This window comes from Marmota monax, unplaced genomic scaffold, assembly GCF_021218885.2.
Source record: "Marmota monax isolate L192 unplaced genomic scaffold, Marmota_monax_Labrador192_F-V1.1 WCK01_AAM20220418_F8-fsc00176, whole genome shotgun sequence".
NCBI lineage: Eukaryota > Metazoa > Chordata > Mammalia > Rodentia > Sciuridae > Marmota > Marmota monax.
In genome coordinates this window covers 3,623,104-3,695,192 of record NW_026694774.1, presented here as the reverse complement: position 1 = coordinate 3,695,192, position 72,089 = coordinate 3,623,104, and the positions used below count along the sequence as shown (strand labels likewise).

Genomic DNA, 72,089 nt, shown 5'->3' with positions numbered 1-72,089 from the left:
GTACTACTAAGCAGTTTTTCCAAGTGTTTTTTTTTTTTCCAGTTTATATTCTCACCAACAGTATGTGAGAGTTCCACTTGCTCCACATTCTTGGCAACCCTTGGTCTCTCCATCTTTTTCATTTTGTTGTTCTAGTGGGCATGTAGTGATATATCATTGTGGATTTAATTGTACTATCTCTGAATTGTTCACTTTCTTTTAATTTAAGGAAAGCACATCCCCCTTGTTATAGGTTAGGTCTAGAGTATTCCCCAAGGGTTCATGTGTTAAAGGCTCGGTGCCCAGCTTAGTGCTATGAGGAGATGACGGAAGTTTAAGAGATGGGAGTTTTTCAGATTACTGATAGCATGGTCTTGGAGGGGAGAGAGTAAGATACCAACCCCTTACCCCCTCTCCCCCCTCTCTGGTTAACTTCCTGGCTATGAAGAGAGTGGTTTAGCAAGAATTTTTAAAAATCAGAATTCAAAACTTATATTGAACAAAAGCAAAATCAGAAAAATTGTATTGTATCAAACTAAAATATTTCTGCACAGCAAAGAAACAACCATGTAAAAAGAAAATCTAAAGAATAAGAGAAATATTTGCCAACTATATATTTGATAAAGAGGTTACGTCCAGAATGGAACAGAAACAACTCAATATCAACTAGAAAAAAAATAAAAACAAACCTCAAATAATCTAATAAAATATGAACAAACTACCTAAATAGGCATTTGGGCATTTGTGCAAATAAACCATATAAATGGGCAACAAGTATATAAAAAAAAAAGCTTAATATCACTAACCGTTTGCAAAAATGCAAATCAAAACCACAAGAAGACATCACCTTACTCCTGTTGATAAGGCTATAATGAAAAGACAATGCATAAAAAGTACTGACAAGAAAGTGGATTAAGAGAAACCCTTATACAGTGTTGGTGGGGATGTAAATGAATATGGCCATTGTGGAAAACAATAGAGTTTCCTCAAAAACTGAAACTAGGACTATCATATGACCCAGCCATGTCTCTACAGAGTATATAACAAAAGGAAATGAAACTAATATGTTGACGACACATATGCACTTCTACACTCATTGCATCATTATTTATAAAAACTAAAATATGGAATCAACTTAAGTGTTCATTAACAGATGACTGGATAAAAAATATGTTTTATATACACAATGGAATACTATTTGGCCATAAGAAGAAAATTCTGCCTTGTAACAACGTGAATGAACCTGAAGGACATTACAGTAAGTGAAATAAACCATACAAATACCACATTATCTCACTCCTATGTGGAATTTTAAAAAGGTGTCTCATAAAAATAGAGAATAGCTGAGTGCAGTGCCACATGCCTGTAATCCCAGTGGCTCGGGAGGCTGAGGCAGGAGGATCACAAGTCCAAAGCCAGCCTCAGCAACGTAGCAAGGCCATAAGCAACTTGTAAAGACCCTGTCTCAAAATGAAGAACACTAAAAGGGCAAGGGATGTGGCTCAGTGGTTAAGCAAATCTCAGTTCAATCTCTGGTACTAAAAAAAAAATAGACAATAGTGTTTTTTAGAGTGTTATCAGGAGCTCTAAAAGTTTTTGTCTTTGATATGTTTTAATCAATTTTAATCATTAATTTTTTTTGATGTTCATGTTGGTCTAAATTTGTCCATTGGGAGCCCCTTCAATTTGACTTCAGAATCTTTTTGACTCATTCTGGTGTGTCTATATGGAGTCAGCCATATATGAACTGAAAACTCTGAAACTGTAAGCCCCCAAATAAACTTTTCCTCCTTGCAATTTCTCTTGTAAGGTTTTTAGGTCACAGAAATGAAAAAGCTGACTAAAACAGAGACATACTCTTCTCTTCTTTACTTCCACTGTGGAATAGCAGTTCAATTTTCCCTTTGTAATCAGGATCAATAAAGTCAGACAGCATAGTAACTCCTTTCTTTGACATGAGAAGTGTGAAGTGGTGGGGAGGGGGTGGGAGTTCATCTTAAGTTCTAGTTCAATGGAATAAATCTTTCTCATACTGAAAAGGTTTCTCACTTTTAAATCTCTACACCAGCAAAACAAAAGGTATAGGAAAGGAAAGGGGGAAAATGCCAATAGTTTATCAGGGATAATAGTAAATAGCCTCACTGCCACTTCCTCTCCTTGGTCCCTGAAAATATGAATCCTGACTCTGGAGGAAACAACACTGAAAAAAAATTAATGCTGATTCAGAGCACATACAGCTTCCTGAAGATTCTTTCTTTAGCTATAAGGTGTTACTCTCTAGTTAGCACCACAACTGCATCTTGAAAATAATATTCCACCATTCTATCAAGCCAGATGCCTCAGCGTGATCAAGAACATAGCAAAAAAGGGGAGGGGATTCCATGAGCAGGTATTCATTAACACACTTCATTTGCTGTGCATTATCATGAAAGAAGCAATACTGTGAAGAATGTTATGACAGTGGATAAGGCATTCTATAAGTTCACAAGTAGAAGTTTTGGCAAACCCATTAGATACACAGAGGGCAAATCCATATATCAAGTAAGTGTCTATACCAGTAAAAACAACATACTGACCATTCCATGATGGGAAGTTGAGGCAGGAGGATCACAAGTTTCAGGTCAGCCTCAGCAGTGAGTATGGTTCTTGTAATAGATAGTAGTCAAAGCAGTGATCAGAATTTGACTTTTAGAGACCTACAGCATCAACTAATTTAACTAAGGTAGAAGTCCCCTTAATATTTTTTTTGTTTATTACCCACCCTATGACACACAAATATTTTACCAGTAACCTATAATATTGCTATTTCTTGTTCACTAGGTCAGATCAGTACAATATAATCAATGTAAAGGAGCAGAGTGATCTCTTGTAGAAGGAAAAGGTGATCAAGATCCCTGTAAACTAAATTATGACATAGGGCTGGACAGAATTTATATATCCTTGAGCTAAGACAGGGAAGGTATACTGCTGATATCACAAGCTAAAAGTAAACTGCTTTAGGTGGTTTTTACTAACAAGCTTCAATTTAAAAAAAAGATTTTCTGGATCAATAGCTTCATATCAGATACCAGAGGTATATTAATTTGCTCAAGCAATGAAGTCACATCTGGTACAGCAGCTGCTATTGGAGTCACCACTTAGTAAAGCTTTTGATAGTCCTCTGTCGCTATGCAAGATCTGTCTTTTACAGAGAGCAAATAGGTGAGTTAAATGGAAATATGGTAAGGATCACCACCCCTGCATCCTTTAAGTCCTTGATAGTGGCACTAAATTTTTCTTTTTCTTTTTTTTAAGATAGAGAGAGAGCATTTTTTAATATTTATTTTTTAGTTTTCAGTGGACACAACATCTTTAATTTTTTTATGTGGTGCTGAGGTTTGAACCCAGTGCCCCACACATACCAGGCAAGCGCATTACCACTTGAGCCACATCCCCAGCCCCCTAAAATTTTCAATTCCTCTAGGAACACAATATTGCTGTAGTTTATGAGTGTTTTCTAGTTGGCCTTTCCATCATAATAGTTTCACCCACAGATCAATGAGCCAATGTGGGGATTATTCTAGATACCAGTATGTCTATTTCATTTATGCATTCTAGAACTGATAAGTACCACAGGATGGCTTCCAGGACCTACTGGACAAAGTGGGAGACGGCCTTGAATTAAAAAAAAAAAAAAAAAAAAAAAAAAAAAAAAAAAAAAAACCTTTGATCACCTGACCTCCATGAGCCCTTAATCTGACTTGTCAAACTCACAGTGATATTTCAGATCTGCTAAAATAACTGTCATTTCAAATTCAATGTGCAATAATCCCTGAGAGTTCTGATCATTTTCTTTTGCCAAATGAACAGGAACCCTAGTAAAAGGTTTCAGGTCCCTGTATGGAAAGCTTAGAAAAAGATTAATAGTATAACTTTTGGCAGTGCAGTAGCACCTTTCCTCAAGGGGCCCTGGCCTCCCCTTCATTCAATGCATTCTGGGTTTGTAAACTGGCTCAAATCTGAGAATTGATTGAGGGAATATAATTCTGTTTATATTGTTCAAATTAGACTTTTGTGAACTTGATCTAAATCTCTTCCACTGTTTGTGATCAAGTAAGAATTTAGTACATTTCCCATAGATTTCACTCTGGTAAAAATGTAGAGAAATTTGAATCCTCATACATTGCTTGTGTATATTTAAAGAGGTGCAGCCAATATATATAACAGTTATGTAGTTCTAACTGGGGGTGTTGGAACATGCCTATAATTCCAGTAACTCAGGAGGCTGAGGCAGGAGGATCACAAATTCAAGGCCAGTCTCAGCAAATTAGCAAGGCCCTGTCTCAATATACAAGATAAAAAGATCAGTGGATGTAACTGTGTGGTAAAGTTACTCTGGATTCAATCTCTAGTAGCAAAGAAAAAGAACAGAGTGAATGGGGAGAGAAAGTTTTTATCATATAGTGCCCTGTAGGCCTGGGCACTAAGCCTGGATTTTGTTCTAATTGGGGCTGAATTATATTTTTTCACAGCATCTGTCTGTCTATGGAAGACAGACTCTATAGTATAAAGAGTGAGAGTAGCAGGGAGAGCAGCTGGGAGGCTGTAGAGTGCCAGGTGAGAGATGAGGATGACTTGAGCTTGAATGAAAGCAACACAGGTTGAAAAAGAAGATGGATTTAAGAAACACTTGGAGATGGAATCAATAGGAATTTATGTTTATTTAGATATGGGAGTGAAGATGAGGAAGGCATCAAGGGTTCCTGCAGGCTGTAGGGCAGGGGAGAATTTCATGGAATTGAGGGACTGCAAAGAAGACAGTGTAACTAGGGCTCCAAGAGCATTGGAGGGAACAGTGTGAGGAGATCACATCAGAGTGATCAGAAGGAATCAGGTTGATTCCGGGAAAGATAAAGACAAAAAAAACAAAAACACATAATTATATAGTTCTACAAAAAGTTATTCACAGAATTATCACATGAGCCAGCAATTACACTCCTAGGTATGTACCTAAGGAAGTTGAAAGAACATGTTCAAACAACAATACATGAATATCCATAGTACCTTTATTCATAACAGCCAAAAAGTGGAAACAATACAAATGTCCATCAGCTGAGGAATGGATAAAAATATGATATGTCTATATTACAGGATGTAATGAAGTGTTGATATATATTGCAACACAAATAAAATTAGACAACAAAAAAGGCCACATAATATATGATGCTATTTATATGAAATATCTAGAAGAGGCAACTTCATAGAAACAGAAAGTTGATTAGAAGTCACAAGTAACTGTGGGAAGATGGGATGCAGAGTAATTTCTTAGTGGATAAGAATTTCTGTTTGGGGTGATTAAAAGTTTCAGAAAGAGAGGTAATGATTACATATCATTTTTAATGCACTGAAAAAACAAAAGTCTATACTTTAAATGGTTACTGTTGTTATAAATGTTTATACTGTTATTAAGATTTCATCTTAACTTTAAAAGGTCAATACAATTATGACCCAGATATCTAAATATGGACATGTGTTCTGTGGAAAAGTCAATTTCACAATTATAACAAAATATTAAAGTTAATATTTACATTTGATAAAATTATAGGATACTTATTTTTTTACATTTTATCTCTAAATATAGTTAAGTATACTTGCATTGTTTTGTGAGACAGAAAAAGGCTGAGAATCCCATTTTTTTCTTTAGTTATACATGACAGTAGAGTCTGTCTTGACATATTTATAAAAACACAGAGTGCATCTTATTCTAATTAGAATCCCAGTCTTGTGGATGCACATAATGTTGAGATTCACTGTGATATGTTCATATATGTACATGGGAAAGTTATGTCAAATTCATTTCATTATCTTTCCTATTCCTATCCCCCTCCCTTCCTTTCATTCCCCTTTATCTAATACAATAAACTTCTATTCTCTTCCCACCTCCTTGTTGTGTGATAGCATCCACATATCATAGAGAACATTCAGTCTTTGTTTTCAGGGGATTAGCTTATTTCACATAGCATAATAGTCTCCAGATCCATCAATTCACCTGCAAATGTTATAAAGTCATTCTTTTTATGTCTGAATAATATTCTATTGTGTATATATGCCACATTTTCTTTATCCATTCACTGAGAAAAAACACCTAGGTTGGTTCCATAGTTTAACTATTGTGAATTGAGCTGTTGTAAATATCAATGTGGCTGTGTAACTGTAGTATGCTGATTTTAATTCCTTTGGATATATACCAAGGAGTGAGATAACTATGTGAAATGATGGTTCCATTCCAGATTTTCTGAGTATCTCCATACCACTTTCCAGAGGGATTGTACCAATTTGCAGTCCCACCAGCAATGTATGAGTGTATCCTTTCCCCCACATCTTTATTGTTACTTGTATTCTTAATAATTGCCATTTTGACTGGAGTGAAATGAAATCTCAGTGTAGTTTTAATTTGCATTTCTCTGACTGCTAGGAATGTTTAATATATATATATATATATATATATATATATATATATATATATATATATATATATATATATATATATATTGATCTTTCACATTTCTTCTTTTGCCCATTTATTCATTGGGTTATTTGGATTTTTGTTTTGGTGTGTGTGTGTGTGTGTGTGTGTGAAGCTTTTTGAGTTTTTTGTATATTCTGAAGATTAACACCTTATCTGAGGTGTGTGTGGCAAAGATTTTCTCACATTCTGTAGGTTCTCTCTTCACACTCTTGCTTCCTTTGCTATGAAGAAAATTTTTAGTTTGATACCATTCTATTTATTGGTTTTTGGTTTTACTTCTTATGCTTTAGGAGCCTAGTTGTGGAAGTTGGTTCCTGAGCTGACATGTTGAAATGTTGAGCCTACATTTTCTTCTAATAGGCTCAGAGTTCCTGTTCTAATACCTAAGTTGAGTTGAATGTTTGGATGGTAAGAGATAGGGGTTAAATTCCATTCTGATACATATGATTTTCAGTTTTCCCAGCACCATTTGTTGAAGAGGTTATCTTTTCTTCAATGTATTTTTGGCACCTTTGTCTGGTTTAACTGTATTTATGTGGGTTTGTCTCTGTATCTTCTGTTTTATTCTATTGGCCTTCATGCCTGTTTTAGTGCCAATACCATGCTGTTTTTGTTACTAAAACTCTGTAGTATAATTTAAAGTCTTATGATGCCTCCTGCTTCACTTTTCTAAGTAAGGATTGCTTTGGCTATTCTAGGCCTCTTATTTTTCCAAATGAATTTCATGACTGTCTTTTTTTTCTATTTCTATTAAGAATGTCATTGGAATTTTAATAGGAATTACATTAAATCTGTATAGCACTTTTGGTAGTGGGGCCATTTTGCCAATATTTATTGTGCCTATGCAGGAACATGGGAGAGCTTTGCATATTTTAGGGTCTTCTTCAATTTCTTTCTTTAGTATTCTGTAGTTTTCATTGTAGAGGTCTTTCACTTATTTTGTTGGATTGATTCTCAATACTTTTGAGGCTATTGTGAATGGGATAGTTTTCCTAATTTCTACTTCAGCTTATTCATCATTGGTGTATAGGAAACCAATTGATTTATGAGTGTTAATTTTATATCCTGCTACTTTGCTGAATTCTTTTATGAGTCCTAATAGTTTTCTAGTGGAAGTTTTTGTATATTCTAAATATAAGATCATGTTGTCAGCAGTTAGAAATAGTTTGAGCTCTTCTTTTCCTATTTATATCCCTTTAGTTTATTTCTTTTGCCTAATATGTTAAATAGAAGTGGTAAAAGAAGACATGTCTGTCTTGTTCCAGTTTTAGAGGGAATGCTTTCAAATTTTCTCCATTTAGAATGATGTTGGCCTTGAGTTTGATGTGTATAACTTTTACAATGTTGAGGTATGTTCCTACTATCCATAGTTTTTCTAGTGTTTTAAACATGAATGGATGCTGTATTTTTAAATGTTTTTTCTGCGTGTGTTGAGATAATCATGTGATTCTTTTCTTGAAGTGTATTTATGTATTGAATTACATTTGTTGATTTCTGTATGCTGAACCAACTTTGCATCCCTGGGATGAAACCTACTTAATCATGGGGCACTATCTTTTTAATATGTTTTTGTATGTAATTTGCCAATATTTTATTAAGAATTTGTGCATCTATGTTGATCAGAGATATTGGTCTGATATTTTCTTTCCTTGATGTGTCTTTGTCTGGTTTGGGTATCAGGGAGATACTAACTTCATAGAATGAGTTTGTAAGAATTCCCTCCTTTCTTATTTAATCAAATAATTTGAGGAGGATTGGTGTTAGTTCTTTTTAAAGTTCTGGCAGAACTCAGCTGAGAATCCAAAATTTGGTCCTGGGCTTTTCTTTTTTGCTAAATTTTGATGGCATCTTCAATTTTATTATTTAAAATTGATGTATTTAAATTTTCCATGCTTTTCTTCTGTTTTCCTACCTTTGCTTCTCTCTTTTTCGTGCTAATTTAATAATTATTTATTATTCTCTGTTGTATACCAGGCAATAGCAGCCCAAACCCATCTCTCTGTCCAAGATTTCTGTTCTTATCTTCAGCTCCAGAGCCATCTGTTGACTAGACATGTCTATGTGGAGCAAGATAATAATGTCACATACCCCTGATTCTATATGCTCAACAAGTTCCTTAAAGTTGGAAGAACACTGTGTGAGAACAAGAAGATATGATAAAGATTCAGGGGGAAAACATAAATTTAAGAGTTAAGCAAAAATGGGTTTGAATTCCTATTCAGCATATTAAGAGCAGAATGATCCATGGAAAAAAACACTCTAATCTCTCTGAGCCTGACTAAACTCTTCTAATGAAAGACCATTGCATACAGAAGAGGATTGTAGTGAGAAGTGAAGGGGTAATCATTTATAAAGTGGCCAACACAGTATCTGGCACAATGTGGGTAGCACCCAAATTACGCTAGTTTCCTTCTTATTTCCTGCACTCCCTTCTGTAAAAGAAATGCTGTGGACATACTCTAACAAAATTGTAGAGAAACACTTGGAAATGTTGTAATAAGTAAGAAAATAGGCAACTCTCCATTATAGATGGGATTCAATACCACATCCCTGTATTAGAGGGAGTTAGAACCATGAATTAGTGTAGAGGAAGAAATTCAAAGCACCATTTCCATGTAAGCAAGTGGCGTATGATTTAGGTAAAAACAATAATTATATCTTGTTCACTTTTTTCATGCATTCCTCATCCCATCCCTCCTTTTCAAATAGTTTAGGTTAATTTTGTAGAATGATATGGCCTTTGATCCCCAGAAATATAAGGTTTGAAAAGCAAAATGGCTTTAGAACCTTGGCATGATTGTGACCTGTGCCCTGTGTCTGACATCTCAGTACACAGCACTTTGGGTTTGTTATGTCTTCTCTGCTATTCTCTCTTATAGTAGAGTGGAGTAAAATGCCACTCTAGACGGTTATAGTGCAAAGTAAAGTATGAGGGAATGAGATCACTACCATACCAAATTAAAGATATAGACATTACAAACTTCTGCATTGTAGGAACTCAATATAAAGCACTTGTCTTCATTATTCTTCAATAAAAGTCCAGTGGGTCATGGCAGGAAATTTGGCAGAATAAAAAAAAAATCATACAGAGAAAACCAGACAGATTTGAAGAATTTTAGTGAACTAAGAGGTCACTTAGTGCCCCTCTACTTCTGTGAGTTCATTTTTTTTCCTCCTAGTGCTCTTTTGAGATTGGGAATATAACTTAAATTTTCCAGTTTAAGAGACAAAGGATTGAAGAGGTTAGGTGCCTGAGAATATTGAAACTTTTTTCCTTGTAGACAGAGTCTATCCCATTGGCATTAAAGAGCAAGCACATTTCATGGATCCTTAGGCCTTTTACAAGTGATTTTGAAAAGATGGATAAGGTAATGGATTTATACATGTATTCATTCTCTCTCTATCACAGACACACACACACACTCACACATGCACACACTCATTCACACACAATATTTTAGCATGATTTCCTTATATATTAATTGATATTTATTAAGAATAAACACAAGTAGGTAGGTTTTCTTCATTTTGGAGGGCTTTATGCCATTTACAGTTCAGAAACATAAATAGTGGGGTGGGCTGAGATAAAGAATGTAATTTCATTTAGAAGCACACTGGTTGAAATTATTTAGTTATTTTCCCATTAATTTTCTCATGCTTTTTCCCATTAATTTTTCCCATTAATTATCTCATCAGGCAAGGATATTTCAAACTGTGCAAATATGAAACACAACACATAACTCCTCTCTCAAAGCTTCAGGACTTGGGTAATATTATTAATATACGGATTTCTCTTCCTGAAAATTATTTAAATTAAGTTTTGATTAGAAAATGTTACAAAACTCAAATAGTGTTTTCCTTTTTCAGTTTACTCAAGTGACAGACCTGCCAAGGGTTGCTTTGGAAGGCACATGTTTTTCTGGAGTATCTCATGGGTATTTCTAAGGAGGGCAAGAGAGATATGGATATTTTACCTCTTCTCACCTTCCTCCTTCAATTCCCTAAATCTAGCTTCCCAGCCTGTGTGCTTTGTTGGTTGAGACCTATTGTGAACCCCTGGTCTCACCTCCATCAGGACACACAACTGACTGATTTCATTCCTCTCTCTTTTCCTTGGAATAATGAACTCATGGAGTTTTGAAACTTGACATTGTGTCCTAGGGCTTCTTGAACAAGGGTGCAGAATGGATCATTTGTACACACTCTGCAGATCTTCATTGGAATTCTATTCTTGCTTTAGGCAACATCGTCATTGTTAATTCAGGAATCCAATATTTAGAAGGATTAGTGAAGCTTCTTTTTTCACCACTTATTATTACTTTATGAAATTATCCAACAAATATATTCAGTAACAGCAAAATCAATGTACTAGAACAATTTTGAAAAACAGTTACACAGTCACCAGGCACAGTGATGCACATCTATAATTCCAGTGGCTTGGGAGATTGAGACAGGAGGATCATAAGCGCAAAGCCAGCCTCAGCAAAAACAAGATGCTCAGCAACTTAGTGAGACCCTTTCTCTAAATAAAATACAAAATAGGACTGGGGATGTGGCTTAGTGGTTAAGTGCCCTTGAGTTCAATCCCCAATACCCACGCACCCCCAAAATAAAAACAGGTACACAGACTGCCTCTCTGGATTTGCTAATTTAGAAGGTCCGGGGTGTGGTATTGAAATGTGCATTCTTAAGAGTCAATTCAGCAGACATGGTGGCAGACACCTGTAATCCTAGTCACTTGGGAGGCTGAGACAGGAGGATCACCAATTTGAGGCCAGTCTCAGCAACTTAGTGAGATTTCAGCCACATGATGAATCACTGTCAAATGAAAAAAAAAAAAAAAATCTAAAGGACTGGGAATGTAGCTCAGTGTGAAGTGCCCCTGGCTTCAATCCCCACTACCCACTCCCAAAAAAAAGCCAATTCAGGCAATTCTTAAAACCAGTTATGGGATTGGAAACATAGTTTAGTGATAGAGCATGTCTTTAATGTGTATGAGATCCTGGGTTTAATCCTCAGAACCAAAAAATGTAGAAATAAGGAAACACATTTCAGCCGGGCACAGTGATATATGCCTGTAGTGCCAGCTACTCAAGAAGCTAAAGAAAGAGGATGATTTGAGTGCAGGAGTTCAAGGCTACCCTGGGAAAGATAGGGAGACTGGTCTCAAAAAAATAAGCTATGGAGAAAATCTAACCTGGGATAGATATAAAAAAAATATTCACTTACTGTCAGCTAATAAATATTTCTTTAAATCTCAGTTCATCACATGTAAAATTTTTCTGACACATTATTTATTGCTGTTATCTTTATCAGTTGCTTGGTTTTGTTTAATTTTAAATGCAAATATTATAAATATAGGAAGTAAAACAGAATAGCTTAATTTGTGTGCACAGCAAAATACACATTTGTTTTTACATATTTTAGTGAAATAGCAAGCTTTATATGGTTCTTCACTGGCTTTTTTCACTTAAGTATTATATATATGTAGCTCCTAAGCAGAATATTATTTGTATAAGAAACTATTGTTCACTAACCTAATAATACTTCTGTGGTAGATGAGAAATTTTCTAATGTTGAAACTTTTGTTACTATTTCTTTTTAAAATTATTGTTAGGTTTATTTTTGTGTGTGTGTCTGTGGCATTTATTTAAAACTTGGAACATTATCCGTGTGGGTCAACAGAAGTCCTAAAACAATGATAATTATGAAAGCTATCAGTGTTTTAAAATATGTAACAGTTAATGTAACATATTCAGTTCAAAGCTTGGTAATATTATGGGCCAGGCTATATGGGTAATGACCAAACAGAATCCATTTTACCCTGAGACTCCTTATAATGTAAGAAATGCTTCTCTCATGGGAAAGCCAAGCCTCTGTACCCATTAATAATTACCTAACATAGCATACTTGGCAACACAAAATGATAATTCTTATACAATGTAAAATTGTTCTCTCTTTGGTTCCCATTTTTCTTGGGCAATGTACTCTGTCAGAGATTGATGGTCTACATGTTAGTAACCATTCTCTAACTTGTACTGAACTAGGGTCATTTTGACCCACTTCCCTTCTGCTTGCTTGCTGCTATGCCAACCTGGAAAGTCCCATGGGAAATACCAATGTACCCATTGCATTGTCTCACTAACTGCCCAATTCAGCTTCTGTAACTTATTGTTTGCAGCTACATCAACCTGGATGTGGTATTTGCCTATAAATACCATAAAATGTTGAGGCTCAAGGCTGTTTTCTGCAGAGACAACTTGGTCCTGTAAGATGCAGTCCTGGCTGGTTGTAATAGACTCTTCAATTTGGACAAAACTGGGTCTTGGTGTGTTTTCTGAGTGACCTGCCCCACAACAGTAAGATTCCCTTAAAGAATTTTTATTCCTCCCTTGTGAAAAGCAGTTTATTTGGTAATGTCAGGATGAATTATTTAAGGTTTTTCTTCCAACTGAAGCAAAAATAAAAATGACTGTGATAGTTAAATATGGTGCAAAACAGTACCTGTTTTTCAACATTCTCCCCAACAGTTACTTTATTATCATCTCAGATTCACCCATAAATTATACATATGTAGAAGCACCTTTTTTCATTTAATGCCTACATAGCATTCCACAGAATCACCATACCAAAATTGGCTGATGGCAAGTGGTTTTTAAGATTTGGAAACAAACATGTTCTATGCATCACAGGAATTTGCCCTTGCAAAATGCCAATTTGCTCCGGTTGAAACACACTGGGAATTTTGTACTTCTAAAAAAATCTCACAGTCATCAACAGTATCCCCATCAAGTTCCATGAATATGTTTTTTTTAAATATTTTTCATTGTAAATACCTTTATTTTATTTATTTTTTATGTGATGCTGAGGAACAAACCCAGTGCCTCAAACATGCTGGGCCACTGAGCTACAACCCCAGCCCCAAGTTCCATGAATATTGTTGGCCCTCAGAAAGTATTTTGAAGCTTAAGTCCCCCAGTAGTTCACTGCAGTACCTGTTTTTCAACATTCTCCCCAACAGTTACTTTTAAATGCGATATAATAAACATAGACATGTGTGCAGTAAAGTGTATAGGAAATTTTACTGATGCCAAAGATTCTAGCACACACATTTGCCACCTGTTGATATTAAGTATTCTTTCCTTAAAGTCTTCATACTACCTGCATCAGAACATCATAATTGAAGGATATGCCTTGGAAGAAAACAAGAGAGGAAAGTTCTCACCAATGGTGGAACTAGAAATTGTCAGTAAAGCTTTAAGAAGGAAGTTTCATTTGAGCTGTGAAATGATAAGTAGGGACTAGATAGGAAGGGAAGTTCTCCAAGGATCATTCCAGATCTGCTTCCTGGTAACATGTTCCTAGCTGCCTTCCTCCATCACACACTTTTTCCATGATGTTCTGTCTTACCTTGGGCCTTGAGGAATGGAGCTGGTGGTCTATGGACTAAGACCTCTGAAACTGTTTGCCCCCCAAATAAAATTTTCCTCCTCTCATTGATCTTGTCTTTTGGTTGCAGCACCAAAAAAAATCTGACTAAAGCAACAATTACAAAACATGATTCAAGACAACAGGGGTTGAGAATGAGGGTAGAGAATATGCAATTCCTGGACATGTCCACTATTGTGTATAACAACTTCTGGGAAAAAATATATTTAAAAATTATGATGTCCTATTGGCTCAATAGGAGTCAGAGAAGCAGAGGATCTATATATCTAGAGAAGCTGTTGGGGAAAAGAAAGATCTGAGTTGCACCTTCTTAGATAGTAGGATTCGAGTCTTTCAAGGGAGAGGAATTATGAAAAGGGCAAAGAAAGAATGAGAATAGCCTGACTAGGGTGGATATCATGAGCTATAAAGTGAACAGACAATGTCAGTGGAAGTGCCTGAAAATCCTGCCATACTTGAAGATGAGACACCAATGTATTTGCTTTTCAGGGATGTTGTGCAATGACATTCAATGCCAAATTTCTACCTACTCCCAGATGAAAGTATGAGCCCAACATATCCAGTACAGGTCCATGGAGCAAGGCAAGATTCTAGAAAGAAAGGTTCCATGTATGTGACAATATTGGCAAGTCTATAAAGGCCAATTTATCTCTTTGGGTTTCTCTTACTTAGTTCTGCTCCACACTGGCTTCTTTCTTGAGCACCCCCATAGGCACAAACCAACATAGCATCCACTTAGCTCTACTGAGAAGACTTGTTGGACCCTGGAGAAACTACCCCTTGTTTTATTTTTTAACCCAAGGGTACCAGAGATCCCTCATATTTCTTTCATTTGAGGAATTTTTTTTTGGAACTTTTGATGAATCATATTCATTATTTCCCCCATCCCACAGAGTTGGCACTTTCTGGACTACAATTATTTATGTCCTGCTTCCCTTCTTTCCAAAGGTTATTGATTGTATCTTCTTGCTATCTTTCACTTCCCATGAAAAACTTCTTGAAGGTTCACAGAGTCCTGAGAAATTTGTATTTGTGAGACTCCCAGTGTAGTATATAATACCTAATATCAATTTTTTCCTTTGTCCTTAATAGAAATTCAAACATGCAAATCCCTCCATCTCTGTATCCCACCTCACCACTTACTTCAGGGACTGATCTTAATTATTCCAAGCCTGTCATGACTGGGAATTTACCTGAGGACAGATACTGGTTAAGAACAGCCAACAAAAAAAAAAAATCAAGAGCTTTATAATGTTTTGAACAACCAATAAAAAAAATTAAAAAAAAAAAAAGAACAGCCAACAATCTTACAGTGGCCAGTGAAATCAAAGACATAGCTGTTTATTCCATGGTTGGGAATGATTTTTCCCCTCTTCTGGGGAAAGAAACAAAAAGGAAAGTAGCTTCAATCACCATGATCAGTGCCAGTTAACATTAGTGGTAACATACAGCCTTAAGATGAAGCTGGTACCAAGCATGGCAGAGGCTGACCAGAAATGGAAGGAACCTGGGTCCTTGGTGACATAATTTTGTTGCTGACTCAGCCCTGAGACTTGTCCTACTTACTTCTGCTCCTACTGCTATGGGACATCATAAACTTCTTTAATGTTTAATCCAGTTTCAGGCAATTATCCTTCACATATAGCTAAAGTTACTTGTTCAAATTTATAATTGATATAATAACATTTCATAGTTTTCCAATTCATTTGGTCAGAATAAATACGTTTCTTATAATGGCTGCATAGTTTTCTAAAGTATCATTTCATCTTAATGTATGTATATTTTCTCTTATTTATATGTATTAAGGTATTACCTAGTTTTGGGGGGATTCAAATACACTGAAGTGAACATCCTATTATTCCATTATTTACATATTTACAAACTTTGTTATTTTCATAGTTCATGTACAGATCATGTGTATGAGTTCTCACCTGAGATGTAGTGATAGGCATAGAATTTCTAGGTTATAAAATTGTTTTAAGGATTTTAGTACATATTCACAAACTACATTTAAGAAAATAGAACCAATTTTCATTCACACCAACCATATCTGAGAATACCCATTTTTATGAATCCTCAATTCTAGGTATAATTCTTTAATGATACCATGAACTCAGAAGTCAGACTGTGTTCAAATTCTATCTCCACAAACAAGTTAATAGTGATGTGGCTTTGGCTATATAGATCAATCTCTTTATAATAGTATCAGTATATAAGTTGTGTGATTAGGGTATTGAATGAGATAAAGCATATAAAGCACATAGATTCCAAGTGGTCAATAGATGTTGTCTGTTATTATTAATAAAATTATTTGCCAACTTGATAATTTAAAATGTTTTGTTTTAATTTGAATTTTCTTGATTATTGATTCATATGGACTGAATGTATCCCCCCTCAAATTCATATATTGAAACCTTAATTCCCCAATTGATTATATTTGGATGTATGCCTGGGATGTATATTTGGTAAGTAATTAAGACTAGATTCACTCATGAGGGTGAGGCCTTGTTGATGGGCCTCTTTTTTGACAAAAAGAGGAAGAGACATGAAATGATATTCTCTGCCTATCAAGATAAAGCAAGAAGGAAGTTACCCACAAACCCAGAAGAAAGCTCTCACCAGAACTCAACCATGCTTACTTATGCTATAGATAAGCTTATTTTTATGTAAGAAAATGAGTTATTTTCTGCTTAATTGTGTTCTATGCTGAGAAATGTCTTAGCATTATTTGTAGTCAACTATATCTTCTCACAGTTCTGTTATTATTATATTCAATTTGTTAATCCATTTAACAACTTTGTTTCAAACAATTACAGATGTTGGGAAAATATTATCTGAAACTATTAAGTGAAGCATCCTTTGAAGCAAAGATAACCTTTAAAACAAGTGGTGCCAGGAAAACTGAATACCCACGTGTAGAAGAAAGAAACAAGATTCCTCTCTCTCACCCTGCACAAAAGTCAACTCAAAGTGGGTCAAAGATTAGAAATTAGACCAAAAACACTACATGTGTTGAGGTAAAACATAGGGGAAACACTCCAACAAAAAAGTGCAGATGAAAGTAGACGGTACTGTGACCACGCACAGAGCAGGCCCAGCGGCCTGCTGAGGGGCAGAGCCGCCCCCCACCCCCCGCGCCTGCCAGGTAGGGGAACTGTGACCACGGACAGAAAAGGCCCAGTGGCCCGCGGCGGGACAGAGCTTCCAATCACTCCTGCAAGGTAGGCGGGCCTGCGACCCACCGGCAGAAGAGGAGCAGCAACCTGCTGAGAGGCAGAGCCGCCCCCTCCCCCTGCACCGGCAAGGTAGAGGGAACTGTGACCACGCACAGAGCAGGCCCAGCGGCCTGCTGAGGGGCAGAGCCGCCCCCCACCCCTCGCGCCTGCCAGGTAGGGGAACTGTGACCACGGACAGAAAAGGCCGAGTGGTCCGCGGCAGGACAGAGCTTCCAATCACTCCTGCAAGGTAGGCGGGCCTGCGACCAACCTGCAGAAGAGGAGCAGCGACCTGCTGAGAGGCAGAGCCGCCCCCTCCCCCTGCACCTGCAAGGTAGAAGGAACTGTGACCTTGCACAGAGCAGGCCCAGCGGCCTGCTGAGGGGCAGAGCCACCCACCACCCCCTGCCCCTGCCAGGTAGGTGGAACTGTGACCACGGACAGAAAAGGCCCAGGGGCCCGCGGCGGGACAGAGCTTCCAATCACTCCTGCAAGGTAGGCGGGCCTGCGACCCACCTGCAGAAGAGGAGCAGCGACCTGCTGAGAGGCAGAGCCGCCCCCTCCCCCTGCACCTGCAAGGTAGAAGGAACTGTGACCTTGCACAGAGCAGGCCCAGCGGCCTGCTGAGGGGCAGAGCCACCCACCACCCCCTGCCCCTGCCAGGTGACCACCGACAGAAAAGGCCCAGTGGCCCGCGGCGGGACAGAGCTTCCAATCACTCCTGCAAGGTAGGCGGGCCTGCGACCCACCGGCAGAAGAGGAGCAGCGGCCTGCTGAGAGGCAGAGCCGCCCCCTCCCCCTGCACCGGCAAGGTAGAGGGAACTGTGACCACGCACAGAGCAGGCCCAGCGGCCTGCTGAGGGGCAGAGCCACCCCCCACCCCCCGCGCCTGCCAGGTAGGTGGAACTGTGACCACGGACAGAAAAGGCCCAGTGGCCCGTGGCGGGACAGAGCTTCCAATCACTCCTGCAAGGTAGGCGGGCCTGGGACCCACCTGCAGAAGAGGAGCAGCGGCCTGCTGAGAGGCAGAGCCGCCCCCTCCCCCTGCACCGGCAAGGTAGAGGGAACTGTGACCACGCACAGAGCAGGCCCAGCGGCCTGCTGAGGGGCAGAGCCACCCCCCACCCCCCGCGCCTGCCAGGTAGGTTGAACTGTGACCACCACCGACAGAAAAGGCCGAGTGGCCCGCGGCGGGACAGAGCTTCCAATCACTCCTGCAAGGTAGGCGGGCCTGCGACCCACTGGCAGAAGAGGAGCAGCGGCCTGCTGAGAGGCAGAGCCGCCCCCTCCCCCTGCACCGGCAAGGTAGAGGGAACTGTGACCATGCACAGAGCAGGCCCAGGGGCCTGCTGGGGGGCAGAGCCGCCCCCCACCCCCCGCGCCTGCCAGGTAGGTGGAACTGTGACCACCATCAGAACAGGCCAGACCTGCAACCGAGAGACAGAACAGGCCCAGTGGCCTGGGGAAGGGTAGAGCCGCCCCCCCCCCCCCGCGCACCTGCAAGGTAGGCGGACCTGCGACCCACTGGCAGTACAGCCCCAGAGGCCTGCAGAGGGGCAGTGCCGCTGCCTGCACCTGCAAAGTAGACAGAACTGTGACCACCCACAGAACAAGCCTAGCGGCCCGCAGAGGGACAGAGCCGCTGCCCGCGCCTGCGAGGGAGACTTTGCAACTATACAAGACCAATATAAATATATAGGGGGAAAATTCAATAGCACAACAGTTTCACTAAGTAGAAAGGAACGCGAACAGTATGAAGAGACAAGGAAAGAAAGGACCACAAGCAATGCAGGTCAACTCAACGTTAGAAGAGGTAATAGCTGCAGCAGATGGAATGTCAGATAAAGAATTCAGGATATACATGCTTCAGATGATCTGGAGTCTCAAGGAAGACATCAGACAGCAAAATCAGACAATGAAAGATCACTTCAACAATGAATTACATAAACAAATCCAAGAAGCAAAAGATCAACTACACAGGGAAATAGAGGTTATAAAAAACAAACAAACAGAAATCCTAGAAATGCAGGAAGCAATAAGCCAACTTAAAAACTCAATTGAGAATACTAACAGCAGAGTAGAACACTTAGAAGACAGAACATCAGACAATGAAGATAAAGTATTTCAACTTGAAAAGAACATAGACAGCTCAGCAAGACTGTTAAGAAACCATGAGCAGAACATCCAAGAAATATGGGATAACATCAAGAGACCAAATTTAAGAGTCATTGGGATACAGGAAGGGACAGAGTTTCAAACCAAAGGATTGAGCAATCTATTCAATGAAATAATACGAGAAAACTTCCCAGACTTGAAGAATGAGACAGAACCCCAAATCCTAGAAGCCTACAGGAGGCCGAATGTGCAAAATCATAAGAGACCCACACCTAGACACATTATAATGAAGATGCCCAACATACAGAATAAGGAGAGAATTTTAAAAGCTACAAGAGAAAGGAAGCAGATCACATTTAGGGGTAAGCCAATCAGGATAACAGCTGATCTTTCAACACAGACTCTGAAAGCTAGAAGATCCTGGAATAACATATTTCAAACACTGAAAGAAAATGGGTTCCAACCAAGAATTGTGTTTCCAGCGAAATTAAGCTTCAGGATGGAAGATGAAATTAAAACCTTCCACGATAAACAAAAGTTAAAAGAATTTGCAGCTAGAAAACCATCTCTTCAAAACATCCTTGGCAAAACATTACAGGAAGAGGAAATGGAAAATAACAATGAAAACCAACAGTGGGAGGTAGGACACTAAAGGGGGGAAAATAATCAAAGAGGAAAACAAACCATGTTTAGTAACATAAATAAACAAATATGGCTGGAAGAACAACCCATATCTCAATAATAACCCTAAATGTTAATGGCTTAAACTCACCAATCAAGAGACACAGGCTAGTAGAATGGGTCACAAAACAAGACCCAACAATATGCTGCCTACAGGAGACGCATTTGATAGGAAAAGACATACATAGGCTGAAGGTGAAAGGTTGGGAAAAATCATATCACTCATATGGACTTCGGAAACAAGCAGGAGTATCCATACTCATATCAAATAAAATAGATTTCAAGCCAAAGTTAATCAAAAGGGATAAAGAGGGATACTACATACTGCTCAAGGGAACCATACACCAACAAGACATAACAATCATAAATATATATGCCCCAAACAATGGTGCAGCTATGTTCATCAAACAAACTCTTCTCAAGTTCAAGAGTCTAATAGACCACCATACAATAATCATGGGAGACTTCAACACACCTCTATCACCACTGGACAGATCTTCCAAACAAAAGTTGAATAAGGAAACTATAGAACTCAATAACACAATTAATAACCTAGACTCAATTGACATATATAGAGTATACCACCCAACATCAAGCAGTTACACTTTTTTCTCAGCAGCACATGGATCCTTCTCAAAAATAGATCATATATTATGTCACAGGGAAACTCTTAGACAATATAAAGGAGTAGAGATAATACCATGCATCCTATCTGATCATAATGGAATGGAACTGAAAATCAACGATAAAAGAAGGAAGGGAAAAGAATACATCACTTGGAGAATGAACAATAGGTTACTGAATGATCAATGGGTTATAGAAGACATCAAGGAAGAAATTAAAAAATTCTTAGAGATTAATGAAAACACAGACACAACATATCGGAATCTATGGGACACATTGAAAGCAGTTCTAAGAGGAAAATTCATTGCTTGGAGTTCATTCCTTAAAAAAAGAAAAAACCAAGAAATAAATGATCTCATACTTCATCTCAAAATCCTAGAAAAAGAAGAGCAAAACAACAGCAAAAGAAGTAGAAGGCAAGAAATAATTAAAATCAGAGCTGAAATTAATGAAATCGAAACAAAAGAAACAATTGAAAAAATTGACAAAACTAAAAGTTGGTTCTTTGAAAAAATAAACAAAATCGACAGACCCTTAGCCATGCTAGCGAAGAGAAGAAGAGAGAGAACTCAAATTACTAACATACGGGATGAAAGAGGCAATATCACAACAGACACTTCAGAAATACAGAAGATAATCAAAAATTATTTTGAATCCTTATACTCCAATAAATTAGAAGATAGTGAAGGCATAGATAAATTTCTTAAGTCATATGATCTGCCCAGATTGAGTCAGGAGGATATAGACAACCTAAACAGACCAATATCAATTGAGGAAATAGAAGAAACCATCAAAAGACTACCAACTAAGAAAAGCCCAGGACCAGATGGGTATACAGCAGAGTTTTACAAAACCTTTAAAGAGGAACTAATACCAATACTTTTCAAGCTACTTCGGGAAATAGAAAAAGAGGGAGAACTTCCAAATTCATTCTACGAGGCCAACATCACCCTGATACCTAAACCAGACAAAGACACTTCAAAGAAAGAAAACTACAGACCAATATCTCTAATGAACCTAGATGCAAAAATCCTCAATAACATTCTGGCCACTCGGATACAAAAACTTATCAAAAAAATTGTGCACCATGATCAAGTAGGATTCATCCCTGGGATGCAAGGCTGGTTCAATATACGGAAATCAATAAATGTTATTCACCACATCAATAGACTTAAAAATAAGAATCATATGATCATCTCGATAGATGCGGAAAAAGCATTTGACAAAGTACAGCATCCCTTTATGTTCAAAACTCTAGAAAAACTAGGGATAACAGGAACATACCTCAATATTGTAAAAGCAATCTATGCTAAGCCTCAGGCTAGCATCATTCTGAATGGAGAAAAATTGAAGGCATTCCCTCTAAAATCTGGAACAAGACAGGGATGCCCTCTCTCTCCACTTCTGTTCAACATAGTTCTCGAAACACTGGCCAGAGCAATTAGACAGACGAAAGAAATTAAAGGCATCAAAATAGGAAAAGAAGAACTTAAATTATCACTATTTGCAGATGACATGATTCTATACCTAGCAGACCCAAAAGGGTCTACAAAGAAACTATTAGAGCTAATAAATGAATTCAGCAAAGTGGCAGGATATAAAATCAACACGCATAAATCAAAGGCATTCCTGTATATCAGCGACAAATCCTCTGAAATGGAAATGAGGACAACCACTCCATTCACAATATCTTCAAAAAAAATAAAATACTTGGGAATCAACCTAACAAAAGAGGTGAAAGACTTATACAATGAAAACTACAGAACCCTAAAGAGAGAAATAGAAGAAGATCTTAGAAGATGGAAAAATATACCCTGTTCATGGATAGGCAGAACTAACATCATCAAAATGGCGATATTACCAAAAGTTCTCTACAGGTTTAATGCAATGCCAATCAAAATCCCAATGGCATTTCTTGTAGAAATAGAGAAAGCAATCATGAAATTCATATGGAAAAACAAAAGACCCAGAATAGCAAAAACAATGCTAAGCAGGAAGGGTGAATCAGGCGGTATAGCGATACCAGACTTCAAACTATACTACAGAGCAATAGTAACAAAAACAGCATGGTACTGGTACCAAAACAGGCGGGTGGACCAATGGTACAGAATAGAGGACACAGAAACCAATCCACAAAACTACAACTACCTTATATTTGATAAAGGGGCTAAAAGCATGCAATGGAGGAAGGATAGCATCTTCAACAAATGGTGCTGGGAAAACTGGAAATCCATATGCAACAAAATGAAACTGAATCCCTTTCTCTCGCCATGCACAAAAGTTAATTCAAAATGGATCAAGGAGCTTGATATCAAATCAGAGACACGCCGTCTGATAGAAGAAAAAGTTGGCTACGATCTACATACTGTGGGGTCGGGCTCCAAATTCCTCAATAGGACACCCATAGCACAAAAGTTAATAACTAGAATCAACAAATGGGACTTACTCAAACTAAAAAGTTTTTTCTCAGCAAAAGATACAATAAGAGAGGTAAATAGAGAGCCTACATCCTGGGAACAAATCTTTACTCCTCACACTTCAGATAGAGCCCTAATATCCAGAGTATACAAAGAACTCAAAAAATTAGACAATAAGAGAACAAACAACCCAGTCAACAAATGGGCCAAGGACCTGAACAGACACTTCTCAGAGGAGGACATACAATCAATCAACAAGTACATGAAAAAATGCTCACCATCTCTAGCAGTCAGAGAAATGCAAATCAAAACCACCCTAAGATACCATCTCACTCCAGTTAGATTGGCAGCCATTATGAAGTCAAACAACAACAAGTGCTGGCGAGGATGTGGGGAAAAGGGTACACTTGTACATTGCTGGTGGGACTGCAAATTGGTGCAGCCAATTTGGAAAGCAGTATGGAGATTCCTGGGAAAGCTGGGAATGGAGCCACCATTTGACCCAGCTATTCCCCTTCTCGGTCTATTCCCTAAAGACCTAAAAAGAGCATGCTACAGGGACACTGCTACATCTATGTTCATAGCAGCACAATTCACAATAGCTAGACTGTGGAACCAACCTAGATGCCCTTCAATGGATGAATGGATAAAAAAAATGTGGCATTTATACACAATGGAGTATTACTCTGCATTAAAAAATGACAAAATCATAGAATTTACAGGGAAATGGATGGCATTAGAGCAGATTATGCTAAGTGAAGCTAGCCAATCCCTAAAAAACAAATGCCAAATGTCTTCTTTGATATAAGGAGAGTAACTAAAAACAGAGTAGGGTCGAAGAGCAAGAAGAAGATTAACATTAAACAGGGATGAGAGGTGGGAGGGAAAGGGAGAGAGAAGGGAAAATGCATGGAAATGGAAGGAGACCCTCAGAGTTATACAAAAGTACATACAAGAGGAAGTGAGGGGAAGGGGAAAAATAATATAAGGGGGACAAACGAATGTCAGTAGAGGGAGCAGAGAGAGAAGAGGGGAGGGGAGGGGAGGGGAGGGGAGGGGAGGGGAGGGGGGATAGTAGAGGATAGGAAAGGCAGCAGAATACAACAGACACTAGTATGGCAATATGTAAATCAATGGATGTGTAACTGATGTGATTCTGCAATCTGTATATGGGGTAAAAATGGGAGCTCATAACCCACTTGAATCAAATTGTGAAATATGATATATCAAGAACTATGTAATGTTTTGAACAGCCAACAATAAAAAATTAAAAAAAAAAGTGCAGATGTATGTCATCGAGACTGCTAAAACTTGGGAAACAATCCCAAGAATTAATAAGTGGAGTGGCTTCAAAACAAGAGTGTGAAGGAAAAACCTACAGAATGGGAGGAAATCTTTTTCCATCTATGCTTCTTACAGGAGATTAATATCCAAAATATCCAAAGAACTCAAAAAACTTAACACCAAATAAACAAAAAAACAAGTACACAAATAACCCAATCAGTAAAAGAGCCAAAAGACTTAACAGACATTTCTCAAAAGAAGAAATACAAATAACAACAATAAATGAAAAAACAGTTCAACACCCTCAGCAATCAAGGAAATGCAAATCAAACTTGCATTGAGAGTTCATCTCACTCCACTTAGAATAGCAATCATTAAGAATACAAATAATACTGAATACTGGTGAGAATGTGGGGAAAAACGTACATCCATATCTTTGTTGGTGGGATTCCAAATTAGTGCAACCCATCTTTGAAAGCAGTATGGACTGGAACGATCATATGACCTGCTATCCCACTCCTTATTATTTATCCAAAACAACAAAAATTGGCATATTATAGTGATTCGTACATACCAATGTTTACAGCAGCACAAGTCACAATGGTCTAGTTATGGAACCGGCCTTGGTGTCCATCCACAGACGAATGGATAAAGAAAATGTCACACACACACACACACACACACACAAACACATATACATACATACATACACAATGGAGGCTCACTCAGTCATAAAGAAGAATGAAAGCATGTCATTTGCTGGTTAATGGAACATACAAAATCCACCTAGAGGAATATACAAAATCCATGTAAGTGAAATAAGCCAGAACCACAAAGTCAAGTGTCAAATGTTTTCTCTCAAAGAGAAGCTAAAGAGAAAGGGGAAAAAAAGAATAAAAAAGAGGTCTAACAAAAATATAAGGGATACCAACAGACTAGAGGAAGGGGATTGAGAGGGAGGAAGGAGGGTAGGATATGGGGAAGTTCTGGGAAATAAAATCTATCAAATTTTACTATGTTCATGTACAAATTAAACACAATGAATCCCTCTTTCATATATAATTATAATGCATTAACTAAAATGCTACTACTAACAATAATAAAAGGAAGATCAATAGAGTAGAACAAGTGTATCTGGCAGAAGGAGTAGGGGAGGGGAAAGGAAGGTACAGAGAAATGAGATTGATCAAATTATGTTAAGATCGTGTACCAATATAGCATAATGAATTCCACTATTGTGTATAATTATAATGCACCAAAAAAATTAAGTTAAAAATGAGCATAGAAATAAGTATATACATAGTGATTTAATTCTTATAGAACAAGAGTCCATTTGTGAATGTTTCATGTTGAAAAAATTAAAAGAAAAGATAACAGTAATATTTAATTATGTTTAGTAAGATTAAGGTTTTTTTATTCCTTCCTTATGCTTCTTTGTGAATGAACATATGAATGAACATATGTGCTTTTAATTAACAGAAATTTTTAAAAATACCTTTTGGCTTTAAAAACATGACATATATGTATATATATTTACATATGAATATATATGTATATATGTATGTATGTATATATGCATGTATATATGTATATATGTATGCATACATGTATGTATATATGTGTGTATATATGTATATGTATGTGTATGTATATGTGTGTATATATGTATATATGTGTATATGTATGTATATATGTGTATATATGTATATATGTATGTGTATGTATATACATATATATATATATATACAATATATTTATTTATTTATTTTTATGTGTTGCTGAGGATTGAACCAAGTGCCTCACACATGCGAGTCAAGCACTCCACCATTGAGCTACAGCCCCAGCCCAAAAACATGGTATATATTTTTAAAATATTTTTTCAGTTGTCAATGGACCTTTATTTTATTTATTTATATGCAGTGCTGAGAATTGAACCCAGTGCCTCACATATGCTAAGCAAGCATTCTACCACTGACCCCAACCCCAGCCCCTAAAACCATGGTATATATCAAAGTGATTTAGGATAATGCTATAGAACAGAAATATATTTGGAACCATATATCTAATTTTAAGTTTTGTAATAAACACATTTTAAAAGTAAAAAGATAATTAATTTTAATGATATATTTTGTTTAACACAAAATATTCAATGTGCCATTAGTTTAACACATGATCAAAGTAAAAATTATTGGTAACAGGGGGTGGAGTTGTAGCTCAGTGGTAAAGCACTTGCCTAGCACATGTGAGGCAATGGGATCAATCCTCAACACCACGTAAAAATAAATACATAAAATAAAGGTCCATTTACAACTAGAAATATTTCTTTAAAAATTGTTGGTAATATGTTTTACATTTAATATTTGTACTATGACTTTGAAATTTTGCATGTATTTTACACATCTAGCACATCTCTAATTGCATTTGTCACTTTTCCAATTTTTAAAACCACATATGACTTATTGTTATTTTATTACACATGCATACATGAAACACAATAGTCTTGAATCTCAAATTGGTCTGAATCTCAGTCATTTGGTAAACCATCACTTCACTTAAAATGCAGTTGATAAAAATTAGAGACTACAAATTAAAGTGTCTCTAAAGGCCAGAAAGGTGATAAATAATGTGAATAATTAAAACTGGGTTAAAAAATGTGGGATTGAAGTACATGTATTTCGAAAGTGTTGAAGGCACCACTAAACTTCCTTCAATCAATTGGCACAACATTGGAATGTGGACTCAGTGTTGACTGACCTAGTTTTTCAGGGAAGTCTAAGATCTGCATTTTCCTGTGCTATTTATCAATGACTGAATATTAGCAATGGTTTAGAAATTGTGCAGCATTTTATGAAGCAAAAAAAAAAAACTGTGTGCTTAAAAAATTCAGTTTCTCCCATGCCAAATTTTGACTTCTGGGATCAACAAATACATTTTTAAATGCATTTATTTTCTTAACTTTGAAACATTAGACTACTCACTTTTAGTAAAAAAAAACTTTTTTTTTTATTTTGCATACTTTACAACATTAACAACTAATATTTACTGAGAGTTTAATATGTAATGAGAATCTTGCTAACCACTTTGTGCATTTTACAAATGAGAGAAATGAAACTAAGGGAAGAGGTTAAACAACTTTATTCAAGGTCAAAGAACTTGTAATTGATGGTGCCAATATTTGAACTAAGGTCTGTCTGACTCCAAAATCTATGCTTTTACAAACACTCCTTTAAACTGCCTGTGAGTATCCATGTCTAGACAATCAACCAATTTCCCTTTCTTTTCTCTCTCTCTCTCTCTCTCTCTCTCTCTCTCTCTCTCTCTCTCTCTCTCTCACATGCACGCACGCATGCACACACACACACAAAAGAAAAGAAAAGACCACACATTTCCTTTTTGCATAAGATTACTGCATACATCTGGCCTCTGTCTGCCTTGGTCTATTTTTCTTTCATCTGGTCTTCCTTCCTGCTTATCCCACATCTCCTTTGCAACACTTATTTTCTTTCCTCACTTTCATTTTTCCTACATGACATTATTCCTGTTTTAATGAACTTCATGAGGGAGATCTTTAAGGCAGTGGTGTACTCTCAATGGACAATTATACACATTTCTTCCTAAGTCTTCATTAAGTGACATCATGTGGGTAACTGAGAATCAACTGTTGTAGGAATATTTGCACAGTAAAATAGGTTAACATTACCAGTTGTTTACTGAAAACCCAAGTTGTTAAGCATTTATCAGTACACAAATGCCTTTGTCATTCATTGTTCAGGCATATTATTTTTTTTCTGTCTGATCATGGCTATAAAGTGCTTTAAAAACTTGCATTTTGGGCTGGGGTTGTGGCTCTGCAGTAGAGCACTTGCCTAGCGTGTGTGAAGCCCTGGGTTTGATCCTCATCACCACATAAAAATAAATAAATAAAATAAAGACATTGTGTCCAACTACAACTAAAAAACAAATATTTTTTTTTAAATTTTGCATTTATATTTTCCCATCTATTATTTTTCCTTTGGTGCTATAAAAACTATATTTTGTAACCAAACTTTGACATGAACTTCAATAACTGATTACATTGAGTCATAATGTGTGTGGTGAATTTTACTCCTTTGACAGTCCAATGACACTTTTATTTTCTAGTTCTGTTTAGGACACAATGCTATAAATTCCCAATTGCCTGAAATTATTTTTTAATATTTTATTAACTTGAACATCTACTAATTAATATCTGCTCTGAATCTATTTTCCTCACTGGGCAATCTGAATATTATAGTCAGAATCTCTAACTCATTCTGTGTTGTGCTTTTTTTGCCTCTTCTTTCTTATGCTGCTTCTTACACTATATGTGTGCCTTCTATGTCATAGTTTCTCTATATATAATCTTGTAAATTTGTCCATGGACTTCTACTTCTGTTTCAACCTCAAGCCGTTTGAAAGAACTCCACGATCCTGTTAACACAGGCAAATTATTATTATCATTGTCTTCCCTGCAGCATTTTCTTGGCTGTGCCTCCATGTGAGTACTTCCAGATGATGTTAATTGGACTACTAGATATCTGCAACATTTTCATTACCATATTCACAGGTAATTTTATTTATCCATAGAAATGGAAAACCAAGTACATTGTCTATCAGATTTACCAATTCATAGCTCCCAGAGCACATTCACATTTCTAAGATTCGAGGTCCATGGAACCCACAAAGTATATCCTCCACCCATTTATATTAATCCATTAACTTTGGGCTTTCTTGAAAAAAAATTCATTAGTTATATACACAATGCCATTTTCAATCAGTTGGATAATGAAATGGATTCATATGCTTGTTGGTTCATCCTATGGTCTCAGTCTCAAATTCCCTTTAATAGTATAGAAATATGCCTTTTTATTGAAAGTATTTACTTACCTACACTTACCCACAAAAGTGTTTGGTAATTTTATGATTTATACCATCATATTTCCAACATTTTCAGCCTGGCAGTATTTTTTCTAGCAGATGTATATGTGTGTGTGGGGGGGGGCGGGGGGCTGGGGATTGAACCTAGGACCTTGTGCATGTGAGGCAAGCACTCTACCAACTGAGCTATATCCCCAGCCCCTAGTAGACTTTTTTTCTTCTAGAGTTAAACAGTTTATTGTGACAAATTTAATTAAAAATAATTAGCTGTTTTTTAAAGACTTCTTCAAAATGCTGATATTGAGAAACTGATGTGACTCTATTTTTGTAAACCAGCCTCTACCTCAGAGCAATGCCTGTCCAAGGAAGGGAGCATAGCCCTTGTCCTTGGAAAAATCCACAGAGCACTCCTAGGCACATACCCACCCTGCAGAGTTGTTTGTCTGCAGATAACTGGAGAGATTGTGGCACCAGGTGTCCTTGACTCAGTCAGGCTAGGTGAGGACCCATAGCAACCCCCTAGCAACCACCAATCAGCATGAGTCAGGGAAAATACTTGGGATGCCAGATGATCCTCCCAATAGTTTATGGTGGTTGATAACATGTTGGGAAACCATGTAGTTCAGCGGTTCTCCCCTTGTGGCTTAAACCAATCAGTTCAAATGAATCCCCCTCTTGTACTAGCCAATCACCCCTACCCAACTTGTTCCCGCCAGTGAATGTGCTAATCATGTTTTAGAGTTGTTTTATGATTTTCCCGTGGTGTGTGAAGATTTGCTAAGAGATGCTAGGATTTATGTGAAGTCCCTGCCTTCCCCAAAGAGTGTATAAAACTGCTGCAAACCCTGGGCTCAGGGCCTCTCAGCGTCACCAGTTGCTGTGTGCATGCAGAGGACCGAGCTAGCTCGCAATAAACACCTCTTTGCTGCTTACATCGATCTTGTCTCTGGTGGTCTTTTGGGGGTCCCGAATTCGAGCATGTCATATATAAGAATATCAAATGATTATTTTTATTTATTCCGTGTGTTATGTGTGAGTTGCCCCTCCCTGGCCCTCAGACTACTGTCAATTTTCATTGAAGAGAGCAAACTAGCTTTTTTATGTTAATTGGACTACTAGATATCTGCAACATTTTCATTACCATATTCACAGGTAATTTTATTTATCCATAGAATAAAATTTCTTTTTTATTTTTTTATTTATTTTTATTGGTTCTTTTAAATTACATATGACAATTAAATTTCTTTAGACATAATTATAAAATCTTGGAATATAATTTGCTGTAATAGAGACCAGCTTTTTTCATAGCATTTGCTAGACTTTCAGAGTAGTGGCTCCAGGCCTGTGTTACATATGAGGCTCTTTTTCAAGCACACACACTTTTTCCAGCTTTACATCAGATTAGTCCTATAATTTTATTACAAGATGAGACCAATGGTGTTGCTCAGACATCTAATTTTGTGTTAATTTGTACAGTTTGGGATTAAAATACGAGACGATTGAAAATTTGAACACTGGCCATTAAGTTACTGTCCATTTTAATGTGTGAAAACAGTGCTATGATTTTATTTTTTAAACATCATTATCATTTATAGATAGTGTATTAACTATATATTGCTGTGTAACAAATTACCCCAAAATTTAGCAGCTTAAAAATATACCTTTTTTATCCCAGAGACTCTGTGAGACAGAAGATTGGATGTGGCTAATCTGGGAAGTCTGCCTCAAGGTCTGACAAAGGCTGCAATTAAGATTTTGGCCAGGGCCAAGGTTTTATCTGAAGACTACAGAGAGAAAGGATCTGCTTCCAAAATACCTTTTGTTGTTTTCGCAGAATTCAGTTCCTTGAGGGCTTTTGAAATGAAGGTCATGATTCTTCACTAGCTGTAGCCTGAAGGACACTCTCAGTTTATTGGTTGTGTGTGCCTCTCTAACATCAACTTGTCTCATCAAAGCCAGCAGAAGGCAGTGAGGAGAATGGGTGAGAGAGATGAATTTACTAGCAGGACAGAAATCACAGTCTTCTATAATGTAATCTCAGAAGTGACATCCCATTACTTTTTTGCTGTATTCTACTAAGTAGAAAGCAAGACTTACGAGATTGTCTCTGTTGGACATGGTGATGCAAGCCTGTAACCACAGCAGCTGGGGAGGCTGAGGGAGGATAGCCAAAGTTCAAAGCCAGCTGCAGCAAATTTACGAGGTCCTAAGCAACTTAGCAAGACCCTGTCTCAAAATAAAAAGGGCTGGGCATGTAGCTCAATGGTTAAGCAACCCTGGTACCAACCAAAAGAGAGAGAGAGAGAGAGAGAAGGAGGGAGAGAAAGAATGTCCCTATGCTCTACAGGAGAGGTAATTAAACCAGGACCTAAATACCACTCTTAAGGATAACGTGAAATCTATATGTCTGAGTTCCATGAATGAGAATTTTTAAGTGTCTCCATTGCATTTGTAGCTCACTGAAAAGTTTTTTGAGGCTGGACCTGTTATTAGTATGTATTTCTTTTTTGTACATGTCATTCATTTTATTTAAAAATGTAGTTGATTTTTTTAAAAAAATCACTCAATACCTCACAAGAAATGACCACTGTTGACTTCTTAGTGTACATACTTTAAATTTAAACTTTTAAGTATAAAACCTAAAGGTCTATTTAATGTACACATCCTGTGTATTTTAGTGCTTCTCAAATGAATTTACATAATCACCTGTATGTTGTTGTTATTATAGTTACTATTTAAGAATTGAGATTTTACACACACACACACACACACAAACATACACTACTAGCCCTTTAGACATTGATGTACATCAGAATTCCAAGGGAAATACACTAAAAATGAAAGTTCTAGAACCTCATTCATAGGCCTAGTGTGGGATCATAGATCTACGTATACATCCACAATTCAATAATGTCTGCAGGTGATTCATGCACAGATGGAAGATTAGCATACTTTTAGAAATGCTAGGATATTACTGAATCAAACCAGTTTTCTTTTAGGATTTGCAAGGAGTGTCTTCTAGAATAGGGAAGTTACATATCTATGGTTATTTAGTTAGGAACTAAACTAAGAACTAAGAGATCCTAACTCAATCATTATTAATTTTATTTAAGTGTTTATTTCTTATCAGGCAGAAATCACAGGATGATCAACAGACATTGTAGTTGTGAGGGGAATAGGAGGTTTGCTGGGCTATTAAGACGTGTTTTGGGGCACTCTGTTAAGTATCTGAAAGGAAAACTCTGATAGGAGACTTGCATAATAATAGAGAATGGGTGAAAACAGAAAAATAGAGGTCACACACTCCTGATCTTGTCTAAGTTGTGTGAAGCCAGTTGCATCCCAATTCATAAAAAAATTTCCTAAATTTATTCATCTGGCAGAGAGATCCAAATTCAGTCAATGTGCATTTATGAAGTAACCCTAGTATTCTCATAAGGTCAATAAAATTGTTTTCATTTCTTTTCAAAGGACACAAAATATAAAAAAGCCACATCAACCCATCTCACAGCAATAAGTTCCTGTATTAATCCTTTTGTATATTTAATTTTTGTAAATTTTATGTAATTAGATTACATATAAGCTTTAAAATAAAAAAAAAACACTGTTTGCTTTTAAACTGCTTTATTAACTTCACAATATATAATGAGCATCTTTCCATGCAATAGGTAAATTCTGCTGACAAAAATCTTACAGACTGCGTCAAAAACACATTCAATTAGAAGCTGGTAACTGGAGACCCAAGAGAATTAATGACATCAGAAGGCTTACAGCGGTACAACACAACATGTTAGTTTAGGAAGCAAGGGTCTCCCTATTAACTTCAGGGAAAACATCAGGATTCAGGGCATAAGGCAAAACTCATCATGATGGTCATGGTGAGGGGGGTCAGTGCTAACTGCACGCAGGCTATGACTCAACTGCCTTTCCCTCAGCTTTTCCATGAGCTGTCTCACCTCCTCCCCAAACCTTTCCATATTCTCTTCTCTCATCCTTGCCTGGGGCTCTCCAAGCCTGTGCATCAGGTCCCACCTATAGTGCAGGATGGGCTGCCTAACACGGAACCGCCTACGATTTCCTCTAGGCACAAAGTATTCACCAGCTTCCAAAGGGAGGGCCAAGGGCTCCCCTTTATTATCATCTTGCTCCTTCTGTTCCTTTTTCTTTGGGGCATTTTCCATGTTGGTATTTTTTCCCACTTGTTCCTCTTTGGATTCCATTACTCCTAGAAGATAAAAGGCAAGAAAATTCATGAACATTTCAGCACCGAGGACAGAGTCCCCAACTGCTCATCTTTCGCTATTCAGTGTCCTGGATATCGACGTATTTTTTAATTTCTTTTCCCATCTGAAAGGCTTTGTCTGTCCTCTAGGGGGCCTCCAATGTAAGCCCTCCCCTCTCCCTATTGGCCCCCCTGCCCCCCCAAACCACCATTTTCCCTATCGATCCATCCCCAGATTTCTGCAGGCAGTAAAATGGAGGAGCAGGGATGGGGAAATTGGGAGTTGGGGTCTAAAATTTGACTTTGCACACCTTCCTCCTCCCGCCGCCCCCTCCCCGCCTCCCAGCACTGCCCCTCGCACAGACCTGGGCCTATCCTTGCCGTCTCCTCCTGCTGCTCCGGATTCTCGCCGCCGGCTGTGCCGCCGCGACTCTTGGTCCGCAGACCTGCAGACCGAGGTGGGGGCACAGAGGGCTGCTGTAGCCGAGTGCTCGCCCCGGCCCCGGGCTTTCCAGCTGCGCCCCGGGTACCCTAGCCGCCCCGCCCCCCGCGGCGTTCACCATTTTCCCTCGCAGGACTCCAGAGTGCTTTCCCTCTGCTCTTACTTGCTCTGCTGCCCCTCCCCCGAGCCTCAGCCGCCCTGCACCCCGACGCCAGGGCGCCACTATTTATGTGCTCTAGAATGCTGGGGTGTGGAGAAAGCGGGGGGCTCCGCCGCGCTGTCCTCCTGCACCCGCGCTGGGCCTACAAGCTGCTGCTGGCTTGGCCGCTACGCGCGGGCCCCAGGGCCCTTACCTGCTCCGCTTTCCCCGGGCCCGTTGCCAGCCCGCCGTGCGCAGGGCAGCGGGGAGCTGGTAGCCAGACGCGAGTGACGACTGCACCCTGGGCTGCGTCGCTCTGCAGCTCCGGGTCACGTGAAGGCTGAACGTCACCAGAGCTCACCCTCCCCCCAACACCAACTGGTGGACAGTCAACAAGACACCCCCCTCCTGTCTGTGAGCAGTGCCCCCACACGCACTGCTGTGTCACTCATCTAGGTCCTCTCCAATCTGAGGCCCCACAAGTGGCATCACCATCTTGTGGTTGGAGTTGGCCCTTCTCTGGTTACCAAGGAGAATCTGTTCCCTTCCCCCTGCATCCCCCACCCCTTAGCTTGTCCTTGGCCTGTTCTGCTTTATCTCATCTCCTAGCTGTATATATGCTTCCTAATAATTTTTGTTTCCTTCTTTTAAAAAAATTAGAATGCCTCAAAAATTGGAAATGAGAGAATTTTATTTTTGAAAGAGATGGTTTGCTAGGGGAAGTAAAAATAAAAATTCATTGTTTATGTTCATTTGTACCATACAGAAGATGTTTTCTTCTGGGTTCCACTCACTGTCATTTTTAGAACACTCTAGAGTGTTTGAAATTATTTTGGAAAATAAAAAAGAGGGAATACTCCCAACAATCTGTGTTTCTAAAATCATCTGTTAAGTACAATTTCAGGGAGAAGTTCAGTAGTCAGATTATGGGCACTTTATGTAAATAATCTATTTTATTTTCCTTCTGGGACAAATTTCAATTGTTAATAAATGTTTCTGTTTTATTCTATTTTAATGAACATTCATTAAATGCAGAAAAAATATTTGCTGACAACTGACATCAACTGCTGAAAATTAATGGCTATTATTATGGGTGATTATGATGATCTAAGCAAAGAAGAGTTGTGAGGTCAGGTAGGTTGAAGGATGCAGAGACAGTCAAATCATCCCTGGTTCACAAAAGGTTAGGAAAGTGCTATTTCTCTTACCCTTACATTTCAGAGCCTCTGATTGATATAGGAGATTGGAGCATTTGATTCAGTGAACATAGAAATGAAATTAAGTGAGCGTGAATATACAGACAGGGCTTTAATTGGGGCTTCAACTGAAGAGAGAAAACATTGGTCAAGAAATCAGGCTCCTTCCTGAATCAAGGGAGGTTCAAGTTTTTACTGATTTTCTTGGATGGGCTAAAGTTTGGTAATTTTTCATTGGCCAGGGTCGTGATTCTGAAAGATGTTTCTTCTTGCATGAGACTTGTACCACCATGTAGTCACAGTCAACTTGTCCTGGGAACTGTTGAGTTACATGTGTAGGTGATGCCATCATCCTATGCAAACATTCTGACCTTGTAGCTCAATTTGGGACTTATGATAAGGCTGAAGGACTTTGGGTGCTTGGGCTGCTATAGCTGCTGAAAAAGCACGAGGATAAAGAAAACACATACCAGCTCTATCAGTCAATTAACATGTATACATCCAGGCATGATGCCACATGCCTATAATCCCAGAAGATCATGAGGCTGAGGCAGGAGGATCACGAGTTCAAAGCCAGCCCCAGCAACAGCAAGGCGCTAAGCAACTCTGAGTGAGCTAAGAGACTCAGTGAGGGCTGAGGATGTGGCTCAGTGGTTGAATGCCCCTGAGTTCAATCCCTGGTACCAAAAAAAAAAAGAGTTGAATAGAATCTGAACTAAAATTTACAGCAACAAAGGGTTCAGACATAATATGAAGGCAGAGATATCAGGCCTTTCATCCCATTATAGTGCCACATCAGACATCTCTAGGCCCAAGTGAAGAGTTAGTGTTTTTCAGCAAAAGTGGCCTTCAAGTCCCTGAAAGGTAACCTCGGCAAACATATTATCTTAACTCACATGTTAGAGGTATTATGTGCTAAGTTTTTACCAGGTACTTTGTCTTGTGCCAGCATTCTGTTTCAGTGGTTTTATCACAGTCTCATAAAATGAGTTTTGTTGAAAAGAGTACAAGGATAGAGAAGCAACATGCCATGCTACAAAGGGTAATAATTTATTGTGCCCAAGGGCTTATTTCATTGTCCTCACTTCTGTCCAACCATGGTGATCCCTGACTTTTTTCATCATTTCCTATGTTAAAGCTACTGAATTTGTTGCTTACTCTAAAAATATCAATGGACATAAGACCTTAGTAAATACCTTTATTTTCTTCATTTCTCCCCCAAATTCCCACCTAGTGACCTACTAGCATAGATGGGAGGTTTGTTCCCATATAAAAAAAACAACAGAATGATTCCCATGTACACTTCTGTAGTGAGTTGCTGCAGTCTGGCTGGGCACAAAATAACCGAGCTGCCACGCATCATTCCGACTCCGCTGTGGCTCTCAGCAGTGAGTTTCCAAGAAACAAGAAGAGTACAGAAGTTTTGGGGGAGAGTGGAGCTCTTAAGTCTGCCTATCTCTCTTTTGTTTTGTTTTTGCAATACTGGTGATTGAACCCAGGAGTACTCTACCACTGAACTACACCCACCCTCATCCCTCCATTTTTTTTTATTTTTTTATTTTTTTGAGACAGGTTCTTGCTAAGTTGCTGCGTTGGCTTCAAACTTGTGACCCTCCTGCCTCAGCCTCCCAAGTATCTGGGATTACACGTGCGCATCATTGTCCCTGATATTCTCCCCCTTTTCACCTACCCCAGTTGGAAGACTTTCTGGAAACTTCCTGCTGGATGTGGAGGTGGAGATTCCTGGAACCCTCACCCTAACTTCCTTACCTTTGGGTCACTGAGGAAGAGCCTAGTCTTGCTGCAGAGTTATTATCCACCAGTGCTTATACCCACCAGCATACCCCTATATGTTTATGTGAGGACCCAAGGAGTACTGCCTGCTGATCAGCCTGAGTAAATTTGGCCTTCTTTCGACCTGGAAGTCTATGGAACTCCTTAAATGTTATTCAGAATTATGTGTGTAGGGAGCAATTGTATATTTACATTTTTGGGAGAGAGGGATTGTTATATTTTGGATCTGGAATGTCCCCAAATGCTTATGTATTAAAGGATTGGTCCTCAGTTGGTGCTACTTGCAAGTGGTAGAAGGTTTAGGAAGTGAGACCTAGTAGAAGGAAGCCACTGGGGTGTGCCCTCAGAGGGTATATCTTGTCCAAGGCCCTTTTCCCTTCCCTCCTCCCACCTCTCTCTGCTTCCTGGTCACCTCAAGGTGAGCAGCTTTGCTCCAACACATACTCTACATCTTTATGTCTTACCACAGGCCCAGGATCAACTAAACCAAGTGACCGTAGACTAAACCTCTGAAACCATGAACCAAAATAAATCCTTCCTTTTTTCAAGTTGCTTATCTCTGGTATTTTGTCAGAAAAATGAAACTAAGAAACATACTTCTTGGCAGATTCTCAAAGAAATATTGTGATTTCTCACCCCTCAGAAACTTTCAGTGTTCCTGATCTACAGGTGATATCCCCCCTCCACTTTTTCCCAATTTACACTCATTTTCCCCTTTGTTTTTCATCTTACAGTCCCCCGTTGGCCAGCCCAAAAACTTGGCCATCATTCTAGTATCCCTCTACATTGTCCTTCATATTCAATTAAAAGGAAGTCCAGTTAAATCTCTGCTATAGTTTGTATCTGGAATGTCGCAAAGACTCATGTGTTAAAGGCTTGGTCCCCAGTGTGGTAGTATTTCAAGGTGGTGGAAACTTCAATATATGGGGCTTAATGGTAAGTTAGGTCATTGGGAACAAGCCCTCAAAGGGAATTATGGGACCCTGATCTCTTCCTTTTTCACTTTTTTGCTTTCTGGTCATGATCTGAGCATGTTTGCTCTGCCATGCACTCCCACCATGATGTTCTCCCTCAGAACAACAGTTCTACATGATCATTGAATGAAATCTCCAAAACTAAAAACCAACATAACCCTTTTCATAAATTCATTATTGAAATATTTATTATAATGATGGAAAGCTAAAAGAGTCTCTCTTTATATCTTTTTTTTTCAAAAGCTTTGTGGAAAAATAACATTCTGCAAGATTCATCCATTTAAAATGTACAAGACAGTTGGTTTTAGTATATTCATAAATATATTTTCTCATCACCATAGTCAATTTTAGAATAACTTCTTCACCTCAATGAGAAACCCTGTGTATTTTTGCTATCATTTTTTTACTGCCCCCATTCTTTCCAGCCCAAAGCCACCATTACCATGTTTTATGTCCTTATATATTTCCTTATTTTGGAAATCTGAAGTCAATTTCACTCCTTAGTAGACAACTTGTAAAGCATATCTTATAAAGGGCTATTATCCAAAATATTCAAAGAACTCAACTCAGCAGTAAGAAAATAACCCCATAAAAATGAGCCAAAGACCTAGATACCTAAGTGAAGAAAATGTACAGATGACAAGAAAACATGAAAAGATGCTCCACATAATATATCATCAAGAAAATGCAAATTGAAAACAAGATACCACTACACACCTATTAAAATGTCCAAGATCTAAAAACCAACAGCATTAAATATTGGCAAGGATGTATTAGCAATGCAAAATCATTGGGCTAGGGTTGTGGCTCAGTGGCAGAGTGCTTGCCTAGCATGTGTGAGGCACTGGGTTCAATCCTCAGCACCATGTTTAAAAAAATAAATAAATCAAATGAAGGTACTGTGTCCATCTACAACTAAAAAGATTTTTTAAAAAGAAATGCAAAATGGTACATTCTCAGCAGAATGCAGGAATAAAGAGGAGATTATCTGGAAAGGATCTGTGGAGAACCCTCTTATCTGATGGTATGTATCCACTTGATATATACTAGAGACTTACAAGGTTTTTGAGAATAATTTTCTCACCAAAACCACTACTAGACAGGTACAGTGGCACACTCCTGTAATCCCAGCAGTTTGGGAGGCTGAGGCAGGAGGATTGCAAATTCAGAGCTAGCCTCAGCAAAAGTGAGGTGTTAAGCAACTCAGTGAGACCCTGTCTCTAAATAAAATACAAAATAGGGAAGATGAAGTGGCTCAGTGGTCAAATACCTGAGTTCAATTCCCCGTTACCCACCCTCCAAAAAAAAACAAAACAAAAACACTACTAACCTTACCTGAAGGGAATGAAAGGAGGACAAATTAAAGGAAGGCTGTTAGACATAAAGAAAAAGGAAGGATTACTCTCAGACCAGAGCTACAGCTATAAAGGCAGAGGTCAGAGAGGGTCACCTCCACAATCCCAGAAATCAAAGCATCAAGCCACAGAGGATAATTCTTGGGCCTTGAAACCTAATAGAATTTTCCTGGATTGATTTAAAACTTTCTTGGGACTAGTGAACTCTTTAATTCTCTCAGATTCTCCCTCTTAGAATGGGAATGTTTACCCTATGCCTATTCCATCAGTGAACAGATCCTTCCTTGATAATCTCATAACCAGAATTTTCTGGTTTAAATTTCACTGGCACAGATGGAGAATTGTTCCCCTTCATATATGATAGAGTCTCACCCAAAACTGATCTAGATACTTTAGATGATGCAATTTGGGACTTCAGAAGCCATTACTTTTTTGTGGTGCTGGGAATCAAACCTGAACTTTGCACATGAAAGTGCTCTACCACTGAACTACACCTCCAACCCTAGTTGATATTTAGATGGTATATTTTACTTAATAGTTGATACCAAAATGCACTAACTTTTAAATAAGGCAGGATTTAGTGAATACATTTTTCACATGAGACAGATGGGAATTTTCACAGGCCAGAGGACACAATGGAGGGTATTGAAAAGTGATCTCCAAAAGATATGCATATATGTAGCCTCAGAACGTGACCTTATTTAGATATTAATAGATTAAATCATCTTACATTAATGTAGATCCTATATCTGATAATAGGTGATCTTTAAAGGAACAGAAAAATGGAAGACACAGAGAATGTCATGCGAAGATAGAGGCAGAAATATGAATCATGCTACCACACCTATAAAATCACCATTAGCAACCAGAAGCTGAAAAGCCAAGAAAGGATTCCCCCTAGAGCCTCTGAAAGAAGCATGGCCTTGCTTGCACCTTGAGTTTGGATTTATGACCTTCAGAATTGTGAGAAAATAAATTCCTGTAGCTTTAAACCATCTAGTTTGTGGTACTTTATTAGAGCAGCTTTAAAAAACTAATAAAAATATATGATACATGCTTGCACATGCACATACACACAAATGCAATGTATTTTTCTGAAAATAGCAATTTAATTTCCTTTTCTAAATTAGTATCTTAACATTCACAGTTAATGTTTTCATAGTTTTATGGTTGAACAGAGTTTCATAGATTTTGTGATTATTATCATTGCTTCTAATGACAATTCAAGGTTAATGTCAGTTACCTTTCTCTCTGCCTTTTCTTTACTTATCAAGGATATTAACAGTATGACAGTTCTTATATGTCGGCATTTTTTTTTTCATAGGATTCCATGTGCTCTTTAATGCTATTTCCCCTGAAAGGGGTTGTTCTTAAATTTGTATGGCTAAGAAACTAATACTTCTCTGCATAAAACTATCTAACTAATGCACTAGGGACCTAGAACACCAGTGGCCAAGTTTAACAGTGTTAGAGAGCACTTCCAGCCTAGAAAGCCACACAGCTCTTTGGGGCACAGCTCTGGTCTAAATGTGGGTCCAAAATTTGAGTCTCTACTCCACTCCTTCCCAGGAATTGCTCCTTCTGAGTATATGTTTCTTTCTCTGCAGAACCTAGAGAGTAAAGCCTGTCTCAAATGGATTTTTGCAGGTTTAACCTAATGGACAGCATCATTCTTATTAGGAAAATAAACAGGCATCCTGGGAGGTGGAGCAAATGCATGGAACACTTGACTCTTTGGATGCATGAGAATTAGCCCTACAAGTTAGAATTTGGCTTTCAGTCACAACCAGTTCAGTCATAGAGAAATACACATACTAGAACAAAAAATGCAACAAAGATGAAGAAGATAAAGATGACAACACCCAGGAATTTCTTCTCAGGGCTTTGTACTTAAGATTCAGGATCAGTCTTTTTGAGGGTCTCCTCTGGGACCATGCCCTTTACCTACAGGAAGTGAGGAAAGGAGTTTGGTGATCAGCAGAACCAGAAGTCAATGGCCTCATCCTCAGGCCACCTGGCTTTTGCTCACTTGGCCTGAATCCTCAAACCTCACCTTGGGCATAGTAAGAACTTGTGTAGCTCTGATGTAGTCCCAGTGGTTCTCCTCAAGGTATCTGGGGTAGAAAAAGGATAAGAGACATCCATTAGGACCCAAGAGGAGATACTCCAATAACACAATGACATTTCTAATCTACATGGCAAAAACATGCCTCCATGTGTAGTGTAACATGTATAGCAAAAAAACAACAACAACAACAAAAAAAAAAAAACTCTATGGCACAGTATGTCACTTGGGAGTTGGAAATCCTGAAAAGCGAAATGTCTTGTAATAAAGGAACAGGGTCTAAAGAATTTAGAGAAGTATCATAAACTTTTTCAAAATAACTAGGTAGCTTACTGTGTACTGAAAGGTAAACATTCAGTATGATACTGAGTGAAATAAAGAACAAAAACCAACTATCTGCAAGTTTCCATAATTCACTCCCCTGATCCACCCAGCAAATATATAATCATTATGTAGACCCATCACTTACTTCTGAGACCACTTGAGGTTCATCCCAGACCGGACAGAGAAAGCCTGTACCATTTCCTGCTGCTCTTGGGAGAGGGCAGGCACAGGGGTGGAGGAACATGTGGCCATAGGGATGCAGAAGGGGCTCTGGTTCCCCTGGGGGCTAGTGTCCCGCACAAACAGCTTATCATTGATGATGCACAGGCTGAAAGAGAAGCAGACCCTCAGTTGACTGGAAAGATGTACAGCCCCACTCCCTAACAAAAATCTTCCCCAACAACAATCCTGCTACCTCTCTGCTCAGCAGCCAGATGCCTTCCATATTCCCTATTGTGCCTGACATTTTTTGGCTGGTACCATTTAACATTCTCCCAGAGGCCAACTTTCGAGATTGTCAACAAGCTTACACGATTTATAGATTTACCTATGAACCAGGAATAATTTTACACTCACATTTGCCCCTTACAATATTAGAAGGGAGTGAAAAATGTAATCACCGTTTTCAGAGAAAGACACTGAGTTACAGAGAGGTCATATGACTTGGCCAAAGTCACAGCAAGTGAGTACTGCATCAGGAAAGAACTGAAGCACTTGACTATACTTTGGGTTTTCAATGACTGCACCACCACATTCTCACACCTACAGGCTAAGGCTCAGTAGAGTGTTCCCACTTACAATATAGCACTTTCCTGGAAGCAATTACAATATAGCACTTACCTGGAATTGCTTCCAGGAATAGCGATGAAGGTTCTGATGAAGGCACGAACAGAGCCCGGGGACTTTCCTTCCACTTCAAGGACAACAAACAATACCCCCTTAAAGTTGTACATGATTTACAAGCTTACACAGTGTTTCCCAGGGAAGGTATTATGCTGAAGGGGACCAGAACCAGAAATTGTTCACTTGGAGTCACAAAGTTGTGGCAGAAATGAGAGGGCAATAGTAGAAACAGTCTACTCCCTGCAATGGGTCCCCTAATATATGTTGTGAAAACCACTTCAAAAGTTCACTTGATCTTCATCTCACATCTGCCCAAGAGATGGGTTCTACTAGCCCCATTTTACAAATGGGGAAAAAGAGAGGTCAAGTAATTGGTCCAAGGCCACAGAGTAAGGACCTGGGAGGAGAGCCATGGAACCCCACAGCCTATGTCCCTAACACACACCGGAGCTGTGGGACAGACAGGCACAGACCACGTTCAGACCAGGATGCTTTGTGGGCAGAGTGGGAGCACCAAGGGAAGAGCCCCCAGGGAAGAACAGGAAGGAAAGGCCTAGAATCAGGGAAGCTGGGAGAGTTCTGAGAGGGTGCCCACCCAGGGGAGGGAGCAGCAGGCGATCTGAGGGGGTTGTATAGACACTCACCTTCCTTGAACAAACCATTCACAGAGAAGCAGAGCATTGTTTCCTGAAAGGGGGCAATGCAGGAACTCAGGATCTGCTTAACCTCCTACCCACCTCCAGCTTTCTGGTCCCACCCCAGGGAGGAAGCAGGTGCTCACCGTCTGGAACCACATGTCCACCACAAAGGAGCTGAGGTCATGCCGAGTCTTGGGCAACACGCAGAGGGTATCCAAGATGTCACGTTTTGTGTGCTTCAGTTGCTTCCACTGGTCTGTAGAGGACAGGAGAAGCAAAGATGAGGGGGGCTGCCACACCCTTGCCCTTGACCCCCATGACTGACCCCTTCATACCCCCTTATGCTGCCGCTGCCCAGTCTTCCCCATCACACACTTACAGGAATTCTTGAGCTTCTTTATATCCCTGTTATACTTGAAATACTCACAAAAGCTGTTCCTAGGAGAAAAAGAGGAACAAGAGGTGTAGGTCTAGCTGGTGCACATATTTCCAAGAGCTGGACTATGTCTGCTGGGGATTCACACTACCATAGACCAGAGTCTGAGCTGTGATACTCACAAGGCTGGATCCTTGGGGTTGAATGGAATGGTCAGAGAGAAGCAGGCCTCAATATGATAAGTGCCCAGGAGACTCTTTCGGTCTCCATAGTCATAGATCAAGTAATACCTGCAGGGGAGCAAATGAATAGTCTATCTCTATGGTTTGGACCCCAAATGAGACTTAAAAGTTTCATCAAGCAGCCCTATGATAATATGGCCTTACTTCCCTCATCCCCCAAGTCCAGAGAACCCCAGAGGGACTTACTGCTGTAGGAACTGTAGGACCAGATTCTTCAGTATGTCAGATCCAAAGAAACTTCCCTGGAATAAAATGAACGTTTGGCATCATAGCTATTATGTGCTCTTTGTGTACCACCTAAAACCCTGCATGAGCCTCTCTCTTCACCTTGCAAGTTGGTAACTTCTTGTGAGCTTCAATGCCACATAGAGTTGGTCTAGGTGACTCCTGCCCATCCTGGGGAAGGCAAGAGGAGGCATCAGTACAGGAAAAGGAAGTGATGCTGGATGATTAAAGAAAGGGATGAGTCCAGGAGAGGGTTAGGTCACAAATTCCATGCGAAAAGGCCATGGAAATGATATGGACAGAACCACAGCTAGGGTCATGGCAAGGGGTCCCTGTGTGAAGAAAGGTCGGGTCCTTTGTAAAGTTCCCATATAGGTCTGTATTGCCTCTCCATATACCTTTGAGGTTTAAGTGTCAGATCCAAAAATACAACTAAAAGGGTTTCAGGGCAGGTTGGAAACAGTATAAGTTCCCATTAGAGGAGTCAATGAGAAAGGAGCAAACTTACCAGACATAATAACTTGGGAAACAATTCCAGGATGGAGCTATCAAAAATCAAGATAAACTGATTTAAAAGTCATACAATGTATGTGTATATAGAAGTATTACATGGTATCACATTAATATGTGCAAATTAAATGTTTATGTGTCAGTTGAAAATAAATGACTAAACATATTTTAAATCAAAACAAAATAGACAAAAACAATTGAAACTGTATAACTGACTTTCCTGTTGATTGACACAGAGAGAGTTGTCTCTCCCTCTAGCTCTCCTCCCTTTCCTTCTCCCTGGGAGCTCCCACCTCCACTGCCATGACCCATTTCACCAGGGCCACCACAAAGCTGCATTGAGGCTCCAGGGCTTCCTTCCCCTCCATGCCTCCCTTACCTTCTTCCTGATCCCCAAGGAAGGCTCTGCAGGGAACAGGGAATGAGGTGGGAGCCCAGGGCTCTGCTATCTTGCTGGATATCCAGCATTCTGTGGGGCGTGGCATGACCTGGCCAGGCCAAGACCAGGTCATCTCCCTGCCCCACAAAATGCTGGAGCAGTGGGGTGAATAAGGCAGGGAGGGGACGGAAGGGATATGGCGACCAAAAAGGAGTGAAGATAGGGGAGGGAGAGTTGGGGGAGACAAAGAAAAGTAGAGACTATGAGAAGCAAAGCAAATGGTAGGGGAAGATGCTCCACCCCAGGGCTGGAGGTCAAGGCAGAAGTGAGAAGAAACCAGCTCCCCTACTGCAGCCCATTCCTTCACCTGCCCCTGGCTGGCCCTGGAGCCCAAGGCAGGAATGAAAACATGTACCTGCTGGGCTGGGGCCCACTGGATGCAGGTCCAGCCTTTGTCTCCTGTGTGGGCCCAGAGGGGGCCAGGTATGCGAAAAGGAGCCGCCCCCACAGGAGGTGTCATTCCCAGCACCAATAGTGAAGAATCAGGCACCAGCTCAGCATGTGACAGAGGGTCTGTGGCTCCCTCTTATGAGCACCAGGTTCCCTCATGGTGGTCCCTGTGCACCTGTGCCTGTCTGAGTCAGTGTCTTGCCCAAGGAATCATCTTGACTTGGGCTACCAGGGCTGCTCTGAGGGACGAGGTTGGATGTGGGATGTGGAGTGGGGGAGGGAGCAGACTGTGCTCCTCCTCTTCCTGCCCCTCCTTTGCCCTCTGCCTTCCCCTCCTGTCTTGGGAAGGCCTCTGCTCACTGCCAGTAGCCCACCTCTGGCTCCTTGACTCAGGGAACCCATGTTTCTCCCCAAGGAGGAAACAGTTCCCACCAATGGCCTAGAGGAACAGATGTTGTGATGGTAGCCACCTAGAGCCTTGGCCCTTGGCACAGGGCATGAAATCTCCATGTCAGCCTGGGACAGGTGGGGAGAACTTTGTGGAGCAAAGGAAGAAGGGACCTTCTCAGGATAGGAAAGGAAACTACTCCTATCCCAGGAGAGCATTCTGGAGGAGGCCAGGTGCAGAGAGGTGGAAAACATACACCAGACCAGGTGAAAAAGGGAGCAGGTCAGAAGAGGCAAAGCAGACCTGTGAGCACAGCTGGGGGACACAGACATAGGAGAGGGTGGAGCCTGTGGTCCTCCCAGAGAACCAAGGCTGCCTCCTTCTGCAAAAGTACACATCAGGGGCAGCTGAAGTCCCAGTGGGTAGCAAAGGTTACAACTGACTTCATGTTGTTGGACTTATCCAGGAAGGTGGTGCACAGAGAGTTTCTGTCTGCACACATCTCTTCTGGTTCCAGCCCTTTCCCGCTGTCCATCTTTCCTGCAGACTTCACCTGTAATTATGTGGAGGAACACATGAACTACGGAAAGAGAGGTGAAGGGCCCTGCATCCCCAACTCCCTTTTTTACCAAAAAATCTACTTCTCTGCCTCTTGTCACCACCCTGATGAGTCCTTCCACTTTTCCTTCAAATAATGATCTGAGTCTTACATCTTACCTTACTTTTGGAGACATTTGGGTTTTCAATACTGAGATCCTTTGGCATAGTATTCATCATGCCAACCAGCTGGTAGGTTGGCAAGGTAAGCTATGATGAGGAAAGAGTTAGAGTTAGGGCTCTAATGGGGAATATCTGAGACCAGTCTGGCTGCTAGCTAACCTCTCCCACCCTCAATAACATCATTAAGCCTAAGGTCTCACATTGGGTTTGTTCTCTTCAGGAATATTCAAGGAAGTAACCATGTGCTTTCTAGGATTCGGTGCCATTTCAATAGCATGGGTCATCAAGTCTTCAGGAAGCAAGAGGTGGGAATCAGAAGGCTGAGAGGAGACCAGCTGGCCCAATTCCAACACCAACACTTCCCCAAGTGACAATCCCTAAATATCCCTCCCAAGCAAACCCATCTGCCCTCCTCTACCCCAGAATTACAGCTATCAGCCATACTTGGTTCAACAGGGGGTCTCTGAATGTCAAGAGCTTGATGGGAGGTATCACATTGTTTGTTCATGGTCAACTGCAAAGTTAAAGATGGAGTTCAGTAGCTCTGAGGCAGAGGTGGTAGGGCAATATACAGGGAAAACAGAGGGGGTATGGCTGTTGGTGCACAACTTGTTTTGAGTCTACATTACCTTCACTTGCTCTACCTTTTCTGACTGTAGATCCTTAATAGAGCAGGGTACCTCAGAAGGAGTGACAAAGATTGATATCTGCAGATAACACATGAGGAGCTGGGTCTGCACCAAGAACTTTGAACCCCAAGAACAAGGTATCACCCCTGGCCTGCCCTCTTGCCCCCTTGATTGGCTCTGGTTATCCCCTTGACACATACCTTTTCATTATCCTCATCCCGAATCTTATCACCAATATTCTTCAACGCGAAGGCAATGCTGGCATTCTCAACAAAGAACTGGGCCTGCATTTTTTCATAGTGAAACTACAGTGACAGTGGTGAGAAAAATAGAATGTGAGGTCAGAATTGCTGCTCTTCCAGCCTTCCTCTGTCCTGTTTCCTCTTATAGCCCTTACTTTTATCTCTTACCTCAACCGGAGTAAAAGGGAGACTGCACTGGCTCTGAATCAAATTCAGCAGCCACTTCTCTTCATATTTTATGCCAAATGGAATCTAGGAGCAAAAAAAAAAAGATGGAAACATTAAATTTAAATACAAGCATGTTTCTTTCAGACCGTTTTCAGGCTTTAAAATAATTTCTAAAGATAGGACAAATTCCATTATTTTTAGCTTTTATATCAGACATGGACTTAAGTATCTTTTTTAAAAATTCAGATAGTTTTCTTCAATAAAAAATGTCAGATATCTAATGTGAACTACCTTGGTAAATTCCAAGAAATCTTACCCAAGGCAGATCTGGCCTGCCTCCTTGTCAAGGACCCCAGAGAATCGAATCAAACACACACACACACACACACACACACATTAAATTTTTGCCAAACAATAATCTGGTTTGGAATTGTTCAATCTCCTTAGTGTTAGATTTTTTCCTTTGCTTATATGCAACCATTTCTATTCTCCCTGCAGTCACCTTGTCCCCTTTATATTATCTCTCTTAATCTGCTCTTACATGACCCGGGATATTAACTCTTAGTGATAAAAAAATAAATTACCAATTCCCCTGCACCCAGAAATGAACCTTGCGTCCTGATACGAGTCCAATACAACTGCCCCCATTCTCCTTCTGGATATTTGGTCCATTTTGCCACAACACTCACTGTGATCTTGAACCAGCTCCCTAAGGTTCCATTCTGCCTGTTTTCCTCGGTTCTTCGCTCTGGAGGTTTTTGTGCTCTCTCCATATTACCATGGGTCTGGTCTTGTTTGTATAAATTGCTTCTCCAATGATGGGATGGGATGACATAGGGAGTGCTGTGGAGAAGTGAAGAAAAAGAAATAATCCCTACTGCTTAGAAAGTTTTCTATACATATTTTGCTGCTTGGTACTAGGATTATGAAAATTTGCTGAACCTTTAATCTGAACCTATCATTTCTCACTCTTCCAGGTTGGAGAGATGAAAGAATTACATATTTAACTACAAGGTTATATATTTCACTGGATGGTCTATTCCAGCCATACTGATGACTGGTCACTTACTATCTAACTCCAGAATCCATGTGGGCATCATTCATTGCTGAATCTCCTTCTTGCTGCTGGTGGGATGAAATATTCATGGCAGCACTGACTGGTTCAGACCAATTTGGAAATCTCCTTCGAAAAATACCCCAGCATCTTGCTCTTCTTTGAAGGGTGTTAGCTTGGGAATTGTGACCTTATATTGAAAACAACACATCAGTGGTAAATGCCAGAAAAAGTTCTGGGAAAATATAATAGCATAAAAAGAAATATCACTGTATTTTATAATCTAAAAATAAATATATAAGGCTGGAGATGAAGCTCCATGATAGATCACTTGCCAACCATAGGTGAAATCAGGTGATTCCAGTCTCAAGGTGAGGGGTGGGGTGAAGAAAACAGGAATGTATCATAAGCCAGGATGTGATCTGTGATGTTATTATTCCCTACTTTGCCCTTTTCAGTTTGGGTGATTTGGACAATTTGTTTATCATCTCTAACTCTTATCTCCTTCCTCTTCTTGAGGAGATATATAAAAATCTACCCTGAGGGGCAAGGCTGTAGCTCAGTGGTAGAGTATGTGCCTTGCAGTTGTGAGGCACTGGGTTCAGTCCTCAGCACAATATAAAAATAAATGAAGCTATTAAAAAACAATCTACCCCGAAAGTTTCCTGTTATGGTTCAAGGATAAAAGCCAAGTTCCCTTCTTGAAAGAACTAGAAAAATGGAAAATAAGATTGAAGAAAATACAGAGTAAATATTAGTTATACATAATTATGGAGAATTGTAAAAGAGAGGAAAGCAGGAGATGTAGTAAGTGTATCTAGCACATATTTACTTTGAGTGCCAGAAATCAGGAAACAATAGAGAAACAGCATATGAAGAAATCTTCCTTAAGAAGTTTCTAAGAAATAACAAATAAAGTCACTATAAAAACATTAATAGAAAAAAAGTGTATTTTAAGGGATAACATTGCTTATCAGACATTTCATAATAATGTTCTTATAACAAAATCTGAGTTAAAATTGGCCAGAAGACTCAAATCAAAGGAAATATTTAAAGGTTCTTTATATAGAAAAGAATATGATCCCAGATGGAGGATCATTGATTCAGGGAAGGAAAATGAGTGACATTTGTGAATATGGAGGCAAATCTAAGTGAATATTGATTATATAATACAAGGATAATTTCTTTTGAGTGTTTTAATCTATACATAATTAAAATGTATAACAATAAATAGGGAGGGTTAATAACATCACAGTGTTCCAAGGTCCCTGCACTGTTTGAGAATTTGCAAAAGAACTAATTTACATTAGACCACTATGGGGCAAAGATGTACATTGTAATCCTAAGGGCAAACACTATAAGGATGGCCAAAGAATGTTTATTCAGCCAAATGACATAAAAATTTAATAGCTACAAATTTTAAACACATCAAAGGAAAGAAGAGAGCAAGAACTCAGAATAGGCAAATGTGTATATAGATTATTATTGTCTATTTGATCCAAATTATATCTTATAATTTCATAAAAGCAGAGTAAATTAAATACCCTAATATATATGGACAGAGTCAGACTACATAATATTTCATCAAATTTTCCTTAAAAGAAACATGTAAAATTTAATGATATAAAAATTTTTAAATAAATACATGGCAAAATATTCTCACGTATATGTAGAAACTAAAAAAGTTGACCTCATAGAAATAGAGAATACAATGTCAGGTTACCAGTGCCTAGGAAGGGTGCAAAGGTCTGGGATTGAGAAAGGACAGTTAATGGGTCCAGGGGTACAGTTGGATAGAAGGAATAACTTCCAATGTTTTATAGAAATGTGGGGTAACTGTGGCTGATGACAATTGTATATTTCAAAATAGCTAGAAGAGAGGATTTTGAATGTTACTTAAGGAAATGATAAATTTGAGGCAATGGCTACACCAATTACCCTGAAGTGATCATTACACGTTGTATAAATGCAATGAAATATCATGGGAAAATATACTATCATGTATAACTAAAAAAAATCAAATTTAAAAAATAAAAATAGGAAAAAGGAAAAACAACTCTGCACATGAGAAAAGTAGATTATGTTTCTGCTAAACAAAGACATGTGGTATGTAAGGTTTGCTTTTTGTCAAGGAAAAAATAAGAATAATTTATGTTTGAAGTTGGAATTAATGGGCTGGGGTTGTGGCTCAGCACTAAAGCGCTCGCCTAACACAGGCAAGACCTTGGGTTGGATCCTCAGCACCACATAATAATAAATAAATAAAGTTATTAAAAAAGGAAATTTGAATTACTGATTGTCTTAGAATCAGCAAAAAAATAGGAATGGAACTCAACAGAAATATAGATTTCTGAAAAACGAATCTTGAATAATAAAGTATATGCATAGTTAAGCTAAAAAATAAATATACTGTACACATAAACATATACAATTATTTTATCAATTTTTGGTAACACAGGGAATTAAACCCAGGGCTTCACACACTAGGAAGTGCTCTACCATTGAGCTACATCCACAGTCTAAAATGTTTTTTTTAAGTACTGAAAAAAAAACAATAAACCATTCTATCCATTCACTAACTGAAAATCTGCATAGCTCTACACTTTAATGAAAAAATAGAGAAAATAGGGAGAATTCATAAGGATAAAGGATCAATTCAACAGTAAGATATTAAAAATTTTTGATTTTTCTGCATGAACACAGAGCCAAAATATACAAAGAAAAAACTGGTTAAAAGAAATGGAGAAATGAATACATTCACAGTTTGGGGAAAATTTTAGCACACTTCATTGAATAACAGATACAGCCTGCAGACAAAAATTCACCTATTTGGTGAAGATTTAAATAATATAAGTAACAAGATGGGCATGTTAGTTCATGCCTGCAGTCCCAGCAACTCTCGAGGCTGAGGCAGGAGGATCACCTAAGCCCAGGAACTCAAAGCCAATCTGATAGTTGAACCTCATCTTAAATTATTTTTAAAATCTGGGTAACAAATCTACTTAATTGATATGGATTATTATATATGTATAAAAGCTACACATATAATATTCCAGATAGGTCATCTGCTAGCACATAAAACAAGGCTTGGGAAACTTCTATGGGAATAAATACAATCTACCCTGAATGGTTGGTGTAAAAATTCAAGGGTACAGGTAGCTTCCCTGCCCCTCCTCCACCATTAGCTGGAATCCCGTCTTTCAAGTGACATTCTCTATTCCTCAAACCCTGGACTTTCCCCTCAAATAGGACAAAAAATTAACTTCAGCCAAGCCAAAGAGAGGTTTTCCATGTGGAAACATAAAAAAGTATCTCAGATCTCAATTGACACTTGTCTTTATGAAAAATATCAACCTGGGACCTTGCCACAATCCTCTTTGCATCTTAAAGTTTAGTAAGGTTTTTTATGGATGGGGGAGGGGCCCAGAATACCCCTTGGGGACCTGAGACCAAGGCCTTATGCTGACCAACTCACCCATTATGTGTCTGGCCACCAAAATCCTCACGAGGTTCTTCTGCAGAGAATCTGTGTCGTCTGACAATTTGAATCTCTGAAAGATTGAGGAAGGCTGCTGAGCAAGCTGAGAGCAAGCTCCAACTCACTTTGTCAGAGCCAGACTAACAAGATGGAGTCTTTACAGGAAGTTCCATCCCCAAGGGCATAGAGAGGAGAGCCCTGGGGCCAGAGGAGACTTGACTTCCTGTTCTCACTGCCTCCTGAGTTTACTACCAGCCTCACACCCAGGGAGCTGTTTCCAATTGAGCCACCCCTGCAGAGGAAGCCAACTAGAAGGTTTGAGGCCCAGCTATGTGTTGCTACAAATACAGGGAACTCTGCATTCCAGTCTCTGTGTTGGTTACATTACATTGTATTCCTTCATTCTGCACCCAGAGAACTCTGAGTACCCACTGTAGGATGGGCACTGTACTTGTTACATTACGTTGTTTTGCCACCTATTTCTCACAAAGGGGCTCTGATTTCAAAATCACCAGCTTTCTAAAGTTGTTCAGACTTAACAAGGTTCAGGAGCTTGATTCCAGTCCCTCAGATGCTACCTGGAGAAACAGTGTAACTAAGACCCATATAATGGGGGTGACCCCTCCATAAACAGCTTTATTAAAGTCATGTAATATGTGAGGCTCTCCTAAGTTAGGGTAAAGTAACAGAATGTTCTGAAAGTAGTTAAATGGCTGGAATTAACTGCTCTATAGTTCTGGAAGTCTCAGGCCAGAGGGCTTTTGTAAGAGGAAGGGAAAAAAGGGAGGGCCAGGACTTAAGTGCATCAACCATTATTTTTTCTGGAATTTTATACCTTTTGTTGGGTCTCTATATCCTGAGAGAGGAAGTCTAGCCCCTGAGTGAGCTGAAAATAAATCTGCATATGAGAATGTGTAAGCATTTGGGTGAAGGAAATTGTTATCATTTGGATGTGAGGTGTTCCTCAAAAGCTCATGTATGAGACAGTGCAAGAAGGTTCAGAGGAGAAATGATTGGGTTTTAAGAGTCTTAACCCATTCAATGATTTAATCTCCTGATAGGGATTAACTGAGTGGTAACTGAAGAGTGGTAACTGTAGAGTGTGGATGGATGAGGTGAGAATTGGGGCATGGCTTTGGGTATATATATTTATATCGGGGTGTAGACTCGCTCTCTCTGCTTTCTGATTTCATGTGAGCTGTTTCCCTCTGCCACACACTCTGCCATGGTGATCAGCCTCACCTCAAGCCACAAGGAATGGAACTGGCCTTCTATAGATTAAGACCTGAAACCATGAGCCCTCAAATTAACCTTTCCTCCTCTAAAGTTGTGCTTGATGGGTCTTTTAGTTGCAGCAGTGAAAAAGCTGACTAAAACAGAAATATAAGATAGAAAATCACACAATCAAAAAAAATAAACTGCCGAGTCAAGAGTTTACATTTTTTAACTTTTTAAAAAATATTTATTTTTTAGTTATAGGTGGACACAATATCTTTATTTTATTTTTATGTGGTGCTGAGGATTGAACCCAGTGCCTCATGCATGGTAGGCGAGTGCTCACCTCTGAGCCACATCCCAGCCCTTAACTTTTGTACACTAGTGTATTAGTCAACTTTTTGTTGCTGTGACAAAAACAGCTGGGACCGGAGTGCCCCACCATGTCAGATATGGCCGTGGACACTAGCTCTGAAATCACCACCAAGGACTTAAAGGAGAAGAAGGAAGTTGTGGAGGAGGCAGAGAATGGAAGAGACGCCCCTGCTAATGGGAATGCTAATGAGGAAAATGGGGAGCAGGAGGCTGATAATGAGGTAGATGAAGAAGAGGAAGAGGGTGGTGAGGAAGAGGAGGAGGAGGAAGGTGATGGTGAGGAATAGAATGGAGATGAAGATGAGGAGGCTGAGGCAGCTACAGGCAAACGGGCAGCTGAAGATGAAGAGGAGGATGATGTTGATACCAAGAAGCAGAAGACCGATGAGGATGACTAGACAGCAAAAAAGGAAAAGTTAAATAAAAATAAAAGGCCACCGTGACCTATTCACCCTGCAATTCCCATCTTAGAATCTAAATATGGTCACTTTTCAGAAGAGAGGCCCACAGGATCGCCCACCACGGGCAGTGCCACCCGCAGATGACATGCGCTCTTTACCACTCAACCAAAACCACAAAGTGAATTCGCAACAGGGGAGGAAAAAAGAACCACAACTTCCAAGGCCCTGCTTTTTTTCTTAAAAGTACTTTTAAAAAGAAAAATTTGTTTGTATTTTTTATTTACATTTTATAATTTTGTACATATTGTTAGGGGTAAGCCATTTTTAATGATCTCGGATGACCAAACCAGCCTTCGGAGCATTCTCTGTCCTACTTCTGACTTTACTTGTGGTGTGACCATGTTCATTATAATCTCAAAGGAGAAAAAAAATACCTTGTAAAAGAAAGCAAAAACAATCTTATTCTGAGCATTCCAGTAATTTTTTTTGTGTACACACTTTAGCTGTACTATAAGTAGTTGGTTTGTATGAGATGGTTTAAAAGGCCAAAGATAAAAAGGTTTCTTTTTTTTTTCCTTTTTTTTTGTCTATTAAGTTGCTGTTTATTTATTTATTTATTTTGGCCTGTTTGATGTATGTGTGAAAAAATGTTGTCCAACAATAAACCAAAATTTTATTTTGCTGAAAAAAACTAGCTGGGAAAATCAACTTGGAGATGGAAAGATTTATTTTGGATCATGGACTCAGAGTTTTCAGTTCATGGGAGGATGGCATCCAGGACACATGGTGGTGAGATGTGAGCCCCAAAGAATTCAGCCAGTCCAACCCCTGTGGGCTTTGCCAGTTGCAACCCACATGGCTTCTTTCTTGAGCTGGCTCTGCTAACTGCCTGAATTTTTCCTTGGCAGATAGTCTGTTTCTGGCATTCTCTTAATTCCTGGAATCTCCACTACATCTTTGGATTCACTCTCAAAGTTTCTTCATGTATCACCCTCTCAGGGGTTGGCCACAGGGATTCTAACCCACTACACTTTGCTGGATCTCCCAGGCCATCCTTTGAAATATCAATATTATCAATGGAAGCCTACATGAGTCACTAACTCCAGCACCCTAAATTCCTGCAATACCAGCACCTCATAGACTACACCAAGGTCTGCCAACAGTTAAAGTGGTTCCTCTTGGACCATGACTAAAGCAGCCTCTGAGTGCCCAGGAAGCTGAGTACAGTGAAATGAATCCTGGAGAAACAACTTCCTAGGCACCCCTGTGCAATCACAGTGCCCCTATAGTCTCTTTTCAAATGAGTTTTCACTTTTACACTCTTAATCCAGCAGTGGGTGTGATTTTTCTGGTTCCTGAGATGCCTCAAAGCATCTCTCCTATTGTCTCTGTACAAAGTACTTGGCTTCTTTTTAGTGGCAGTAATCTTTTCGGCAACCACGACTTCCTTGACTCCAATATTATGTGTACACTTCTGGCCATACTGTGGGTTTTAAAAATATTTCCTCTCTTCTTTTTGCTCTTTATTCTCACAGTAAACCTGGCTAAAATCTGCCAGCAACACCCATGCCACCACCTGAATGCTGTGTTTCCTTGAAACTAGTTGATCATCTTTAAATTAAATGTTATAGAAAGTCTCAGGACATGGACAAAATGTAGACAAATTCTTTGCCAGGATATAACATGCAAGACCTCTAGTCTAATTCTCAATTGAGTCCTAGTTCCCATCAGAATCCTCATGAGCATGGACTTTACTGGCCACATTTCTATCAGTATTCTGAGTTCCAACCAGAGTCATTCATTAAGCTATGCTTAAAACATTTTAAGGCTTCTTTAACCTACATCTCCAAACTTTTCCAAACTCCACCCTCAGGGCTGGGAGTGTAGCTTAGTGGTGGAATGCTTGTCTAGCATGCCTGAGACTCTGAGTTAAATCCCCAGCACTGAAAAAAAAATCTATTCCAAACTACACCCTTAACCAGTTCCAAAGGCTTCTGAATCACATGATCAGGTATAATTACAGAAACAACCCCACTTCTCAGTACCAATTTCTGTTTTAGGCAGCTTTTTACAACTGTGACCAAAATATCTGACAATAGCAACTTAGAGGAGGAAAAGTTTATTTGGGGCTCGCAGTTTCAGAGGTCTTAGTCCATAATTGGCCAACTCTATTGCTCTGGGTTTGAGGTGAGACAGAACCTCATGGTGAAAGAGAGTGATGGAGGAAATATGCTCAACTCATGGCATCCAGAAAGCAGAAAGAAGAAAAAACAAGGAGCCAGGGACAAAATATAGTGCCCTAAAGTATGCCCCAGTGACCTACTTCCTCCAGCTATACCTACCCAGCTACAATTACCACCTAGTAATCCATTCAAATTATCAATATATAAAATGGGTTAATCCACTGAAGGGGTCACAGCCCCAATCATTGCCAAAAAGCCCTACCTCTGAACCTTGCTGCATCGGGCATCATGCTTTCAACACATGAGGATTGTGGAGGAAATTCCAAATCTAAAACCACATCATGCAGTTTTAAACCATAGTATATAGATATCTAGTGAGAGGGTAAGCTATGTATAGTGCATTATTTAAAATGAATTAACTATTGCAATATCACCTGAAAAACCTGGCAGATACAATTGTTTTTACAAAATTAAATAATCACATTTAAAGCATTACAATTAAAATCCACAATACAACATATTGCTTATAGGTAACGAAAACTATAGAAATTAAAGCTGAAATTAGCATTTTTCCATTTATACTCATGGGGATTTTGAACAAAATCTTTAAACCTGACTAATTTGGTGATACACCAAGACACAGCTTAAGCACTATCCATTACTTTCTCAAAATAAGTATACTGTCATCCCACGAAGTTTCCATTTTTAGGAACTAGGAAAATATATGATTGAGTGAAACACATGAGTAGAGGATGATAAAGTACAGAGTCGAGTGTCTACAGTAAAAGGGAAATTGACTTTCATTTAAAAAAAATATTTATTTTTTAGTTGTAGTTGGACACAATATCTTTATTTTATTTATTTTTATGTGGTGCTGAGGATTGAACTCAGGGCCTCACACGTGCTAGGCAAGCACTGTATGGCTGAGCCACAATCCCAGCCCCAGGAAATTGACTTTCTACTGACAAAATCATGTATTCATACTTTAGAATATTGAACATTAAACTGAGCATAAAGAAGTAAAAGGTTGAAAATGCCATTCATGAGTAGCACTCCCTTGCAGAAATCTCAGTTGTGTGAGATATTTCACTTTATGAGCATAAACAGCCATATCTCACTTACCCAAACCTTAAGGTCCTCAGCCTTATTTGGCTGCCCACAGTCTAGGAAGTCTAGGATTCACCTGTTGTCTCACTTCCTTACATAAAATTCACCCCCTGGATGAGCTGAATTCCTTCTCCTGTGCTGGTCTCATTGAAAAAGGAGCTGTTAGGAGCATTACAGTGGGGTAAGGCAAATCTAGACTTGTTCCCTCATTCCATTATCATGGCAGTATTCACATTTACTCACCTTGCACTCAAATGAGCAAAAATATGTAAGTCCTTTATCAATATAACTAGCCTAGCCATCTTAACTGCCTTCATCTTCACTGAGCTTTGCCTATTTCAGCACTCTCTGCCTGTCCTGTGAAGAATATTCATAATCTCTCAGTATGTCCTTCCCCTTCACTTAACCATTCTCCATCCAAAATGGCCTTGCACTTACAGCTGGGTCCTGGCATTGTCCTGTTGAACATAGACCTTCCCAGATAACACCAAACATTAGACAAAAGCATTCTATGACCCATGATGAAGTGAGAAAAAAAAAAAAAAACTCGCACAACCATGCAAATTATAATATGACCGAACACTCCTTTATCCTGGCTAATACGTGACTATTACTTTCTTAACAATTGCAGCTTTAGTTTTACTCTATTATTTTCTTCTGTACAACATTTAAAGATATCAGATCATACAATTAATCCTATTTCCTGCCAGCATTTAGCAAAGAGCAATTCTGTAGTTCCTTGAGTCCATCCCAAAATCACCTGACACAAGTCCAAATCTTATATGTCATCCATAATACCTTCTTTTTTTTTTTTGAGAGAGAGAGAGAGAGAGAGAGAGAGAACTTTATATATATATATATATATATATATATATATATATATATATATATATATATATATATTTATTTATTTTAGTTTTTGGCAGACATAACATCTTTATTTGTATGTGGTGCTGAGGATCGAACCCAGCTCCGCGCGAATGCCAGGAGAGTGCGCTACCACTTGAGCCACATCCCCAGCCCCTATAATACCTTCTTGTTGAGGCACTTCATCATTCTCAGTGGTGTGCATTCTTCCTCTTACAATAAGTAACAGTTCAACTTTGATGGCTACAACTACAGGTGTGTTCTTAGTGGCCTTGTGGGTAGAAACACTGACATCAGGATTAAATGGCCACACTGGGGTGGCAATTCAGGGTTTCCTGGGTCATGGTACATCTTATTTCCATAGTATCTGCAATCCATGCTTATCAAAGATCTGTGGGGGCGGAGTCTACCATAGATGCCTATATCAAGGCACAGATAGATTATCTGCATTATGGCATGGTACAGAGTATGGAGTGGGAGGACTGATTAAGATGGAAAGCAGCAAATGTCAATCCCAGGAAGGAAGGTTTGTGTACAGCTTCTCTTTGTTTTCTGGGCCTGGGTACATTCTGCTTGGGATAGGGTTAGAGAAAGAATGAACTGTAAATTTCATATGAAATTAGCTCCAAAAGGAGGGATTATTTCCCATAGCTCACTTCCCTTCTTGTTTATCGTATACAAAAACATCAAGTTCATGGACACATCATCAAGATGTATTTCCAATACACCTTGATGATGAAGAAGGAGGTTTTATGTAGAAATAACTCCAAGGGGAATGGCCTCAATGATGTCCTTTTCCAACCCCCACTTCCAAACAACTTGTGTGTCTTTCCTCAGAATACCTCTGGATTCTGTGTACTAATCTCCACTCCCAACAATTTTCCCCAGAACCTATCTCTGAACTGAACAAATATCCATATACCTCAAATCTCTGCCTGTAACTCCCACCCTCCGCCCAATGCTTAACTGCTACTTAAGATTGTAAGTATGGTTTCTATTAATCTTATTTGTCTGTTAATAAGGCTTAAATGGCTTCATTCCCTTAATGACCATAAAATTTCCCAGCATACACAGTCCATTATGCTATCTCCCTTCTTTAAACTCTGAGCAGGGAAAGGTAATGATTAGATGTGAGCCCTTCATCCCCTCAGGAACTATATTCAAGGGCCTACTTCAAACCTAGATCATGCAAGGTTTGATATTGTCTTCTACTCCCAACAAAAATAAAAAATAAAAGTGGAGAGAAGCAGTATCTGTGTTCTTAGCACCTTAGTCTATATCAAAATAACTGGTTATATAATAGTAGGAAGACTTACTTCCAATCAAGTATCTCCTCAGTCGGGCAAGGATTTGATCTCACACAAACTTCCTGCAAGCTTCTGTAGAATAAATAAAAGCAAACAAATAATACTGCAATCAGAGTTTGAGGCCACAGCTTGATTTCTCAGATCCTGGAATGTGCAGTTCATTTTCTCAGAGCTCACTCTGCTCCCTTTCTGATCATTAGGCTCCCTGTCCCCTCTTTTCCATCCATCCCCATAAAATCTCCCCATGTTTAGGACTCTGCATGTTCTAACCTCCTGGGTTTTGGCACTTGCTCCTCCTCAGGATATTGCTCAATTTCTATTATAGTAAACTGTATTTTTAAAATAAAAATATTATTGAATGGACTGGGGTTTTGGCAACCACTTGCCTAGCACATGTGAGGCACTGGGTTTGAGCCTCAGCACCACATATAAATAAATAAAATAAAGCTATTTTGTCCACCCACAACTAAAAATATATTTTAAAAATTATTGGAATTTAAATACACTTTCTTTTTTGTTTGTTTGCTTGTCTTTTGGAACTAGGGATTGCACCTAGGGATGATTTACCACTGAACTTCATCCCCAAGCATTTTTATTTTTATTTTATTTTTTAATTTTGAGACAGATTCTTACTAAGTTGCTCAGGACCTCACTAAATTACAGAGGCTGACTTTCAACTTGTGATCATCCTGCCTAAGCCTCCTGAATCACTCAGATTACAGGCTGGAGCCACAACACCCAGCTAAAGACACTTTCTAATTGAAATAAAAGGTAAAAGTTGTGTGAAACCTCAGGCTAAATTATTCTCAAATATGTTTTAATGCATTAGGCTGAAATGCTCAAAATATGAAGCACATTTTTAACCAACAAAGAGATGGATAAATGACAGCAAAAAGGAATTCACATAAAATATACATCCACAAAAACAACATTCAATATACCAAACCCATAAGACGTAACAAAGTGTAAAGATTGAGACAGGCAATAGTAAGCAATAAAGCAAGCTAAACATGACTATGTATGAGATTATAATTTTTGAAGAATTTGTGAATGTGAATATATACTTGTATATATGTAAATACAAGTTAATACTTGTATAAAGATGAAGAGAAGCTGCGTGCAGTGAACAAGCCTGTAACCCCAGCAATTTGGGAGACTGAGGCAGGAGAATCACAAGTATAAAGTCAGCCTAAACAATTAAGTGAGGTTCTAAGCAGCTTAGCAAGGATCTGTCTTAAAATAAAAAAAAAAAAAATGAAAAGGCTGGGGATGTGGCTCTGTAGTCAAGTGCCCCTGGAATTAATCCTCAGTACCAAAAACAAAACAAAACAAAAAAAGTGGAGGGAAGTAGTATCTGTGTGTTGAGCACCTAAATCTACATCAAAGTAAATCATTATGTAATGGTAGGAGGACTTCTAACCAAGTATTTGGAGAATATGTACCAATCTACTGACAGAAGCCACCTTCATATTAGGACAGTGGGAGGGACACCTTCATATTAGGACACTAATATGAATATATTCCCTTATTTTTTAAAATGTTATAATCAGGAAATTATTAAGATAATAATATGAAGAGAGAAAAGTTGTAAACTGATTAACAGAGAAAAATGTACATGTCAAAGAGAAACAGTTGGAATCTAGTTAAAATCAGTAAAGAGAATTTATTCAGTATAGTGCAATACAAGAAGGAGCCTTCAGTGTAAAAATGAGCTCAATTTCAAATACAACAAAGGCAAATGTGGATTTTTAGCCAAGTGACAGAATGAGGGGTACAGGGATTCTTGCTAAACTGACTTAACACGATTCTTGCTAAAGGCAGGCCAAGGTGATCAGGTATCAAGGGTAAGAAAGAGGAACTGGATCATATGTCAAGAATGATCAGATGAGCAAGAAACAGTGATAGACTTAGCAAGTTTCTGTGCTAAGACATGCTTCAGCAGGCCAAGGAGAGCACCCAAGAATAAGATCTAGTCAAACAGAAGGTTCAGAAGAAACTAAGTTTGGTCAAGGAGAGAATTTTTACCATATACACACTTATTGGTTTTGGTTGTTGTTGTTATTGTTATTATTATTAGGTACCAGGGATTGAACCCAGGGGTGCTTAACCACTGAGCCACATCCCTAGCCCTTTTTTATTTTTTCACTTCTAAGACAGGGTCTCACTAAGTTGTTTAGAGCATCACTAAGTTGCTGAGGCTGGTTTTCAACTCAGGATCCTCCTGCCTCAGCCTCCCAAGCTACTGGGATTATGGGTGTGCACCGCCACACCCAGCTGCTTTTTATGAAATATGTGAAAAAAATGTACAGTTTTGGGGTAGAATCATGTTAAAATAATTGCTTTTATATAGTAGATGTGTGTGTGTGTGTGTGTGTGTGTGTTTCTATGACTGAACCACAATAAAACTGTTGCTAGATCTCAGATTCTATAACCCCATTATAACTGTTGCTAGATCTCAGATTCTATAACCCACAATCACAGGTGCAACTTTCTCTACATCTTGGACAGAGCATGGATTTTGCTACCACAGGGCTTAAAGATGCCAAAAAGTGATGGATTTAGAGGGATTGGTGACACTGGGTATAAAATTCGGCAAGGCCATAGATTATACCACCTTGTCTAGATCCCCATCTGCCTCCTGGCTGAGTTTGGATGGGTCCCTATCTGAGTATTCTAAAGCTGCAGTTAAGGATGTCACCAGCAAAAGAACATGTCTCCATTTTGCTTTTGGTTTTCTTTTTTAAGAATTAAAACAGCTAATTTGGGGGGTGAGTATTGGAGATTGAACCCAGGTACACTTAACCAATAAGCCACAGCCACAGCCCTTTTTAATATTTTATTTAGAGACAGGGTCTTACTGAGTTGCTTAGGGCCTCCTTAAGTTTTTGAGGCTGGTTTTGAACTCATGATCTCCTGCCTCAGTCTCCAAAACTGCTGGGAAAACTCCTAATTTTTTTTTAATGAGAAAAGGGATGTTATACTCTATAGTAATTCGTGAAACAGTTTGGAAAGCATGCTGCCAATTCTATTTGGAAAAGTCATATTTACATTAAAAGATAAAACATAGGCTTCATTTGATGCTGACTCCCTGTTTATATTTTGTTCATTGACCATCTCCTTTATTTATATTCTTTCCTTACTAGTGTGATGGACATGTCCACACTGTATAGATGTCCCCTCCCCAAAAGCAGGCCATCCAGATCCCAAGACCTCACTCCTGCAATGGCTGTCCATAGTTTTCCCCACCCCCACACTTAATCTCCTCTCTAGGACTCCATGGACACGGCTGTCTAGACCAGTTTCTCTGAATCATGCTCTGAGCTCAGAGGCAGGCTGTTGCATAGCAACAGAGGCTCAGAGCCAAATATAGCCCCTAGAAGAAAGAGAGGCCCCAGGTAATGCTGGAGCTATTTAGAAAAGTGGATAAAAATCATACCTCCAGAACACCCTCAAAAACAGTCCACCTCCTCTTGCCACCAAGACTCCCCACTCCCATGAACCCAGCCTATGTACCAAACATTTTGTGCTCTGGACAAACTGTTGCATGATCCATCCATTTTCCAAGTATCCAAGGGTCTCAGTAACTTGATGAGGTTTTATTTGCATGGGGCTTGTTTTCTACACACACAGAATGGTGGTCCGTTTTCAGAATCACCCCTTTAAGGGAGTGGTATCAATCTCTTTTTCCTCAAAAAGTAGGCTGGGAAAATTCTTGAGGAGAGCACAGAATTGGGATTCAGCAGATCCAGTCAGGTTCTAGTTCTAGTTTATTGGAAGCATTTAAAATCCTCTAAAGTCCCAGGCCAGCATGATGCAGCCAGTGTTGATGGTCTAGCCCAAGAATCAGTGTGTGGTTCTTGCTATAAGAGATACCTGTTGCACCCCTCTAAATGTCTCTCCTGTCCTCCTCTCAGCTGGAGGACACTGTTCTTTTCCATTAGTGAGGGTTTTTTTAAATTCATTTTTATTTTTTAGTTATAATTGGACACAGTACCTTTATTTTATTTATTTATTTTTATGTGGTGCTGAGGATAAAACCCGGGGCCTCGCACATGCTAGGTGAGCACTCTACCACTGAGTCACAACTCTAGACCTAGTGAGGTTTTAAAAGTAACCCTGAGTACCTGTACCCTTCAAAGAGTCAACCTTCCCTCATGACCTCCCCTAATTCAGCCATATGAAGGTAACAATAATGCTGTCATTGCTCACAATATCAGAAACCAGTTTCTAAGGCACGCAGACATGGCAGCATCAGCTTCTGACAGGGATTCCAGATGGCTTTCAGGAGAGGAAATGTGCCACCTTTGTTATTGGTCATCATATCTATAATTCATAAATCTGATTTAGAGCCATGATTCTCACTCATATTTTGCATCAAGTTCCCCTCCTCTCATGGCTTCTGTATATGCCAGCACTTTCCTAGCATTTCTCCCCATAACTAATTCCCAGAAGTCACACACCCTCAGAGCCACAGATGGAGCATATCTAAGTCCACAGAAAATGATTCAGGGAGTAAAGTAGAGGCAGCTCCAGGAGCCCACACTGGGGCTGTCAGATCCAGTTGGATGGTGTCTTATTAAGAATAAGGCATCATCAGTCATTTGCCATCTCATCACTTGATTCATGAGATTTTGCATCTGGAACAAAAAGAATCAACAGCCCAATTTTATTTAATAAATTATTTTGATTCTCTTCAAATTTCCTTCATATTAATCATAGAAGTATTTTCCCCTTCAAGCTATTAAAATGCAAACTACTATAGAGGAACAAGAGCTATGAGTCTGTAAGATTAATGACCCTCTGAGTGCAATATTCCAATGGGGCAGGTCTATAGAAAATAAGCAAGCAGATTTTCAATAAAGGCAAAAGCTGGTAATATCTACTGCTGGTGGAATTAAGAGTTTATACTGTAAGTGCCAAAGAACATATCAATTTTCTGAGGCTCATATTAATTAATACAGCTTAATAACTTGAAGTCACTTCATATAGAAGTACTATTTCCAACAACAAGGGATTTTCAGGTGAGGGTTTAGAAAAGAATCCCAATGTGATTCTGATGTTCACCTGGTTAAGAGACCCAGACTAAAGGGTCAGGTCAAGTTGCTACATGAGTTCCCTGCTGCAGGAAGAAAAGACAGCTTATATCTATGGAGCTGATTATTTAGAGGGAGTCAGCTCCAGATTCCTCACATTATTAGCTAGATTTAATCTCCTAAAAACTCCTGCTTGTGGGCTGGGGCTGTAGCTCAGGGATAAAGTGCTTGCCTAGCATGTGTGAGGCACTGGGTTCAATCCTCAGCACCACATAAAAATTAACAAATAAAATAAAGGCATTCTGTCCATCTACAACTACAAAAAATTGAAAAATCAAACAAAAAACCCTGCTAGTGAGATATCAATATCCTGTCTTCATGGATGTGTGTAATTATAAAGCGCATGCTCCTAACCACACAGCTACATAGCAAAGAGGTTTCTCACAAGGCCCACTACTAGAGCCAGCCAGGGAAAGAGCTTGCCAGCCTGGGCACCACATACAAGAATAGTCAAGGGTTCGTAATATCAAAACAGTCCCAAATTTACCTTATTAGAAAAATTTCAGAAACACTATTTTCAGAGAGGAAAAAATGATCAAGCGTTCACTACTTTCTGATAGCACATATATTCATAGCTTAAAAATGTGTGATTACATTTTCAATAATTCAAAATAACACTGTGTGGAAGGCATTATTATTCCCGTTTTACAGATGTCAAAGTCAAACTCACTGATAGAAAATCTTTTTTTTAGAGTCATCTAGTAAGAATCAGAAATAAGACTCTTCCCTGAGCAAGTACCTGTAAGTCATAAGTCTGGGCAGAGGGCTTTCTGAAATCTGGGTATTGAGGGAGGCAAGTATTGTGGAGGAAATATGGTTGTACTGGACTTATTGAGAAACATAATGTCAATCCTGCTGATCTGCTTCTGTATGGAGTTGCAGGGTTGAGTTGAAACTCTGAGCTTTGTGGCCTTATAGTATCTGCTAACTTTAGATTTAACCCCAAATAGCATTCAATGCTACTGTGCAATAAAGTGCCCATTCATTCATTCATTCAAAAACATAAGAAACAGTATTATAACTCTCTCCCCCAAGGACATCCAACAGTTTTTATAGGTGAGGCTTTCTGGGACTTAAAACCTGATTCCATGTTTCTAGCATCATTCCCATGTGAGTATTCACCCTTCTCTCATAGAATAAGCTGATAATGCAGATGAAATCCTGGTGCAGGGTCCTATAAAAGGTAATGTGTCTGGTATAAAGGTAAATAACTGGTGATTCCTGCCTCCTCTTTGTTTTCACTCTCTTTTGATTTGGGGCTCAATGGGAAACTGTTTTTCCAACATCATTCTAGAAGATCAAACAAGGGGATGGAAAATAATGAATAATTAAATTAAATTAATGTAATGATGATAATATTCTTACTCCCCAAATCCCCCCAGCAAATTCACCCTGCAACACAAAAATGGCTCCAATCCTTGACTCATAATGTGAGTATGTGCTACGTTGCCGCAGTCCGGCTGCAGCAAAATAACCGGGGGGTGACGAAGAACTTGTGTACGTTGATACAGCAGGAGTAGGAGCCGTTTATTGCAGGACAGGAGCAGTATTTATACATTCCACACAGCTTATCTAATTAGCATAAACTAGATACATCAGTCAACCAATAAGGAATCTCCACACTTAACGGCTCGCTTTTGTTACTTCTCAAACCACTCCCTCTGGCATTTTGCCAGGCACCATCCAGACTTGTTTATGAACTCTAACATTCCTCTGGCAAGATGCCAGGTGTTATTTTGACTTGTTTACAGACTCTAACACCACGTCTTACTACTTCATTTCCAGGTGGCCTCTATGGCAGTTTAACTGGTGTAAGAAGCAGTCATTACATCTCTGGGAGGGATAAAAGTGGGCCAGGGTATCCTGGACATTTGTTGAAATTCTACTATGTGCCATCTACTCTATATAGAATTTTTCATTTACCCCTTTCTACAGTTATGTAAGAGAACAATCATGAGACATCTTTTAGAGATGACCAAAGGCAGCCAGATGAGGCTAAGAAAGTATTCTAGTGTTACCCAGCAAGTATATGGAAGAAATGAGGTTCCAGTTTTTGCATTCATCACAATGTACCATGCAATCTCAACAGGAGCAATATTGCCCTCAAAGGTCTGAAAATTAGTTCTTGAGGATGGGGGGATGGTAAATATTATAGTAGTTTGTGTCACTACAAAGGAAAACTTCATCTAAAATTTTATGATATAGCCATAAAGGAGTTTATAAAGAAAAAGATGTCTAATATGCCTCCTTACTGGGGTGATTATGAATGAAGGTTGAGGAATGTTTATATACCCAGAGACCTCTTCTAGAAATGATTGACCAGCAAATCTTAGTGACTGGTCATTTTACACTCCCCCATGGATGCTCACTCAACAAGCACTTTTGATGATGGTGGTGGTGGTGGTGGTGGTAGTAGTGGTGGTGGTAGAGGTGCAAGTGTAGAATCCTCATCTTAGGACCAAGAGACATGAATATGAGGACTATAAAAATTGACTGTTTTTTTTAAGGTGGCAGACAGAACACCATACTTCCTCTGGAATCAGAAGGATAGGAAATTAATGTTGCCAAAGCTAATGTAAGCAAATGCTACTGTAAATTGCATATTCTTTAATTTTAACTTTTATTCAGGTAACCTGTTATTAAATTCATAGTTTATTTCAGCATATAAGAATCAGGATAGGTCAAGGAAATAAGGAAAAGAACTTGGAATGCTTGTCCAACAGTAAAATGTACAATCCTCTACAGCTTTTTTTATTTTGGGGGGTGGTGGTATCAGGAATTGAACTCATGGGCGGGCACTCGAGCACTGAGCCACATCCTCAGCACTATTTTTTGTATTTTATTTAGAGACAGGGTCTCACTGAGTTGCATAATGCCTTGCTTTTTCTGAGGCTGGCTTTGAACTTGTGAGCCTCCTGCCTCTGCCCCCTGAGCTGCTGGGATTACAGGCATGAGCTACCATGCCCGGCTATTTTACAGCTTTTTACTCTTGCATCCTCAAGCCATCATGGGTCTGAATGCCCTCATCTTTTTTTGTAATAATATTTGTTTGAGTGTTCCCATACCATTGATATTTTCATAGTGAGCTATAATAGTTTAAAATTATAAATTTGTTGGAATATTTTTAAATATTATGAGTGAAACATTTCTTATTTTTACTGCCTCCTACTCCCATTTGGAACTCTGGCAGCTGTAGGAAGTAGCTGTCAAAACAGAGATGAATGGGTTTCAAAAAGGCTGGGATATATTGGAAACCTATAGACTTGTACCAGAGCTCCAACAGATCATCCCTATAAAGTCCTAAAATAGTCCCAAACTTCATCCTTAATGTAAACTATTCACAGAAAGCACTAGGGCTTGGTTCAAAGAAGTAGAACCATTGCCTCTGATGGGGAAAAAGAAGGATGAGGGATACATAGAGTTTGAGCCTTCCTCTGAGTAGATAGTGTTTCAAGGACTGTGAACATCATTCAGTGGAATTAATGTATGTGTGTCTCCCATTAATCCAAAACAAAACCCTTGGTAGAATCCTAGAGTTGTGAAAACAGAGAACATGAGTGTGTGAACATTGGTCCCTTTGTGTCTCTCACCCTACTTGATTAATTCCCCCCCCTGAAATCTGTCCTTCTCCCTCTAAACTCATTCCCTGCCAGAAGACTGAAGCAAATAATTTGAAAGGACAGACATCCTGTATCTAAATCCATTTGCATGTGCTTAATCACTTCAACAGGATGCATTACTAAAGGAGTAATTGCAGGCTCAAAAGAGGTATTCTCTTTCATACTTTTTCCATATTTACTGACAATCAAAAATATTTGGCAATTGCTATTCCATGAACTCAGATTAAGATAACTGTGTACAGTTCTGAAACAAGGAGGAGGAGCATGGCCCTCCTAACACTGGAACAGAAAGTGAATAAACTCTGATATGGAAGTGAGGAGGAGTAGACTGATACCTTACTTAATATGGAGGAATAGCACAGGACTCGGGTGTCAGCAGAACTGGGTTCCAGTTCACATTTTATCAACTGTATGTGAAAACATATAAAGGTCTTTACTCTGAAAACACCAGCCATTCTTATATCACCTATGAGTCTCAGACCAGCATTATATTAGGCAGCCTTCATCCAAGTCCCTGTTAAACCAACCTACAGCCCCTGCAATATAAGAGACAGTGAGCGGCTGGGGTTATGGCTCAGCAGTAGAGCGCTCACCTTGCACGTGGAAGGCCCTGGATTCGTCAGAACCACATAAAAATAAATAAATAAAATAAAGTTAAAAAAAAAGAGAGTGAGAATCCTTACCTTTTGTGTCATTTATACCTGGCCTCCTGAGGATAGAGGTCTATGCTTACTGAGGAGTAGTTTTTACTTCTCTTTGCAGAGGGTACTCCTTAGAGTTTTAATGGGTTCCTGAGAGAAATATCTGAGTAATCATAGGAAAGGAGAAAACACCCCATGTTCCAACAAGGCATAAGGAAACTAATGCAGAAAGATATTATGTATTGTCAAGGGCCCTGCCTGTATTTCTTCTTTGAATTGTTTCATATGTATCAAATTAGACTACAGAGTTCCCTTATAGCTTGCAGGACCTTGTGGGCATTTCACAGCACAAGACCCCTGGGGGTGGAGCATGATATATATTTTATTGACACCTACTTGTTGATAAATGGGAAACAGAGAAGGAAGATGAGTTACTGAGTGGAGACAACAGGGTCAGTAGTTAGAAATAGGAGCACAACACCAATTTCCTTGCCCATACTCTTGAATGTTCTATAAAGGAAAACCACAGGCTAGGAGGGCAGTCAGTCCTGAGGATCATTCTGTGTCCTGTCACCTAACGCTCCTGGAGTTTTAATCATATTGAGAAAAGTTTTTACCACTTCCAGATTACAAAGGAAGTTACTCATGTTTTTTTTCTAATACTCACATGGCTTCATTTTTATGTTTTATTATGAACCAATTGGAATTTGTCCAGATATATAATGAAAGAATGAGTCCATCTTCACCATTTTACACATTTGGGATCTGGAGCTAGTTGTGGCAGTTTATGCCTGTAGTTCCTGCTACTTGGGAGTATGATGTGTGAAGATTACTTAAGTCCACCAGTTCAAGATCAGCTGTGGCAACAGTGAGAACTTGTCTCAAAAAATATGTTTATCAAAAAACTTAAAAATAAAAATGTTTATCTACTTATCACAATTCCATTTCTTTAATCATTAATTTTTTCTCCAATATTTGTAATGCTACATTAATCACATGTTAAATTTCCAACTATAATGAAGCTTATATTGGTAATTGCTCTTTTATTTCATTAGTCTTTCTGGCTATCATAAAACCAATACCAGGCTGGGGTTTTGGCTCAATGGTAGAGTGCTCACCTAGCATGCAGGAGGCTCTGAGTTTGATCCTCAGCACCACATAAAAACAAAATAATGTGTCCACCTAAAAAACTAAAGATACATAAATAAATAGTTTAAAAAGACAATACCACACTCTTACCTGATGTATATTTTATTATGATGCTTCACTCTTATCATAGGGGAATACTTTCCAAGATCCCCAGTGGGTTGAGACCATAGTTAGTACCACATCTAATATATTACTGTTTTTCCTATATGTTCATACTTATACTAAAATTAATTTATAAATTAAATCTTATAATAGATTAATAATTAAATACAACCATTATAACAATATACAATAATAAAATTGCCAGTATCACTACTCTTATGCTTTGGGTCATTATTAAGTGAAATAAAAGTTACTTAAGCAGAAACACTATGATACCACAATAGTCAATCTGATAAATAAGACAGCTACTAAATGACTAAAAGGAAGGTAATGTATATAGTGTTCATATGCTGGACAAAGGGATGATTTATATCCCAGGTGGGACAGGGGAAAATGGCACAAGACTACATCACACTACTCAGAATGGCAACCAATTTAAAATTTATGAATTAATTATTTCTGGGATTTTTTGCTTAATATTTTTGAAACTTACTTGGCTGCAGATAACTGAAATTGAAGAAAACAAAAATTCAAATAAATGGGACTGCTGTCCATGCCTTAGCATCTGATAGGAACAGCTACTATACCCTCCATTCACTATTTTTTTCAGGATTTATTTGACTGGTTTTTTATTTACTCAGCAAAATAAATGTGATATTTGATTTGTCCAAGTCCATAAAATGAATTAATTGTACTTTTATTGGAGTTACATCAAGTTAATAAAGGATATTTATGCCTTTATGATATTGAGTTACCCAACCCAAGAATATCACTCTATGTCAACCATTTTTTGGGATATCTACTCTGAAATTGGAAGTCCAAGCACTCTGTATGTGAGATTATAGAGTCAGAGGAAGCAGAAACACACACACACACACACACACACACTATCAAACTGATTGTTTTTATCTACTTACAATGCATACAATGAATACTTTTCCAAAATAATGAAACACAGGCACATTAATTTTGTCAAACTCTTCACAAGCACGTTGTTTTCAAATTTTGATCAAAGCTTTTTATACAAAATACAAAATTTCAAAAAAAAATATGAAAGTATATTCTTAAATTGAAAATATTTTGTATCTCTTGATGACTTAACTCCTACCCTCTAATTCAAATGACTGGTTGTCAATAGAATGGTGCCTTATCTTCAGACATGTCCCTATATGTGAGGTGTACACAAACATACACCTACACACATAGTCTCTTCAAAGAGTGTAGTCACAATATTCATCTTCTTTTGCAATTTGGTTTTTTCATTTTTTTTTTAGAATTTATATTTACATCTCATGTGTTCATGTGATTTTGGCATAGTTAGCATGTTTATTATTCCTATTTTTATGTTAATTATCTGTCAGAATCAATTGTGAGTCTCTATTAGTAAGTGTGCTTTACAAATCATGGATATTAACACAATATATATGATGTAGTTTTCAATTGGTTTCCCTTGGTTGTTACAAAATTCTAACTGTTGGTGTTTTTGCTTTTTGGATAGCTTTCAATTAGAATGTGTTTCTAAATTTCACTAATATTGTGAATCCTAAATTACACATATCATGCTTTAAAAATTGATATTGAGGGCTGAGGTGTAGTAGCTCTTGCTGGAGCACTTGCCTAGCATTCTAGCCCTGGGTACAGTTCCTAGGACTGCAATTAATCAAATAATGTTGAAAAACAGAAACGAAGACAAGATTGGAAAATCTTTACAATAATGCCAGGGTTATGTGTTGATCAGGTCTAATATATAGACAAGTTTTCTCCCTGATTTAAACAAACTCCCCTAAAATTTGATCTGAATAAAGGCCACCATGATGGGTAATTTGAATAGCTGTTAGGACTAAAGGACCTAAAATAAAAAGAACATTGTTTTAAAGTATTTTACACATATTACTTTCTCTACCTCTAGCTCATCTGACCCAAGGTCAACACCAAAGCTGTTGCCTGATCACACTCAACACTCCAAGGGGTCAACTCATCCCTAAATCCAAGTCTTCTGGCATAAAGT

The 72,089-nt window shown here is 39.0% G+C and overlaps 2 protein-coding genes and 1 pseudogene across 2 annotated transcripts; 1 reads left to right on the top strand and 2 right to left on the bottom strand.

The window, feature by feature from the left end:
- Positions 1 to 32,775: 32,775 nt before the first annotated feature.
- Positions 32,776 to 34,325, bottom strand: LOC124079698 (protein BEX1-like). Its single transcript, XM_046425368.2, has 3 exons — positions 34,186 to 34,325; positions 33,756 to 33,836; positions 32,776 to 33,393 (listed from the first exon to the last, which is right to left on the bottom strand). Exon 3 carries the CDS (start codon positions 33,386 to 33,388, stop codon positions 33,011 to 33,013), a length of 378 nt encoding a protein of 125 aa, XP_046281324.1. The 5' UTR covers positions 33,389 to 33,393; positions 33,756 to 33,836; positions 34,186 to 34,325; the 3' UTR covers positions 32,776 to 33,010.
- A 6,855-nt stretch (positions 34,326 to 41,180) lies between these two features.
- On the bottom strand, positions 41,181 to 52,022 carry Nxf3 (nuclear RNA export factor 3). Its single transcript, XM_046425403.2, has 20 exons — positions 52,019 to 52,022; positions 48,559 to 48,733; positions 48,179 to 48,332; positions 47,490 to 47,573; positions 47,280 to 47,384; positions 47,080 to 47,157; positions 46,895 to 46,964; positions 46,651 to 46,739; positions 46,174 to 46,283; positions 44,512 to 44,548; positions 44,106 to 44,174; positions 43,965 to 44,020; positions 43,719 to 43,826; positions 43,540 to 43,598; positions 43,304 to 43,416; positions 43,167 to 43,209; positions 42,520 to 42,592; positions 41,825 to 42,007; positions 41,344 to 41,404; positions 41,181 to 41,234 (listed from the first exon to the last, which is right to left on the bottom strand). Exons 1-20 carry the CDS (start codon positions 52,020 to 52,022, stop codon positions 41,181 to 41,183), a joined length of 1,725 nt encoding a protein of 574 aa, XP_046281359.1.
- Positions 52,023 to 53,669: 1,647 nt separating this feature from the next.
- LOC124079709 (prothymosin alpha-like) lies at positions 53,670 to 54,037 on the top strand (annotated as a pseudogene).
- The last annotated feature ends 18,052 nt before the right edge of the window (positions 54,038 to 72,089 follow it).

Bases quoted from the DNA above. Each gene is read 5' to 3' on its own strand.
- Nxf3 (XM_046425403.2), bottom strand. The intron at 46,740-46,894 runs GTATGGCTGATA...TGCTTCCTGAAG, and splicing joins GAGACCCCCTGTTGAACCAA to ACTTGATGACCCATGCTATT. The intron at 41,235-41,343 runs GTGAGGTTTGAG...CACTTCCTGTAG, and splicing joins AAGTTCTTACTATGCCCAAG to GTAAAGGGCATGGTCCCAGA.
- LOC124079698 (XM_046425368.2), bottom strand. From the start codon at position 33,388: ATGGAATCCAAAGAGGAACAAGTGGGAAAAAATACCAACATGGAAAAT.